Consider the following 72,089-nt stretch of genomic DNA (forward strand, 5'->3'; position numbering starts at 1 on the left):
TGTCCCTGCTTTCTGTTCTTCTGAGTATATACCTACTAATAGGATTTCTGGACTATATGAAAATTATATGCTTATACAAAAACCACCAAACTGCCTTTCAGCATGGCTGTAGCATTTTACATTCCCACCAACAATGAATAAATATCCTTCTATTTCCACATCCTCTCCAGCACTTGTAGTTTTCTTTTTTCTTCTTGGTAATGGTCGTTCTAGTAGGTGTGAGATGATATCTCATTGTGGTTTGGATTTGCATTTTCTCAATTGCAAGTGAAGCTGAGCATCTTAACATATGCTTTAAAGCCATTTGTATTTTCTCTTTGGAAATCTATCAATATATTTTGCCCATTTTTAAAATTAGGCTTTTTGTTTTTTTATTATTGAGTTGCTTTTGTATTCTGGATATTAAACCCATATCTGATATATGGTTTCCAAATACTGTCTTCCATTGCATTGGGTGCCTTTTTACTTTCCTGACAAAGTCTTTTGATACACAAAAGTATTCGGCTTTGAGGAGATCTCATTTATCTATTTCTTCTTTCATTTCCTGTGCTTTGGGTGGAAGGTCTAGGAAGTCACCACTTATCAGAAGATGTTTAATATATTTCCCTATATTTTCATGCGGGAGTTTTATGGTCCTACCTCTAATGTTTAGATCTTTGATCTATTTTGAGTTAATCTTTGTGAGAGATAGAGGTCATCTTTCATTCTTTTGGATATAGATATCCAGTTATCCAAGCACCATTTGTTGATGAGGCTCTTCTGCCTCAGTTGCATGGATCTGACTGCCTTGTCAAAGATCAATTGTTCATAGATGAGAGAGTCTATCATTGAACTCTCAATTTGACTTTGTTGGTTGGTATATCTATCTTAATGTCAGTACCATGCTGTTTTGACCACCATGCTTTTTAATATGCTTTAAAGTCAGGAAATAGGAGACCTCCCACTTCATTTTTCTTTCTCAAGAAAATTTTAGCTCTTTGGGGCACCCTGCCTTCCAAATAAATTTGGTTATAGTTTTTCTATATCTGCAAAGGAAGTCATTGGGATTTTAATTGGTATTGCATTTGATTATGAATAATTTGGGGGAAAATTGTGATATTAGCTCTATGCAGTCTCCAATACATAAATGTGGTATATATCCTTCCATCTATTTAGATCTTCTTTGATTTCTTTTAGCAATGTTTTGTAGTTTTCTGCATATAGGTCCTTTATGTCCTTGGTTAAATTTATTCCTAGATATTTGTTTCTTCTGTTTGTTATTTTAAAAGGATTTTTTAATTTTTTTATCTCACCCTGAGATTACTCATTTCTGGTCTATTAAGACACTATAGAATTTTGCATGCTGATCTTATATTTTGATGCTGCCACTTTGCTGAACTCATTTATTAGCACTAGTAGCTTTAAGTGGATTTTTCAGGATTTTATACATGCAGGATCATGACAAACATGAAAATTTTTCTTCTTCCTTTCCAAATTGGATGCCTTTTATTTCTTTTTCTTGCTTCACTGCTCTATCTATAACTTACAGCACAATGTCGAATTACAATGAGGACAGTGGGCCTCCTTGTCTTGCTCCAGATCTTAGAGGAAAATCTTTCAGTCTTTCACCTTTGAATATGACTTTAGCTGTGGGTTTTTCATATTTGCCTTTGTGCCAGTTTGAGCTTATTATGTACCCAAGGGAAGCCACGTCCTTTAATCCTCATTCAGTATTTCTCTGTGGCATTTTTTTTATTATTATTTCCATGGAAATATTACCTTTTTTTGATTGGATGTTTCCATGGAGATATGTCTCCACACATTTTAGGTGGAGTTCCCTTTAAGAGGGGACCATTTTGGAAAAAGCTTTAGAGCCACAACAGCCTCTAGAACCAACAGAGTCAACAGAATGGACAGAGCCCTGGGGAAGGCATTGAAAAGAAGACTAAAAGATGTGCCATGTGGCTTTCCAGCTAAGAGAGAAACCCTGAAAACCATCTGCCTTCTTGAACCAAGATAGATTTCCCTAGATGCCTTAGATTGACATTTTTATAGCCTTGCCTTAACGTGGACATTTCATGTCCTTAGAATTGTAAATTTCCAATGCAAAAATTACTCTTTTAAAAAGCTGGTCCATTTCTGGTATGTTGCATTTTGACAGCTTGCAAATTAACACAGTTTATTATCATTTTCAAGAAATTTCCCTCTATTCCTATCTTTTGAAGTGTTTTTGTCAAGAAAAGGTGCTGAATTTTGTCAAATGCCTTCTCTGCATCAATCAAGATGATGTGGTTTTCCCCATTCAATTTTTTGTACAGTGTATTACACTGATTAATTTTATTGTGTTGAGCCAGCTTCGCATGCATGGAATAAAACCCACTTGGTTTTATTAAAGTGTTAATACTTTAATGTGCTGCTGGATTCGATTTCCAAGTATTTTGGTGAGGATTTTTGTATCTATATTCATTAAAGAGATTGGTCTGTAGTTTTCTTTTCTTACAATGTCTTTTCCTGGCTTTGGTATTGGCTTCATAGAATGAGTTAGGTAGTTTCCCCTACTCTTCAATTTTTTTGAAAAGTGTGAGCAAGATTCATACTAATTCTTCCTGGAATGCTTAGTAAACTTACATGTGAAGCCATCCGGTCCTGGGATTTTTTCCTAGGAAGTTTTGATGACTGGTTCAATCTCTTTATTTCGATTGTTTTTTTTGAGGTTTGCTACTTCTTCTCAAGTCAGTGTTGGCGTTTATGTGCTGCAGGAAGATTTGTTGTCTAGTTTGTTGGCATACAATTGTTCACAGTTTCCTCTCATTATGACCTCTTTATTTCTGCAGGGTCGGTAGTAATGTCTCCAATCCCAGTTCTCATTTTGTTTGCTTGCATCCTCTCTCTCTTTTTTTTCCTTTGTCAGTCTAGCCAATTTTATTGATTTTCTAAAAGAATTAACTTCTGGTTTGTGGATTCTGTGTTGTTTTTACATTCTCAATTTCTTTTATTTCTACTCTAATGTTTGTTATTCTTTCCTTCTGTTTACTTTGGGATTAGTTTTCTGCTCTTTTTCTGGTTCTTCTAGGTATGCAGTTTAGTCCTCAAATTTTGCTCTTTTTTCTTTTTTAATATTGGCATTGGGGGCAATAAATTTCCCTCTCAGTAGTTCCTTCTTTGTGCCCCATAAGTATTGATATGTTGTATTATTCTTTTCACTTGCTTCAGATATTTACTGATTTCTTTTGTAATTTCTTACTTGACTCACTGCTTTAAGAATATGTTGTTTAGCCTCCATATACTTGTGAATTTTCATGCCCTCTCCCTGTTATTGATTTCCAGCTTCTTTACATTACGATCTGAAAAAGTTTTTTGTATAATTTCAATCCTTTTAAATTTATTGAGACCTGCTTTCTGAACCAACATGTAGACTATCCTGGAGAATGATCCATGAGCACTTGAGAAGAATGTGTATCTTGCTGTTACAGGGTGCATTGTTCTGTAAATGTCTATTAAGTCTAGTTCATTTATCATATTATTCAAGGTTTTTGCTCCTTACTGTACAATGAAAGTGGTATATTGAAACCTCCAAGTATTATCATCAAGGTGTCTATTTCAACCTTCCATGTTGCCACTGTTTGCCTTGTGTATTTTGGCTCATTCTGGTTTGGTGTATAAATATTTCACATTGTTATTTCTTATTGATTAATTCTCCTTTTATTAATGCATAATATCCTTCTTTGTCTCTTTTAACTGTTTTAAATTTGAAGTCTAATAATCTAATACTAGTATAGTTACCCCTGCTCAAATCTGGTTTCTCTTTGTGCAGAATATCTTTTTCTAGCCTTTCACTTTCAAACTATTTGTGTCCTTGAGCCTAAAGTAAGTAAGATTTTGGAGTTTAATCCACTAATATTCAATGTCATTATGGTAAAGTCAGTATATTCTTCAAGCATTTGTCCTTTGTATTTCATTTGTGACATTTTTTCTCACTTCCTATTCCTTTAATTATCCCTACTGATAATTTTCATTTCTATATTCTCCTCCAAACCTTCTGTCCTATCTTTTCCTATCAGTCTGTAGCACTCACTTTAGTATTTCATGTAGAGCAGGTCTCTTGTTCACAGATTCTCTCAATGTCTGTTAATATATAAATATTTTAAACTCTCTCTCATTTTTGAAGGACAGGTTTATTGGATATAGGAATTCTTGGTTTGCAGTTTTTCTCTTTCAGTATCCTAAAAATGTCATACTATTGCCTTCTTGCCTCTATGATTTCTGCTGTGAAATCTGCCCTTATTATTATTGAGCTACCCTCGGTTGTGATAGATTGCTTTTCTCTTGCTGCCTTCAGAATTCCCTACTTGTATTTGGCATTTGACAACCTGATTCATAGTGTTTTGGAGTATATCTATTTGAATCTATTCTGATTGGGGTACATTATTCTCCTTGGACCTGGAATTTCTCGATTATTCTCTCTGACACTTTTTCCTTTCTTCTCCTTTTGGGATGCCTATAATATGTATATTCATTCTCTTCATGCTGTTATTCAATTCCCAGAGACTTTACTCAGATTTTTCCATTCCTTTCCCTATCTATTCTTTTGTTTGTAAGATTTTGGGTGCCTTGTCTTCTAGTTCACTAATCTTTTCTTCTGCTTCTTCAAGTAGACATTAAAGAGGCCTCTTTAATGTCTCCATTGTAGTTTTCATTTCTTCTATTTTGCCTTTCATTCCCTACGTTTTGTTATTGGTTTTGCAAGCTTCTTATTTCCTCTTTATGGTCACCCAATATCTTCTTCACATTCTTCATTTCTTTTGTCACATATTTCCTTCAATTTACTGAATTGATTAAGGAGATTTGTTTGAACGTCCTTAATTAGTTGTTTTAACTCATGTATCTCATTTTTAGTTTTAGTTTGTTCCCTTCTGGGCTAGATCTTCAGGATTGCTAGTGTCAGTTTTGATTTTGTGCTGGTGTCCAGATATCTGATTTTAGTTATTAACTTTTCAATAAGGTCAGATTCTCTTGCCTAGGGTTTTCTTTTTGATTGACTGTGCTTTAGATGTTCTTTTACATTTGGTTAAACCTATTCTAGACCTTCAACCTAGCTTCTGTTTAACTGATCGAATTTTTTCACCTCTTATTTTTATGATTCTTGCCCTGCATATCTGGAATGATTTTGAGATTGTCCTTTCTGTGCTATTGTTTTGCCACCAGGAAAAAGTTTTATCTTCACTCTTCTTCCTTATGGAGTGTTGACCTTTACCTTTTCTCTTTGCCTCTATATACTTTTAACACTCCTTTCATTATATCTACCAGGTTTTACCTGGAGGGCTGATGCTAGGAAGAGGGGCCCTCCAGAGAGGATCTACCCCACTCAGTTTTCTTTACAGGACAAATACAGAACTCATGATGGGCTGAAAATGCTTTCTACAAACCCATGTACTACATAGATACCATGAACCCATCTTAGGGTTATGGCCCATGACTGCCATCTACAAACCATGTACTAAATAATTACCATGAACCCATCAGCTGGCATTTTCTTCACAGGAGCTTCCTGGGCCAGAGGTTTGGTCCATGCAAACATTTAGATACTCTCCCTTCAGTTGTTTATATGTTTTACGCAGTTTCATGTGTTACTTGAACTCTTTGCTGAAAGTTTTCTTCAAGGACACCTAAAGATATTGTCTTTTTGTGGCTGCCACAAGTGTGTTCCTCTGCATGTTAAACTTCCTCCTCTTAATGGTCTCTTGTGTGATCTTCTTGTATAATTTGAAATCTCACAGATAGGAAAGACAGTTCTATCCACCTGTGTCTCTCATACCTCTGTTGTCATGCCATTTTTTTTGTGCCCTGCATATTTGTGTATCTGTGCACACCTTCTCCATAATAAATCTATGGCTGTGTTTTCTACTATGTCAACTCCCATGATAAACTCCTTTATCTACATTTTCAGGAATACAGAGGTGAAAATGCTATGGAGTTGCTGTGGGGTTAAAAAGTGACTTAACTGAGAACTAATCAAAGCCACATAAAATGACTTTATACTTTTATCATTAAGAGAAAATAACATAATTTCTATGGACAATGAATACTTTGCATCAAAAGTAGTTCACTTTTGTCATATAGATTTTTTGAAAGAAATAAAAGGTCCAGGCAGGAAATTATTTATCAGTATAAAAGTATCCCATTAAGATGAATTTATTGTCCATTTGATTGCCAATCTCCAATGTATTCTCCAAATCAGGTAGGGTCCTTGTTAACAAACATATTTCTGGGATACAGCTTGAGAGATTGTAACTCGTTAGAACAATGCTTGGATTGATGTATCTACATTTTAAAGAAATTATCCAGATGTTTTTGAAGCATGTAATCTTTGTACAGATTTTGAACAATAGTGCTATTGATTAGTTCATAGTTAGCCTACTAATGGCCTTGCCTTATTAAGGAAATTTCCTAGTAATAACCTTTACAGCAGAACCTGAGAACCCAAGAAACTCTCAATTCATATATCATGCAAGATATGATCCTAAATTTTCAATTACAGAACAAAAATAAAATACACTTAGCAGTAGAAATGTTTTGAGTTTTTATTTTCCATCTTCTCTTTCTGTACTTTTCCTATATATGGTCTCATTCTCTCTTTCTTCTTCTGTCTACAAAAGGAAAGGCTTAACCGTTTATTCTTGCTGCATTATTTGGAGTATAGCTCATTTTGATTATGTTAAATAGTCATTCACACTGAGAGATTTGTTACATGGTTTTTATTATGTGAAGGAGATTTTATGTGTCATATCTTATGAATACATGTTGGAGGAAAGAATGACAGGATTTAATATACTGTGATGTTTATAAACATAGAGTCCACTTAAGAAAGTTGATCTTCAAGTTAGAGTAGAGGAGCATGGATAATCATACTCAGCTAGGTCAATTTAGATTCCCCTTCACACAGCACCCTGCAATGGTTTACTCATCCTTTCCACTCATCATCTTTCTAGATAAGAAGCATAAATTCTTGCTCTTGGATCCTTGTGGCATCAAGTCTAAAGAGGCTCTCCACCATACTGTGCCACTCTCTACAACATCATTTATTTCACTTTTTAACACTTTCCTGTTTAAATTATTTTGAACGTACTTACCTATTCATTAACTATCTTTCCTCCAAAAGCATTTCTCTGTTCAGATGCATGCCATTATAATATATTTATGTTAGTGTTTAAGAGGGACAACCCTGAATTCAAACTACATGGTTAAAATCCCACCTCAGACTCTTGCTTGGGTAAATTATTTACATTTTTGAAGATTCCATTAATTTTCTAGAAAACAGAAATTTAATCTACTTCACAGACCTCTATAAAATTAAATAAGACAATGTCTTCATGCACCTGCTGCACTGTAGTAAATAAATAATAGATTTCACTACAAGTATTAATTTTAACTTAATACCTTTTTTATTTGTCAAAAGAATTTGGGGACATTCCTTAGCCTGATTTTTATTTATGAGACATTTAGACTTTTAAAGTGAATGCTTCACAGAATTAATATCATCCAACTTTCATTAATTTTACCAAGCTTACTCTCAAAGTTCTGAAAGTTTCCCATGGTTTCCTAATATTGTTTCTATAGACAACTGAATAGTAAATATCAATCAAATATTTTTTAAAAGTCAGGTAGAAATGGAACACTAATGTGGACACGAGACAAGCAACAAACAGCATGAAATTTATTAAGAAAGTTGAGTTGAAATCTTATTTTTGCCATTTTTAGTGTGAACTTTGGAAAAATACAATCTCTTTAAGTTTTCTTTCTTTTTTTTTTTTCGCATGTGCAGGCACTACTGTGTGCCAGGCACAGTCCATTATGCTTCATGAATATTTTGTAATCTAATGATTGAAAGTACTTTATGAAATTGATACTACTCTTTCATTTTACTCATAAAGTAAGATTAAAGTGAGACTGAATGATTGTAAAATGCATGCAGTGTTCCAGAAACAAATGAGATGTGTTGCTCCTGGGCAATAGCCATGGATTCTTTTGCCTTATGCTCTCAATAATCAATTTATGAGACATATGATTTTCAAAGAGGGAAAAAGTTTATTACTAGGCATGTAGTAGGAGAGCAGATAGCCCAGACCCAAGATGTCTCCCCAAGTTTAGGGGATTCAAGGTTTTTAAGGATTTTAGCAAGGGTAGAGTAGGTCATTTTGGATAGCAAGTTCAAAGAGGAAAAGGAGGCAGTGTAAACATATTGATTTCAGTAGGAGAACATAAATTGAAAGGAGGGGAGGCAGAGCTATCACTTCAATACTAAAGGTGTAAGCCCAAAAGAGGGAGACAAGTTATCTTTCAATTACAGAACCTAGCTTATAGGATTAATAAATGTCTGAGGCTGAAAGTAGTTAATGGTTGACTTCAAACTCTTCATTGGCATTAGAGACTTTGCCCTCCAAGAAAGTGACTGGATAAAGGAGTGACAGCTCTTACAGTCACAAAGGCACAAGACAAGGACTTCTTACAATCACATCAGATATCAGGGCAGCTGAATTATAGTTCAGGGATTTCAGGTACTCCCCTCTGTCTACTCCAATGTACCAGAAAGCAAAAAAAGAATATGATTCAGTCATCAAAATCATCCCTTAATGCTAATTTGTCAGTTACAGTGTTGTTGGACTATAGCACAAGTTTCCTTTTGGGAGGTAGTGAGGATATCTGAGGCCATTTCTATTTTGTAGTACTTCTTTGCATACTAAAGCCAATTCTGCATTATTAGAGGTATACTGTGATGGCAGTCGTTTAATTTTTAGGCAACAAAAGTGTTTCATGTGTTTACCTTCGTAATTAAAATTTCTACTCTTATCGATGTTATGCAAATTTCAGCTCATCAGATCTATACTCAAAACCAATAATAAAGTGATGATTGTGTTACCCATCAAAAGCCATGGATTATTTTGCCCAACATGTTCAATAACCAATTTGCAAGACACTGGGATTTCAAAGATAGAAAAAGTTTACTACCAGGTGCTTAGTAAAGGAGCAGATGGCCTAGCAGCCCAAAATCTGCCTCCCTGACCTGCAGTAATTCTGATGGTTTAATTAGAGAAAAGATGGGCAGTCTTTAGGATAATGAGCACAGTGGCCCCAGATGCTGTAATTAGAAGTGATCTGATTGTTGAGCATGAGCAGATTGATTACATGCTTAGTCACGGAATGCATGAAAGAAAATAGCTGATTGAGATATAGGTGACTTGTAGGTTAAAGTCTAAGCTACTGTGCATTTCAGGCAGATTCACTTTGGTTAGATCCATTCTTGGTCATCAAGGTAACTTTGGACCTGAGGTAGGTTAGTTCTGGGCAGATCCAAGATCCTTCACTAATAAACATTAGGGCCTATCTTCAACAATTATAAGACAGCAAAGTTGAAAAACTGGATAACAGGGTACAAATGAAGATTAGTCACAAGGTTTTTACAATCACAGAGACAGAACATAAAGGCTATTCATGATCAGAGATCAAGACAGCTGGGTTACAATGCAGAGATTTCAGGTCTTTCCATCTGTATACTCCAATATGCCTGAAGGCAAAAATAAAATCTATATAATGATTCATTAATCAGAATCATCCCTTAAATCCTGATTTCTTGGTTTCAATTTCTCCCTCTCATTTGATAATTACCTGTCCATCTTGAGGTACATCTGGGTGATGTCTCTCTAACTGCTTCAAGGCTGAAAAGAGGCATTGTTATTAAGGAGCAAAGGGATCAAATAATGAAACCAGATGTTATTCTTGAAGAACCCAGTATCTCTGAGTTTCATAGGTTCTCTAGCATTGGAACAATATGAGGATTTCAAGTCTCTTGAAAACAAACTTAATAAGTAAGATTTTGCAGAGCATAGGATATTTTTCTGGGTTCTCAGGTTGTGGTTTGTATATTGTGGCAGTTTACACTATCTGGCTGAAACTTGCATAAGAGTAACTTCCAGAATGACCTCTCAACTTGAGTTGAAATCTCTTAGCCATTGACACTCTATTTCTTTACCCCCCTTTGGTCAACTAATCTATGATATCAGGGCCAGGCTCATCTTTGGAACTTATGTCTCAAAATTCCAGGCCAGTTATGTTCCATAATTCCAGGACAATTGTGCCCTGTGATGCCAGGGCCAGACTTATACTCCTGGACATTATGTCTCACATAGGGGAAGCTCAGAGTTTGGCTTATAGAAAGACCACATTTGAGCAACAGCAGAGATTTTCAGGAGATAACACAGGCATTAATCATAAGTAGGTTCAATTAACTATTACAGGGTTAAGTTGCACAAGAGCAAGCCTAAAAATTGAGGCCTTAGCTTATTAAATGAGGAGCCACTCTTGCTTAAGGAAATATCAGAAATTCCCCAGGTGGGGAAGCTTAATAGTTCTATTTTTCCCTGTCCCACAAGGGACTTTGCAAACACTTTCACATTCTGCCTAAAATATTCTAAATTGCATCATGGTACAACATTGGCTTGTACATGACATTAAGGTTTTGTTCCTTATTCCAGATACTGTATGAAAGAAAGCTGAATGAGGTTGTTTAACTGACTAGACAGATTAAATTGGATAGTTTAAATTTTGGACAAAATAAGCATTTTTTTTATCTCACACAGCTTTAAAATTCAAACAAAATTATTCTTTGCCTCGTGTATCGATTTACCTTAGTCTTAGTCAGATTAGTTTCATCACATCTTTAATCAGAGTTTAATCATTCCAAGTTTATTTTAACAGTTGCTGTATGGACTTATGATGGCTTTCAGAGCTGGAGAACTAAATCTGAGTCTCAGGTGTCACACAGATATTTAAACGTCCAGGAAACTACTAGGCTATATAAAAAGCAAAGCATTTCAGAATTTAAAGGTAGCAGTTAAAGCTTACAATCTAAGCTTTAATTGTATAAGCATCTTTAAATGAAGCTACTTTTGAAATAAAAACTTAGATGGTTGTTTTGTATTAATCAACCACAGCAGAATTTTTGTTCTGTTTTGCTTTTACCCATTTACCAGTTATGTTAATTAACAGATTATATATGTGTATATATATTTGTCTTTCCTTTCTTTTAAGGTTTTTTTCTGTTACAGATAGAGCTCTGTTCTAGCTGACCATATATACTTTTTGGAAATATTAGAGCAGAGCAATGCAACTGACAATTTGGCTGTTTCTATGATCTGTATCTTTTTAAAAATAACTAACACTATGACTAACAATATCATACCATTTTTCTGCATCTTAACAGTTTAGTATCAGGCTATAACATGGATAATGAGAACATTGTCAAGTTTTCAGGTATTTTATACAATGTAATATTATTTTATCTCTACAAATTTAACCAACAGGATAGAAAATCTCCTTCAACCACTGTAATACTTTCCAAGTGCCATATATGCAATAGGTTAAACTATTTCAGCATCTTACTTGCACAATGTGAAAGAACAAATTATTTGCAACAGTTTTTACCTTAACAATGAGAAGAGTTGTCTTCTAAAATAAAGGAGAAGGCCAAGGGTGCTAACAAGGATATTATTCTGATGTAATATCTTTGTTTTGTACACAGAGTACTCAGATGATTAAGAAAAGCTTTTTAAGAGAAAAACTCCTTACGTTAAGAGCAGGCTAATAAATCACTTTATTTTAACAGAGAGAAAACTAAACTTTAGTTTTGAATGAATTCATGGCTTGACACAAAACCTTTCATTTTTTGAAATATATGATAGGCAGACTTATTAAATTGTGGTCAGCACTGACTAGGAGAGACAGAATTCATTTTCATAAACTGCTATTTTACAACTCTACATTCACTCAGAACTTATAGCCAACAATGACTATAACATACAAAATCCACAAAGCTTTTGAGCCTGCAGACTTCCTTCCAATAACATTATTTATGAAGGGGAGAAGACACAGAGATACTACAAAGTGATGGAAGAAGGAAGAAATTTTATGTTTGTGTTTGGAACACTGCCAGGCATTTATATACTTTATACTCAGAACACACAAATGATTATTTACAGTATGTTTAAACTCTCAGTCCACTACCTTCAAAGGTAAAAAAAAAAAAAAGCTTCAAGTTTGAAATAGAATCACCTTTTAGATATTTAAGGGATTTATATCCAGGAAAAAACCTCAAATTTTTCTCAACATTATTCCCAACTGCCTAATAACACCAGAAATGTGTTGGTTCACAAAATTAAGTTATGGCTTCTAAAAAAATAGTTCAGAGCTCTGTTTATGTAGCTGCTACCTTCTTATTTAAAGGTCTTATAAGTGTAATCCCTTCTATGAAGTATTATAAGATCATTCTTTATCTATCTGCTTTAAAAAAATTCCCAGTATTTTTTATTTCTTCATTACCACTGTTTTATACTATGCCCCATTACAAGTATATTCTGACTGGAATATAAACTCTTGGAAGCTAAGAATTAGGTTTTCACTATTTGTGACAGCATTTACTAGCAGAAATAAACTGATTGACATTTACAAAGCCACTACAAATTCAAATTCTTCCACATACTGAGTTAACAAATGGCCAAGTAACAAAAGCCAGATTCTTTGAAATCCAGGTAAATTTATTCAAAATCCATTTATATTTCTTACTAAACTTAACTGATTTCTTAAATAGAATATGTTTGAAGCATTAGCATATTTTAAATTTTATTACACTTTATATAAGTGTTATTATTACTGGTACATTGCTCAGTTCATGTAACCTAACCTATCTAGTTAGGCTAGTTTAAGAGGAATTTTGAGAATGTATTTATAATATTAGTTTGTTTTATCAATGAAGTATATAGATTTAGGAAGAACACACTCAAGCAGAAAAAAATCACATTTCTTCAATTCAAAATTTATCATCAAATTCCTATTACCAGAAGTTGAAAAATCTGCTTTCATAATATCCGAAAATAGAATCAACTTTAAAAGTACATTGGCTATCAAGTTCTGGAAAAGATACTGCAATTGTTTAACTTGTCCCGAGCCTAAATGCAGGAAAAACTTTTCCATATCTCTCAAAGTTCTTTCATCTTACTTACTGAAATTTGGTAATTAGAATTCATTCAGTTGCTCCCAAGGAGTTGCTATCCCAAGGCTAGTTACCTTTTAATAATGGCATGATTATTGCAGTTACCATTGCAAAAGTATTATTGGAAAAAATACTATTAACAAAAATAGCCTATTCTGTAGCATTTTTTATGCTTACAATTTCTCATGTCCCGGCCCAGTAAAAAGAATTACCTGCTTTAGGTGGTTAGATCTTGGGGTAGAGACAGGTTTTACAGACAAAAAGATATCAGGCTTGTTCAACTTTAGATTTGAAAGTTTTAGGTGAAGGCCATGGATTTTATGAGTTCCTATGCCCTTCTTTTAACTATTTCTAATTATTCAACTTATTTTACTAAAAACTGTGGCCAGGACCATTGGATATAAGTTCTTTGCTTTTTCCAGAGGCAGCCCTTTGGAAGTTTACTGTTGCCTTAAGGAAATTACGGGGGGGGGGGGTTCTTTCTAATGTTCAGATTTGTCTACAGTAAATACAAAACTAAGGGTTCTAAATCTTGCTGCTCAGAGAGTTTTTCTTCATTTACTCTTTTACTTCAGAGGTACCAATTTATATACTTATATCAGGCATCTAATTATTCCTAAGAGGTCAGAGTCTTTAAGTATTTTCTCATTCATTTGCTATTACCATCCATAGGTATGAGAATATACACTGAAAATGCAGGCAGACACAAATAGAAAATTAGTTACACAAAAACAGAGACACAGAAATAGGTTTGAGGGGGACAAGTAAAGGATTGAATATATTCTCTCATACCATCTTTCCCTTTTTGCAGAATAATATAACTGTAATGTTTTAACTTTATAATGGCAGTATTTTCATTTTAAATCATATTGAGGCTTGATTGTGTCATAGAAATGAATTTTTTTTGTATAGACTCATAACCAAAATCTTTCTGATTTTCAATATAGCCCAAAGGTTTCCTTTTTAAAAAGAATTTCCATAATCAGTAACCAAATAGGAGCATTTGACCAATACGAATGTAGGAACATATTAATCAACACATTTAAACAGACACAATTACTGTATTTAAGTAACACAACAATTAATAATTAGACTGAATAACCAACTAAAAAGCATTAAACACTTAGCACATCAGTTAACTATTGAACAAATATCAACTCTTACTATACCTAGGTAACACCAGGTAGCTTTTAAACAGGCTTATTTAATTTCATTAAATACCAATTCATTGTCTGATTACTCAAATTTTTTTAGGGGTATAGTCAACAGACAAATTTAGGTCAGGGCCTCAAACCCTGTATAGAACACACAGAGAACACATCAAATAACAATTTTGAACAGATATTAGACCCTAAGTACACCAATTAACAATTAAGCAGTACCTAGGTTACACACAAGTTGACATTAAACAGGCCTACTTGATTTATTAAACACCAATTGATTGTTGGATTAGGTCAGGGCTTCAAACCCCATACAGTATGGTGCCCCAAATCAGAAGGTGTAGAGGTCAGAGAAAATGGGATTTTTCTGGAAACATGACCCTGGCCTAGGTCAAGGGACTCAAACCAACTATTTACTCCTCAATCCACTTTTACCCCGATGACTCGCTCCCCCAATCAGAGGTCTGGACATGGAAATGGAAATGGTTTCCTTCTTTGAAGATTTTCAAGGTGCTAAAAATCTCTGGAGTGCCAGTGACTAGAGAAAGCCCAGTTGCCAATCCTCTAGATTCATACAGTCCAGTGGCCACAAAAGGCTCAGTTACCTGGCTTACCTCATCTGCTGGGGCTCCAGAGATTTTGGCATTTGTCCAATCTGGGTCACCAAATTGTTACTGGATATTCTAGTTTGCTAGCTGCCGGAATGCAATACACCAGAGACAGATTGGCTTTTAATAAAAGGGGATTTATTTTGTTAACTCTTCAGAGGAAAGGCAGCTAACTTTCCACTGAGGTTCTTTCTTACGTGGAGGGCACAGGATGGTCTCTGCTGGTCTTCTCTCCAGGCCCCTGGGTTCCAACAACTTTCCCCGGGGTGATTTCTTTCTGCATCTCCAAAGGCCTGGGCTGAGCTGTGAGTGCTGAGATGAGGAATGCCAAGCTGCTTAGGCTGTGCTATGTTGAGCTTTCTCATTTAAGCACCAGCCAATTAAGTCAAATGTCACTCATTGCAGCAGACATGCCTCCTAGCCAACTGCAGATGTAATTAGCAACAGATGAGGTTCACATACCATTGGCTTATGTCCGCAGCAACAAGACTAGGTATGCTCACCTGGCCAAGTTGACAGCTGAATCCAACTAACATACTGAACAAAGGCCATGGATTCTTTTGCCTTATGTGCTCAATAACCAATTCCTGAGACACTGAGGTTTCAAAGAGAGAAAGAGTTAATTACTAGGAGCTTAATAGGAAAGCAGATGGCCTAGTGGCCTAAAATCTGTCTCCCTGAACTGCAGTAATTCTGATAGTTTGTTAGAGAAAATATGGGCAGTGTTTAGGATAATGTGCACAGAGGCCCCCGATGATGTGATCAGAGGTGATCTGATTATTGAGCATGAGCAGATTGATCACATGCTTAGTCACAGAATGTGTGTAAGAAAATGGTGAAATGAGATATAGATGACTTATAGATCAAATTCTAAGCTACTGCACATATCAGGCAGGCCCACTTTGGTTAGACCCAGTGTCTGTTATCAAGATAACATTGGACTTGGGGTGGGTTAGTATTGGGCAGAGACAAGACTCTTCATTAATAAACACTAGGGACTGTTTTTAGTGATTACAAGACTCTAAAGGTGAAAAACTGGATAACTGGGTCCAAATGAAGATTAGTCACGAAGTTTTTACTAAAGTTTGTAAGGCATTTGCATGTCAGGGGATGGGAAATAAATCCAATAAAAATATAAGACCTTCCACCTGAATGAAATTTCTAAGTGTCCAATGCTGTGTGGCATGTCAATATTTCCCTTCTAGGGTGAGGGAACATTGTTACATCTGGCCCCTCCTATGACTAAAAAGGAGGCACAATGCCTAGTTGCTCTCTTTGGATATTGGCAACAACATAGTCCTCATTTGGGAGTACTATTTGGGCACATTTATTGAGTAATGAGAAAGCAGCTAATTTTGAGTGGGGACCTGAACAAGAGGAGGCTCTGTGACAGGCCCAGGCTATGGTACAAGCTGCTTTGTCCTTGGACCATGTGATCCAGCAGATCCAATGGTGTTGGAAGTGTCAGTGGCAAATAGAGATGCTGTCTGGAGCCTTTGGCAGGCCCCTATAGGAGAATCATAATGTAGGCCCTTAGGATTTTGCAGCAAAGCCTTCTGATCTGCTGCAGATAACTACTCTCCTTTTGAGAAATAGATTTTGACCTGGCCCTGGGTCTTAGTAGAGTCTGAATGCTTAACCATGGGCCACCAAGTTACCATGAGACCTGAGTTGCCTATCATGAGCTCAGGGCTGTCTGCCCAACCAAACCATAAAGCTGGGCATGGCCAGCAGCACTCGATCATGAAATGGAAATGGTATATATGAGATAGTGCCAGAGCAAGTCCTGATTACACTAGTAAGTTATATAAGGAAATGGACCAAATGCCCATGGTCTGCACTCCTGCCACATGAACTTCTGTTTCCCAGACCAGAGCTATGACCTCTTGGGGAGTTCCTTACAGTGAATTGACTGAGGAAGAGAAAATTCAGCCCTGGTTTAAGGATAGTTCTGCATGAATTGCGGTACCACGTGACACTGGACAGCTATAGCACTACCACCCCTTTCCAGGATGTCCATGAAGGACAGTGGTGAGGGGGAATCCTCCCAGTGGGTGAAACTTTGAGCAATACACCTGGTTGCTCATTTTGGTTGGAAGGAATACTCGCTGGAGGTGTGTTTCTATAGTGACTCATGGGCTGTTGCTAATGGTTTGGCTGGATGGTCAGGGACTTGGAAAGAGTGTGATTGGAAAATTGGTGACAAAGAGGTCTGGGGAACAGGTATGTGGATAGTAGACTTTCTGAATGGGCTAAAAATATGAAAATATTTGTGTCCCACATGAATATGTACCAGAGGATAACTTTAGCAGAGGAAAGTTTTAATAATCAAGTGGATAAGATGACCTGTTCTGTGGATGCCAGTCAGCGTCTTTCCCCAGCAACTCTTGTCATTGCCCAATGGGCTCATGAACAAAGTGGTCATAGCGGTAGGGATGGAGGTTATGCATGGACTCAGCAACATGGACTTCCACTCACCAAGTCTGACCTGGCTACAGCCACTACTGAGTGCCCAATCTGCCAGCAGCAGAGACACACACTCAGCCCCCAATATGGCACCATTCCTCAAGGTATCTGGCCAGCTACATGGTGGTAGGTTGATTACTTTGGACCACTCACATCATGGAAGGGGAAGCAAACTACCATCCATTTGTTCTAAATGGAATAGATACATAATTTGGTTAGGGGTTTGCTTTCCCTGCATGCAATGCTTCTGCCAAAACTACCATCCAAGGACTTATAGAATGCCTTATCCATCATCATAATATTCCACACAGCATTGCTTCTGATCAGGGAGCCCACTTCACAGCAAATGAAGTATGAGAACTGGCACATGCTCATGGAATTCTCAGTCTTACCATGTTCCCCATCATCCAGAGGCAGCTGGATTGTTAGAACAGCAGAATGGCCTTTTGAAAACTCACTTATGGTGCCAACTAGGTGGTAATACCTTGCAGGGCTGAGGTAACATTCTCCAGAAGGCTGTGTACACTCTGAACCAGCGTCCACTGTATGATGCTTTTTCTCCAATAGCCAGGATCCATGGGTGTAGGACCCAAGGGGTGGAAGTGGGAGTGGCACCACTCACTATTACCCTAGTGATCCACTAGGAAAATTTTTGCTTCATGTCCCTATGGCATTGAGCTATGCAGGCCTACAGGTTTTAGTTCCAGAATGGGGAGAGCTTCCACCAGGAGACACAGCAATGATTCCATTGAACTGGAATCTAAGACTGCCACCTGGACACTTTGGTCTACTCATTCACCCGGATCAACAGGCCAAGAAGGAGATTACATTACTGGCTGGGGTAATTGACCCTGACTATCAGGGGAAACTAGGACTGAAATACATGATGGAGGTAAGGAAGAGTTTTCCTGAGGTATAGGAGACCCCCAAGAGTGTCTTTTAGTACTGCTATGCCCTGTGATTAAAATCAATGGAAAACTGCCATAACCCCATCCAAGCAGGACTACTAATGGCTCTGTAACTTTGGAAATGAAGGTTTGGTTCACTCCACCAGGCAAAGAACCACAGCCAGCTGAAGTGTTTGCTGAGGATAAAGGGAAGATGGAATGGGTAATGGAAGAAGGTAGTGATGAATATGAACTATGACCAAGCAATCATTACAGAAACAAGGACTGTAATGCTGTTTTGTTCATGTTATAATATTTAACTTGTAAGATGTCAAGTTTAAGAGTGAATATAACCCAAGGATTTGCATCCTATTCTGGGGAGATTTTATGCACTTATGGTTGTATGTGGGATAATTGAGTATTGTTAGGCAAGGAAAAATATGTCTGTTGTTGTTTTCTATTTAGAGATTAAGCATTGTTTAAGGTGATGAGTATCGCTGCCAAGTGGTGGACTGTCAAGGTCAGGTTCATGTGTCAACTTGACCAGGTGGTGGTGCCTGTTTGTCTGGTTGGGCAAGTCTGTCCTGTCTTTTGCTATGAAGACATTTCGTGGACTTAAATCATGATCATGCTGGCTGCCTCCTCAGCTGATTGCATTTATAACCGGCTAAGGTGGGTGTCTTCTGCAATGAGTGATGCTTAATCTAATCACTGGAAGGAAGGCTTTTAAGGAAGATTCAGAGGAGAGAGTCACTCTTCTTGCTTTAGCCAGTGAGCCTCTCCTGTGGAGTTCATCCAGACCCTTCATCAGAGCCACCAGCTTCATGGCCTGCCCTGTGGATTTTGGACTCTTCCATTCCCACCATTGTCCAGCCAGCCTCTCCTGAGAGTTTGTTCAGAACTTTCATCAGAGTTGCCACCTTGCAGCTTACCCTACAGACCTTGGACCCTTACATTCTCATGGTTGCCCAGCCAGCCTCTCCTGAGTGTTCATTGAGGAACTTCATTGGAGTTGCCAGCTTGTGGTCTGCCCTATAGTCCTTGAACTCTGTATTCCCATAGTTACATGAAATGATTTTATAAATTTTGTATCTATGGATATCTCCTGTTGATTCTGTTTCTCTAGATAACCCTAGCTAATACACCTGGTCTGCTTGAATAGACTTTGTCTAACAGCTAAACACAAGCACTTTTCAAGTACATTCATACTTCTTTTTAATATCTGGGGAAAATTAGCTGCAGTCTTTATGATGACATTCAGATTATCAATCTCACTGCCTACTAGTGGCTCAGCTTTCCTATTGTGAGCCACATCCCCGCTTTTGTTTTAACACAATAAAGATATGATGGGGAGTTTAAAGTAAACTTTTCTGCTCCTTGTTAAGAGTTGATTAGTTGCTGTCACTGCCCTTAGATAAGCAGGCCATCATTGGGCCATGTGTCAAGCTCTTTTAACAAGCCAGTGGTCATATACTTCATTCAAAAGGCTGCACATGCACCCCTAAGGCAATGCCCTGCCCATATTTGTCAAGCTGGTTAAAATTCCTTTTTGGGGTCAGGAAACCCCAAGTCTGGAGTTGACATCAATTGGCATTTAAACACTGAAATGAAATTTTCCATTCTGTTGTTCATTCTAAGGGATTGTTTTTTTTCATTTTCCTTCAGAGCTGCCAGATATAAGGTCTTGACTATTAATTCAAAATTTGGTATTCACAGTAAACAGTAGCTGGCCAACTGAAGAATCCTCTTGAGTTCCTTTGTGTTCTTTGGCATGGCTACTTATCAAAGGGTCTAGCTTGTAAAAAGTATGTTGTGGAGCCTTACTCCCTGAAGATTTCTAGACAAGGTTTGTCAAAAAAGTGTTGGGGCATTCTAAAACTTTGTGGTGACAGAATGCAACTATACTGCTATTTTAGTTCTGTCTGCGTCTTCTCATTTGAATGCAAAGAGATATTGTGAGTCTTTATTTTGTGGGATGAAATAAAAAGGCAGCCTATAAATTTAAAACTATGAACCAAGTATATGCATCAGAAATATTGGTGAGGGGAATATATGAATTAGGTACTGTGGGATGTATATCTTCTATTATTCAATATATAGCTCTTAAGTCTTCAACAATTTTGTAATCTTGAGTTCCTAGTTTTATTGGTCCTCCTTCTAAAATCTTACAATTAGTGGCAAAATGTTTTTTCTGCTCCTCATCTAAGTGCACATTGTTTAAGATGTTGTAGAATTATGTCCATAGAATTCTACATGGTAAGTCTTACCATGACTTCCTGCCCATTTTTAGCTTACCTCAAGGGTTTTTTCCCATGGCCTTACTTCATCAGAAGTTGTTGCTGGATACTGGTGGGTGCTGGGATATTTACATGTCGTCTGTTAATTCTGAGATCCCTGTTTGGAAAGTTGGAACTTGTAAGTTCATTTTGGCTGGTAAGAGAGAGTGGGGCTTGCAAAGAAATTTGTCAGCCAGTTGACCATTTCCAATTTGATATTGCTGCAGCTGTAGGAAGGATCAGTCATTAGCGACTTCAGTCATGCCCATAACAGGAACTGATTCCTTTGAAATGCAATTAAGTCTCATGTCTACAGGACAATTTCCTAATTTCTTGTTCATTTGGAGTAAGATCCAAGGTTCTTTGTGGGTGATCAGGACGGTTTCCCGACTGGTCGAATGTGTCCCAGGTCCCATCACTCCAGGTCACTCTCCTCCTCTGATGTCAGCTTTGGTCATTGGACTGCTGGAGTCCCTTCTGTCTCCCTTTGCATCAAGCTGGTATGTTCCTGTTCCCAGCGTCCTGCCCCCTTGCAGTATGCACAGTACTGGGGGCCAAAATGGTTTCCTAGGGGGCCCCGGGAGTCTTACTTTCGTAGGCTCCTTTTGCTACTGAAAAATTTTTACTCAGGACAGCTCCTAAGATTAGTGTTCAAATTAGCTTTATACTTCATAGCTTTCTTTTTGTTCTTTTCTTGAGCTGCATCATGATTATTGAACACAATTTCCACTGGTGCTGAGATCAGCAATCCAAGTCCATCCTCAACTTTCTGCAATTTCCAATGAATGTTGGGGACACTCTGACAAATGAAGGGTTGATTTATCCTGTTTTCATTATGGGGACTTCTGGGCTTATATTATGGTAAACATTGATTGATTTTCATCTGGCTTTTGAACAATATCTTTTACTTTACTTAAGTTATTTTGTTTAGGCACTGTATTTATTAATCCTACCATTATGCACATTTTATAGTGATCAAATTTTATCCTGCCTACTTATTTCGGTTACAAAGGGGATTTACTTGGAGGATGGCTGGATTTCCAAGGCTGTGTACTGGATTTCCTGGACTTTTATTGCTAAAAGAATTAGTATAAGAATGAGCTTTTTCAACTGCAATTCTCCTTTCTTCTGAGGTAAACAGCATTTTAATAAAGTTCGTATATCAGCCCAAATGGGGTTATGTGTTATGAAAATTAAGTTAAACAAGTTTTCCATTTTCCTGGGATCCTCTTGATAAGTGGAAATCCAGCTTTTCCAATTATGTAGATCTGAGGAAGAGAAAAGGCTATGCACATTCATGTATCCCCCAGGTTGGTTCTGGTCATCTATTCTAGCTGGCACTTGTTGGAGAGGCACTCATTCCTCATTTGCCTTCCAGAGGTAAAGATAACCAAACTAAAGAGCAAGTTACTTTGGATATCTGTGGGGAGGCCATTTCAAGGGAGTTCATAGGCATCAGGCTCATGTCTTCAGGCTCTGACAAGATGCTGGAGTGAGAGAAAAAGGAGGGAGTGATGAAGTTGTGGAATCTGGTGGGAAGGGAAAACGGAGAGCAGAAATGACAGTCTCTGGGGGCATCATTGAAGCTGCAAGCCTGGGCCTAGAAATCTTGGCCACTGATTTATCCTCCTATAGTTCAAAAACCTCAATAACCTATGGGCTGGGAATCTTCACCAGCTCTTTTCCAACTCAGAGCCTCATGCCTTTCCATATTTCCTCTTGAGCCAAAAGTTCAGTAACTCTCAAAAACAGACTAGGACTTGACTTGTGGGTAAAATGCATGTCCGAAACATGCATGTTTCATTCTAAGCTAGAGCAATAAAACATTGCACATACAGAATGACATCACATTTGTTCATTCTTTTACAAAATACATCTAGGCACAAAACAACATTACGTTCTGTTGATACTTGGCTTGGCCACTTGTCATCATCCTCTAATTCATACTGAGGCCAAATTACTATGCAACAAACATTTTTTGCTTTTTTTTTTTGTCATGGGCTCATACACAAATTGTTCCCAATACTTAAGAATGCAATTTAAGGGATCGTTCTTCCTATTTTCCTTAGATTTCTCACTTGTATTGTTTCCTTTTTTTCCCCTTTTAACACTCTTTAGACCATGTTTGAAAGAAAACAGGAGATGACAAATTCAAACCCAAAACTGACACAATGAAAAATAAAGCCAAACATAGGTACCCAAGTCTCAAATGGCTTTATGTGCCACTGGGCACCCAAATAACCAAATCCAAGCCTTTGTACCAAATTCAATAACCTCCCATCATGCCAGGGGCTGCCCTCTTTCCCAAACCAAATTTTCAAGTGTGGTTTTCTGCTACAGCTTTGGCAGGAGTTTATGTGTCACTGAATACCAAATCAAATTAGGCCCATACAAGCATACAAGACCTGCACACTGACTCACCAAACCTGGTTCCTCTGAAGCCAGCCACAGTTGGGGTCCTACAACCTGGGGCAGGAAACTCTCACATCCACCTCTTGGAGAAAAGTTTCTCCATCAGCCATAGCACTGAGACTTGCAAACATGTTGCCTCAGGGGTCCAGGAATCCCCCAAGCAGCACTTTGTTCAGACAGTGAGCTCTATGTTTGATTGTAGATGGGGCTTTCCCTGAATCTGAGTTTGCTGCTCAGTGAGCTAAATGTACAGACACACAGAATTACTGAGCAGTAAAAAGAGGTTTATTTATGCTGCAGAAGGCACTGGAGAATTTCCTAAATCAGCCTTTTCATAGTGATTTTTCTATTGGCTTTATACCTGCTAAAGAGATAATCATCTTGAGTAACAGGTAACAGAATATTGGAACTTCAATAGCTTTTGAATGCATTTTTTTGGGGGGGGCATGTGTAGGGTCCTGGAATCACACCCAGGTCTCTGACATGGCATGTGAGAATTCTGTCTACTGAGCCACCATTGCACCACCCTTTAAAAGCTTTTTATCTTAGTTATTTACTACTTCCATTAGGATTTGCAGCTTCTGTGACATCTGGGGCATGATGCTTACATGTCTGGAGTGACAGATGAAATCTCCATATCTGAGTGCATACTTTATATCCATAAATTGCTTCGCTGTGAGACTAACAGCTCACATTCACAACTTGCTTTCTATTTTATGGTTATATTTTAAAAGTTACTGTTGCAATAGTACAATATAAAACATACAAAATGGTGCTAAGCAAAAAATGTCTATCCACCCTTTTCCAGAGTCTCTCAACAAGCAAGCACTATTCTCTGTAACTTAAGATTCTTCAGTAAATTATCTTTGCAGATTTAATAACATTTACATACCATATATGCATGTGTTTATGCATTTGTGTGTGTAAGAGTTCGCACTTTACTGCTCAGTATCTTGTCATACTTTCCATACCAGTTCATAATGACCTAACACATTCTAAAGTATCTTCATTATACGTATCATAGTTTCCTAGCTGAGATCACAAATACAGTAAAATGGATTTACTTATCAATGGGCTCAGATTTCAGGGGCTGGAGGGCTCGCTTCCTCCCAAGGTCAGTATCTTCTGGCTGGCCACAACCCTTGGGGCTCCTTAGTGCTTCCCTGTTGAAAGCTGGAAAATGCTTACTCTAGCTGAGTTCAGCAATCGACTCTTTGTACTTGATCCAGAAGGATATTAAACAGATCTTCTCAGTTCTACTTACAGAAATATGACAGCAGACAAGCATCAAGAACACACTGCAGACTTCTGGAGAGATGGCAGAATAGGATAGGTAGAGTTCACCCCTGCTCCAACGAACAGGTAGAGCAGGGACAGAAAAAAGACAGGGAGAGTAATTCCAGGGTATAAGTGACCTGGGAGGGTCTTCTACACAACATAGGGAGGGCCTGGTTGAAAAGCAGAATTGAGATGAATTGAGAATCGAGATGAAGAGAACAAGAGACCCACCAGCTAGTGCAAACAGCTTAGCACATCCATTTCCAAATGGAGGCCCAGAGCCTTCAGAAGTGCATGACAGGGTGACAGGGAGGCAGGGAGACAGAGAGAAGTAAGCCAAGCTGAGTCCCTTGAACTTGCTACCTTCATATGGACAGCCCCTACCCTGTGACCTGTGATTCCTCCAACACCCCAGGAAGCCCATCACCCACCTCCTGACCATGCTCCAAGCATGCTTGCCCTAACCTACTTCCCTTTGCATCCCCACTCCACACCTCCACCCCGCACATGCACACAAGTCTGTTCCAGCCCAACCCACCTCTCTTGAGCAAGTGCACAGTGTCACCCTGCCCATTCCAAGACCATGTATCTGCATCCAACTGCTCGACCCCACCTCCCTCTTGCTGACTCCTTCATGCAGTCACCTGCATTTCTGGGCTGCAGGTGCTCACCTTCATATACCCAGCCCCTCAGATGCATGCACGCATGTACCCACAAACACCATTCCCCCTCAGCTCTTGGTAAGCACTGACCTGTGCATCTGGACCACACCTGCCCCCAGCCCATGCAGGCACAATTTTACTTTTCTGTCCCTGAGCTCTACACATGTGCGCACCAGGCTCCCAGGTCCACATACTGGCTCAGCCACTTCTTCCCTGCCAGGCAGCCATGCATCCATGCATGGAACCCTTGACTCCTGCACTCACTCTTCCCCACACATGTGCACAACCTTGCCTCACACCAAGGCATAAGTGTCTTTCTCCTAAACCTGGCGGGAGTACTTGGGCACATCTGTGCTACATAGCCTCTGCCCTGCACTAGTGGGCACCTCTACTCTACCTACTTCTGTACCTGTGTACCTGCTCCAGGACCCTGCTTACTCATCATTACCCACCCGACACATTCTGCACTACCACAACCTGTGCCCCATGCCTACACACTTGTGCATCTGCATTCCAGCCACCTTGGACTCCTTCCCCTGTGCAAGGATACACCCACACCCCAAACTCCCTGTGATCTGACTTCTGTTCCCTGTACCCCACACCCTGACACCCATTAGCCACATGCTTCATGCATCGACTCGCACCCTGCCCACATACCAGAACCTGTGCACCAGTTTAGCTGCCCCATCTGCCTCTTGTCTCATCTTACCTCCATGTCTCCCATGCTGTAACTTGCTCCTGCACTCCAAGGCCTGCCTGAGCTGTGCCTCACCCTCATGGCCCCCACAGTGCATGACCACAGTATAGTGACCCACACCCCATGCTCACAGGGCCTGTGTATACACCTGCACCACAACCTGTTACCACACTGTTGAGCCCCTCCTCATGCCTTGTATACTGTTCTACAACCATCTCACAAATACAAAGGTTTAGACTACTGAAGAAAATCAACATTCAAAGTGCCTTATCAAGATATATGCAGGCTACAAAGACAATAGAAGATCACTAACCATATGAAGATGCAAACAGATACAACCCAATCTAATGACTAAAGTAAAATGCTAGAGGAGACACAGCCTTCTGAAGAACTAATAGAGATGTTCATATAATGTTACTAAATAAAATCAATGCGAGGATTAATGACATAAAAGACATCAAAAGACACTAGAAGTGCAGAAAGAGGAATTTAAAAGGATAAATAAAAAGACAGCAGATTCAAAGAGATTATGATGCTGTAGACTAAATAAAAAGCTACACTAGAGATACAAAACAGCAGATTTGAAGAAGTAGAAGAAAGAATAAATGAACTAAAGGACAGGATAACTGATTTTGAACACACAAAAGTGAAAATGACAAAAAAGATGGAAAAAATTGAATTGGACCCCTGGGAAATGATGGACAAAGCAAAGTGCAGAAATATAAGAATCATCAGTGCCCTAAAGGAGAAGAGAGGAGTTAAGAGTTAGGAAGATTAGTGGAGGGTTTCATGGGGGAAGACTTCAAAACCTGTATAAAATACATAAACATGCAAATCCAAGAAGCCCAATGAACTCCAAATAGAATAAATCCAAATAGACCTACCCCAGAACATACTAATTGCTCTGTAAAATGTTGAAGAGAAACAGAAAATCCTGAAAGCAGCAGGAGAAAAACAATCTACTACGTTCAAGGGAGACTGTATAAGACTGAGTTCAGACTACTCAACTGGCACTATGGAGGCGAGAAGGCAGTGGTATGCTTTATTTAAGATCTTAAAAGAGGAAGAATGCTAGCCAAGCATTCTCTACTTAGCCAAATTATTCTTCAAACTGAGGGAGAGAATAAACTTTTCACAGACAAACAAAGGCCGAGAGACTATGTCAACAAGACTAGCTCTATAAAATAAATACTAAAGGGAGTTCTGCCAGCTGAAAGAAAAAGGACAGGAATAAGAGGTCAGGAGAAGGGCACAAATTAAAGAGTACCAGTATGGATCACCTCAAGGATAAAGGGAGAAAGAAGGAAAGAACATGTAGGTCAGACTAATGAAATCCAAAGGATAAGATGGTGGATTCAAGAACTGCCTTTAAAGTAATAACTTTCAATGCCAATGGATGAAACCTACCAATGAAAAGATATAGATTGGCAGAATGGATTAAGAAATATAATCCATTGCTTCTTGGCCTTTTGGCTAAGATCGAGTGTAGTATCTGTTCTTATCAGTTAAATATCTGATACATCCTCTATCCGAGGACAATATATTAAATGGATTTTTGGAATTAGGAGATGGAATAGGAGCTTGCTCCATCCACTCCACGCATCGACATGGTATTGCAGTACTTCCAGGAATGGTGCACCCCCCTTGGGGGAACAATAAATGTATAAAAAGTTAAAAAAAAAAAGAAATATAATCCAGCTATATACTGCTTAAAAGAAATTCATATTAGACACAAGGATACAAATAGACTGAAAGTGAAGGGATGGAAAAAGATGTTCATGCAAACTGTAATCAAAAGAAAGTAGGAGTAGCTATACTAATATCAGACAAAAAGACTTTAAATGTAAAGACATCATAAGAGACAAAGAAGGACACTATATATTAATAGAAGGGACAATTAACCAAGAAGAAATACCAGTAATAAATGTTTATGCTCCCAATCAAGGAGCTCCAAAATACATGAGACAGACATTGGCAAAAATGAAGGGAGTGATAGATGTTTCAACAATAATGGTAGGAGACTTCAATACACCACTCTTCTCAATAGATAGAGCAACCAGACAGAAGATCAACTAGGAAATAGAAAACTTAGGCAATTTGATAAATGAGTTAAACCTAACAGATACATATATGTTTTTACACCCCAAACACCAGGATATAAATTCTTCTCTAGTGTTTATGGAACATTCTCCAGGATAGATCACATATTGGAGCATAAAACAGGTTTTTATAAATTTAAAAACATTTAAATCATTCAAAGCACTTTTTCTGATCACAATGAAGTAAAGCTGGAAATCAATAATCACCACAGAACAAGAACTTTCACAAATACATAGAGATTAAATAGTACACCCTTAAACAATGAGTGGGTCAAAGAAGAAATTAACTATCTGGAGACAAATGAAAATGAGAACACACCATATAAGAACTTATGAGATGAGGCAAAAGCTGTGCCAAGAGTGAAATTTATTGCCCTATATACCTATATTGAAAAAGAAGAAAGAGCAAAAACTGGGGACTTAACTACTTACCTGCAGGAACTTGTGAAAGAACAGCAAGTCAACCCCAAAGCAAATAGAAGAGAAATAACAAAGATTAAAACAGAGATAAATAAATGGGAGAACAAAAGAACAGCAAAAAGAATCAATAAAACTAAAATTTGGTTGCTTGAGACAATCAATAAAATTGATGGGGCACTAGCAAGGCTGAAAAAGAACAAAAGTAAAAAAAGAGAGAGATGATGCAAATAAACAAAATCAGAAATTAGAAGGCATGGGTTACTTGAAGAAATAAAATAAATCAGAAGATGATACTATGAACAACAATATGAAAACAAACTAGATAACTTAGATGAAGTGGAGAAATTTCTAGAAACGCACAATCTACACTGACTCAAGAAGAATTAGAAGATCTCAACAAACCAATCACAAGTAAAGAGATTTAAACAGTCATCAAAAAATTTTCCTACAAAGAAAAGTCCAGAACCAGATGGCTTCATAGAGGAATGGTATCAAACATTCAAAAAAAGAAAAAAAAAGCTAATATCAATCCTGCTCAAACTTTTCCAAAAAAAAAAATAGAAAACTGAAACACTGTCTGTGCTGGTTTGAAAGGATTTATGCACCCTTGAGAAGCCATGTTTTAATCCTAATCCCATTTTGTAAAGGCAGTCATTTCTTCTAATCCCTATCCAGTAATGTATGCTCAAAGCTTTAATTAGGTTATTTCCATGGAGATGTGTCTCACTCAAGAGTGGTCTTAAACTGGATTAGGTGGAGACGTGTCTCCACCCATTCTATGTGGGTCTTGATTACTTTACTGGAATCCTATAAAAGAAGAAACATTTTGGAGAAAGTGGGAGATTCAGAGAGAACAGAGATGGATGACAGATGCTGCAGGATAATGAAGTAGAGAGTCCACCGGCCAGTGAATTTTGGAGATGAAGAAGGAAAACCCCTCCTGAGGAGCTGGAGAGGAAGCTAGCAGATGACACCACACTTGCCATGTGCCATTCCAGTCAGGAGAGAAACCCTGACCATGTTCACCACGTGCCTTTCCACTTGAGAGAGAAACCCTGAACTTTATCAGCCTTCTTGAGTCAAGGTATTGTTCCCTGTGTTCTAGTTTGCTAGCTGCCAAAATGCAACACACCAGAGACAGATTGGCTTTTAATAAAAGGGGATTTATTTTGTTAGTTCTTCAGAGGAAAGGCAGCTAACTTTCAACTGAGGTTCTTTCTTATGTGGGAAGGGTGATCTCTGCTGGCCTTCTCTCCAGGCCTCTGGGTTCCAACAACTTTCCCCAGGGTGATTTCTTTCTGCATCTCCAAAGGCCTGGGCTGAGCTGCGAATGCTGAGTTGAGGTTTGCTGAGCTGCTTGGGCTGTGCTACATTGTGCTCCCTCATTTAAACACCAGCCAATTAATTCAAACATCATTCACTGAAGCAGGCACACCTCCTAGCCGACTGCAGATGTAATGAGCAACAGATGAGGGTCATGTACCATTGGCTTATGTCCATGGCAACAGAACTAGGTGCCTTCACCTGGCCAAGTTGACAACTGAATCTAACTACCACGCACTGGATGCCTTAGATTGGACATTTCAATAGACTTGCTTTAATTGGAATATTTCCATGGCTTAAAAACTATTAACTTGCAACTTATTAAATTTCCCTTTTTAAAAGCCATTGCTTTTAATATATTGCATTCTGGCAGCTAACAAAGTAGAACAGATTTTGGTACTGGAGAGTGAGGTGCTGCTGCAATTTTCACATACCAAGCATGTTTAAATGGCTTTTTTAATGGATAAGTGGAATATTTTGGAGGAGTTGTGAGAAGCTTGATAGAGAAGGCCTAAAATGCTTTGAAGAAACTGTTGGTAGACATGTGGACTCTAAAGATTTTGTTGATAAGGTCTTAGGCAGAAATGAGGCATGTGTTATTGCAAACTGGAAGGAAGGTGATTCTTGTTTTAAAACAGCAGGTAATCAGGTAAAATTGACTAGTGACTTTGGCTGGAAGGAAGATTTTAAAAGCCATGAACTTGGATATTTAGCAGAAGAGATTTCCACATTAAATGTGGATAGTGAAGCCTGGTTTCTCCACACATCTTATAATGAAATGTGATGAGAAAGAGATAACCTGGGAACTGAACATTTAAGTACAATGAACTTGGTATTCTCGAGAATTCTGGGCTTCCAGGAAGGGAGACACCAGGGTCATATAAGGACTTGACCAAATGTGGAACCAGTCAGCCATTTCAGAGAAAATCAGGATCGGACATGGAATTATCCAGGAAGGGTTTCTGGAAAAACCCTTTATATCTGATAGGCATGATCCAAGGGTACTGCATAGAAAGTCAAAAAGAGTATTTTGGTATCTGTATAAAGAGAACCACTGACAATTGGGACTCAGAGGGATAGAGAAGGGACACATTGGAGGAAAAATAACTTCAAAGGCAAAACAATGGAGGCCAGGGTTAAAGAAGCATTGAACCAGGAGAGCAGCCCACACAAGCCCATGGAGAGGGTGAGTTTGCCCCAAAAGCAGAGGATGAGCCTCCCACCTCATTGTAGTGGAAGAGTCTTGCCACCTCAGGCCTTGGAGAGGGTGAAGCACATTCCTTGGGGTTTGGGGACAGACTGGCTGACACCACATGGAGGGGTTGAATGTGTGTCCTGCAGATGGCAGAGAGCCTGGGTATAGCACCAATGCTTGGAGAGGGTGGAACAGAGAAAAGGTGGTCTCCCCAGTGTCCACCAAGCTTGCATCTGGAGAGAGGCGGGCCCCTGCATAGTTCCTTGGAAAGGGTGGGACTGCCGCTTTCTAAGGCCCAGAAGGTAAATGAGTCAGACTTTGAAATCGAATGGACTTTGCCCTGCAGGTTCTACAAACTGCTTGAGTCCAGTGACCCCAGTGTTCCTTCCTATGGAAATAGGTACATGTATCCTATGACAGTTCCTCCTTTATGTTGGCAGCAAATAACTTGTTTTGAGCTTTTAAAGGTCCAGAGCCAGAGGAGAACTTTGCTTTAGGAAAGACCATGCCTGTCACTAACTTTAAGACTTTGTACTGTGTTTGTATTTGTGTTGTATTTGTAGTGCTACCGGAGTGGTTTAAGTTTTCTGATGTTGTGATGGAATGAATGTACTTTGTATATGGGGAAAACATGTCTTTTTAGGATTCAGAGGGTGGAATGTGCCAATTTGAAAGGATGTATGTACCCTAGAAAAGTCGTATTTTAACCCTAAACCCATTTTTAAAGGCAGCCATTTCTTCTAATTTCTATTCAGTTCTGTATGTTGGAAGCTTTAATTAGTTGATCTTCATGGAGATGTGACTCACTCATGAGTGGGTATTAAACTGGATTAACTGGATTCCAGGTGGGTCTTGACTATCTTTATTGGAATCCTATAAAAGAGGAAATTTTTGAAGAGATTCTGAGAGAGCAGAGAATGTCAAAGAACCATGAAGCTGTGAATCCACCAACCAGCAACTTTTTGAGATGATGAAGGAATATACCTCCCAGGGAGCTGGAGAGGAAGCTGACAGATGATGCCATGTTTGCCATGTGTTCTTCCAGCTGAGAAAGAAACCCTGACCATATTTGCCATGTGCCTGTCCACTTGAGAGAGAAACTCTGAACTTCATTAGCCTTCTTGAATCAAGATATCTTTCCCTGGATGCCTTAAATTGGACATTTCTATAGGCTTTAAAAAAAATTGAGACATTTTCATGGCCTTAGGACTGTAAATTTGTAACTTATTAAATTCCCCTTTAAAAAAATCCATTCCATTTCTGGGATATTGCAATCCAGCAATTAGCAAGCTAGAACACTACCTAACTTATTTTGTGAAACTAACATCATTTTAATACCAAAATTGGTTATACATGCTACAAGAAAGAAAAACTGCAGACCAATCACACTAATGAACATAGATGCAAAAATTCTCAATAAAATATTAACAACTGGAATCCAAAAGCACACTAAAAGAATTATACCAACAAAGTGGGGTTTATAACAAGAATGCAAGGATGATTCAGCACAAGAAAATCAGTTAATGCGATACAACACATTAACAAATCAAAAGGAAAACATCACATGATCATCTCGATTGCTGCTGAAAAAGCACTTGACAAAATTCAGCATCCTTTTCTGATAAAAACACTTCAAAAGGTAGGAATCAAAGGTAACTTCCTCAACATGATAAAAGTCATAAATGACAAACCCATACCAGCATAGGATACAATGGCGAGGGGCAGAAAGCTTTCTCTCTAAGATCAGGATGGAGACACAGATGCCCTCTGTCACCACTATTATTCAATATTGTACTAGAAATTATAGCTAGAGCAGTCAGGCAGGAAAAATAAATAAAAGGCATCCAAATTTGAAAGGTAGAAGTAAAACTTTTATTACCTGGAAATGATTTGATACCATACTTGGAAAATCCTGAGAAACCTACAAAAAAGTTTCTTGAGTTAATAAATGAATTCAGCAAGGTGATAGGTTATAAAATTAATCTACAAAAATCATTAATGTTTTATACACAAGCAATGACCTAATCAAGGAGTCAATTAAGGGAAAAATTCCGTTCAAAATAGCAACTAAAAGAACCAAGTTTCTAGGAATGAGCTCAGCTAGGATGTAAAGTTCTTGTGCTCAGAGAACTACATAATGTTGTTAAGAGAAATCAAAGAAGTTCTAAATAGGGAAGAGACATTCCATGCTCATGGATAGGTAGGTTAAATGTAGTTAAGATGTCAATTCTATCCAAATTGATCTACAGATTTAATGCAGTACCAATAAAAATTCCATCAACCTACTTTGAAATCTTGGAAAAGCTAGTTACTGAATTTATCTGGAAAGAAACGAGACCCTGAATAGCTAAAACATCCTAAAAAAGATGAATGAAGTGGTAAGATAAATACTCACTGTTCTAGTTTGCTAGCTGCCACAATGCAAAATACCAGAAACAGAATGGCTTTTAAAAAGGGGAATTTTATGAGTGCGAGTTTATAGTTCTAAGGCCAAGAAAATGTCCCAATTAAAACAAGTCTATAGAAATGTCCAATCAAAGGCATCCATCCAGGGAAAGATACCTTGGTTCAAGAAGGCCAATAAATTCAGGGTTTCTCTCTCAAGTGAGAAGGACACATGGTGAACACAGTCAGGGCTTCTCTCTCAGTGGAAAGGCCACATGGTGAACATGGCATCATCTGCTAGCTTTCTCTCTTGGCTTCTGGTTTCATGAAGCTCCCTGGGAGGCGTTTTCCTTCTTCATCTCTAAAGGTTGCTGGCTCATGGACTCTCTGCTTCGTGGTACTGCAGCATTCTCCATTCTCTGCTCTCTACAAATCTCTTATTCTCCAAAATGTTTCCTCTTTTATAGGACTTCAGAAACTAATCAAGACCCACTCAAATGGGTGGAGACCATCTCCAGCTAATTCAGCTTAACAGCCACTCTTGCTTAAATCACATCTCCGGGGAGATGATCTAATTACAGTTTCAAACAAACAATACTGAATAGGAATTAGAAGAAATGGCTGTCTTTACAAAATAGGATTAGGATTAAAACAAGCTTTTCATTTCAAACCAGCACACAACCCAATTATAAAGTGGGCTAAAAATATGGAAAGACATTTTTTGGAAGAGCAAATACATGTGGTTCAAAAGCGCATGAAGAGATGCTGATTCTCATTACCTATAAGGGAAATGCAGATGAAGACTACAATGAGATACCACCTCACACCTATAAGAATGGCTGCTTTTAAACAAACATGAAACTGCAAATGTTGGAGAGGAGGTGGAGAAATTGGGACACTTATGCACTGCTGGTGGGAATGTATAAGGTACAGCTGCTATGGAATATAGTCTGGAAGTTTCTCAAAGAGCTAAATATCGAGTTGCCCTATGACCTGGCAATACCTCTACTCAGTATATACTCAGAAGAGTTGAAAGCAGTGACACAAACAGAGTTTGCACACCAATGTTCATAGCAGCATTACTTATAATCACTAAAAGAGGGAAACAATCCAGGGGCCCATTAACAGACAATGGGATTAACAAAGTGTACTATATGTATATGATGGACTATTACACACCAGTAAGACAAAGTGACGTCTTGAACCACATGACGAGAGGGATGAGCCTTGAGGACATAATGTTGAGTGAAATAAGCTAGACACTAAAGGATACATACTGTATGATTCCACTTGTATGACCATGGTAAAAGTAAAACCAGAGGCTTATAATACAGAATATAGGGGACCTAGAGATACACAGAAACTTGAGGTGGGTGAACAGTTAGCTAATGAGTTTGAACTTATTTGTATAGGGGTAGACAGAAGTGAAGGCAGTTCACTACTGAGTCTATAAGTAATATTACCATATTGAAGGTGAACATGATTGAAAAGCATTGTGTAGACTCATGCATCCTGCTGATTAACACTGGAAATATAAATAAGTTCTGGCACAAACCACTGCAAAGGTATTAATCTTGTATAAAGAGTGTATAATTTAGAGGTATGGGGGGAAAATGCTATTGCATGCTCTGGGCTATGTTTAACAGGAAAATGTCAACAATATCACAGAAATACGAGGGGTACATAATGGGGGAGGAACAAGATTTAGGGGGAGGCTTGGCTTTTCTATTAGATAAGGGTGTGTTTATTGGCTATTTTTTTCTTGGGAACAATGAAATTATCTAAAATTGAGAATGCTGATGGACTGCTAACTTTGGGCATTATACATGAGGCCCAGTAGATAAAGGTGGCTGAAAGTCTCAGTAACTGAGAAGTAGATTGGCAAATGATGGTGTAAACATGTGGTTGAACATGGTGCTGGTACAAAAAAGAATGAAGCTGTGAAGGATGCAATGATGGGAATAAACCTGTGGGACATTTGGTGAGGCAAGATAAGCCAGAAACAAAAGAGCAAATATTGTATGGTCTCATTTAGAAAACGACTTGTAAGAAAACTGGGCCTAGATCATAAGTTCTTATAACAGCCACATTTAGTCTGGAGTGGTAATTGCTATTTCTGGATTTTGAGGGGCTGTTTCATATATATATAACCTGGAATTTAGAGATAAGAATGAAGCTGATCAGGTCAGGTAATTCAAAATGCAGGCATAAGAAAGACATTGTCTATGTTTTAGAACCTCATCTACTCTTTGAGACCAAAGGAAGAAAGGTTTATTTTGTTCATAACCTAAAGTTTTCACAGCACATAATCTGACCTAACTGCCTGGATAGATAATTTAAACAATCCAAACACAGGGGGCCCAAATTAAGAATGAGGGCCTTTAATCCTGTATAGCTTAATGTAATGCCTAGATACTTCCCAGAGTATTTTAAGCAGATAATAAAAAACTATTGGGAAAGTCCCTTAAGGGAAGGGTGAGAAAAATTATGTAACTATTAAACATTACCAACAGGGAAACACCTGATACTGTGTCAAACATTAGGAAACCAAATCAATAGGCCAACCCCTTGATCTTGAGGCTTGTTTTTGTGAAGCTTATGTACACAGCAGAGAAGCTTAGCCAACCTATAGATAGGCCTGAGAGCAACCTCTGGAGAACCTCTTTTGTAGCTCAATGTGGCCTTTCTCTCTCTAAGGCCAACTCTGCAAGTGAAATCATTGCCCTCCCACCTACTGGTGACATGACATCCGGGGATGAAAGTCTCCTTCATGGCATGGGAGATGACTCCCAGGGATAAGTCCAGCCCTGGCACTGTGGGAACAACAATTCCATCCTGACCAAAATGAGGAAGAGGAGTGTAACAGTTAAATATCAGTGGCAGAGAGAGTTCAAATAGAGGTGAGAGTCTACACTGGAACCCTCTTATGCAAGCTTCAGTTAGACATTGCTACCTCTCATAACTTGGCCAAATCCCAACCAAAATTATTCCTGCCAATTTTAAAGAAGACATAGGGCATTATAGAAGATTTTACAAAAGTTACAAGCACCAGCCTAACTCTCCAAAACCTACAACCTCCAAATGGGTCTCTAGACAAGGTAAGTCCTGAAATACAAAGGGACCAGCCCTTCCAGAAGGTCAACTAGTTCCATCCTCCTATTCCATATTATAGACACCCTCATCCAACATGAAAAATTTAGAATGGGCATAGCCCAAATGCCCTTAAAGAGTGGGAGAAAGATCAAAGGTGATAGAGCTATACAGAGAAGTTTGGGTTCAACAAATGAGTATTACTGTTGAATCATTATATTGATATTTCTGTTGGACTCCAGTGTCTTGGAGCAGATAGAAGAAAAAATAAAAAATCACGGTGCTTTAACCCATATGAAACTTTAAAATCTGTTCTATAACTACTTGCTAAAATGTACTTGGAAATTTATTGCTTTTATCATATATGTTATATCTCACAATAAAGAAAAAGTTATATAAAAAATAACACACTATATCCCAGTAGAATCCATGACTTCCTCCTCACAAGACAAAAGTGTTAAATGAGTCTTGATGACCTTGCCAGTAAGAGCTTGTACACCAATATCTAAATCCAACCAGTGAAACTGGAACAAGAAGTGCTTGAGACACACAGGATTAAGAAACGTGCCCGTGCCATCCTCACAAAGATCCATTGTCCTCACTGACTGGAGAAGAATGAATCACATGACATTGCTTAGCTTTTGACTACTACCCCCTTTCCTTTATCTATAAAAATCCTAACTCACATACTCGCTTCAAACTGGTATTAGGAAAATTCCTCCAGTTCCTTGGAAAGTGCACTTTCAATAAATTACCTTTACACTGACAGACATGTTTCTCCTTTGTAGTCTTTCCATGGAAAGAGCTATGCTTGTGGTATAACTGTCAGTTACATGTGTATTCATTTGTTAAAGCTGCTGGAACACATTATATCAGAAACAGAATGGATTTTGAAAATGGAAGTGATTAAGTTACAAGTTTACAGTTCTACAGCCATAAACCTCCCCCAAACTAAGGCATCGAGGAAAGATACTGCTCTAGTTTGCTAGCTGCCAGAATGCAATATACCAGAAATGGAATGGTGTTTAGAAAGAGGAGTTTAATAAGTTGCTAGGTTACAGTTCTAAAGCCGAGAAAATGTTCCAATTAAACAAGTCCATAGAAATGTCCAATTTCAGGCATCCAGGGAAAGATACCTTGGTTCAAGAAGGCTGATGAAGTTCAGGGTTTCTCTCTCAAGTGAGAAGGCACATGACGAACACAGTCAGAATTTCTCTCTCATCTGAAAAGGCACATGGTGAACATGGTCAGGGTTCCTTTCTCATCTGGAAGGGCACATGGTGAACATGGCATCATCTGCTAGCTTCTTCTCCTGGCTTCCTGTTTCATGAAGCTCCCCGGGAGACATTTTCCTTCTTCATCTCCAAAGGTCGCTGGCTGGTGGACTCTGCTTCTCATGGCTATGTCGTTCTTCTCTGCTCTCTCTGAATCTCTCATTCCACAAAATGTTTCCTTCTTTATAGGATTTCAGAAACTAATCAAGACCCACCCAAATGGGTGGAGACATGTCCATCACCTAATCTGGTTTAACAACCACTCTCGATTGCATCACATCTCCAGGGGGATCATCTAATTACAGTCTCAAACATACAATGCTGAATAGGGATTAGAAGAAATGGCTGCCTTTACAAAATGGGATCAGGATTAAAACATGCCTTTTCTAGGGTCCATACATCATATCAAACCAGCACAGATACCTTGACTCAAGAAAGGCCGATGGGACCAAAACCCCTCTGTCAGCTTGGAAGGCACATGGCTGGCATCTCCTGGTCCTTTAGCTTCTAGTTTCAAACAGATTCCCCAGGGGTGCTTTCTTTCTGTACCTCTGTCTGTGTCAACTCTGAAGCTTTTCCCAAAATGGTTCCCTCTGAAATGACTCCAGTAAGGACCCACCTTGAATGGTGGAGACACATCTCCATGGAACCCAAATAATTAAAAGATCCCACCCACAATTGGGTGGCTCACATCTCAATGAAAACAACTTAATCAAAAAGATGCCACCAAACAACATTTAATCAGGATTACAGAGCATGGCTTTTCTGGAATACATAGCAGTTCCAAACCAACACCCACGCGGATGTCCTCTCCTTTCTGCTCTGGCTTCTGTTGACTTCCACTGGATTTGGTCTTCATAAAGTCCCCAGTAATAGAATTAAGGCCCAGCATCATTCAGTTGGACCACACCTTAACTAAAAATAACATCTCCAAAAGTTTCTATTTACAGTGGACACACACACTGGAATGGAGTAAGATTAAGAGCTTAGCTTTTTCTGACCGTAGTTCATTATTCTTCCTCAGAAATCTGAACTAAAATTAATACATCCAATCCTCTTAACTTTGTCTGTGACAAATAATTTTGCAATAAATACCTGACCATTTGAATATGTGCAAGTATGAGTTCACAGATGTGGAATTGTTGGGTCAAATTCTATATGCATTTAAAATGTTGATGTTCATCGTTGTGGTAAAATACCATCCAGGAATTTGTAATCAGTTTCTCCCTTCATGTCTGTATCCTGGTTAACACAGATTTATTGCTGTTCCTATAATCTACCCCTTTCCAGAATGTTATATAAATTGAATTATATAGTATATAGTCATTTGAAGCCTTTCTTTTTTTGGTTAACACAATGCATTAGAGAATTGTCCATGTTATCAAATGTTTCAGTAGTTTATTCCCTTCCCTTCTGACTTCTGTTTAAATATCTGTCTTACATTTATTATTTCTGTTCTACAATATGTTCTGAGTTTATTTTGCTCTTTCATTTCCATCTCCCTGAGATCAGAGCATAGTTCATTTCTTTTCATCTTTCTTATTATCCAAAATTTACATGTAAAGCTATAAATTTCTCTCTAGGCATTCCTTTAGCTAACCTAATATATATATTTTTTATTATATTTCCATCAAAAGTATTTTCTAATGCTTTGTGTAATTTATTCTTTGATCCATGAGTTATTTAGAACTGTGGTGTTTAATTGGTAAATAATTGGAAAATACTTAGTTATATTTTCATTATCAATTTCCAGTTGAGTTCCATTATCAGACATACATTCTGCATGATTCAAGTTTTTCAAAATTATTTGCAACTTGTTTTATGGGTTGTATATGTTGTCTGTTTTGCTCAGTGTTCCATGAGCACTTAGAAATAAATAGAATAATGCCATATGTTCATTATAGCTACTCCTATTCTACTATATTTTTTGTCTTTATTAGTAAAAGATGGTGTTTCAGATTCATATTACAATTACCCAGAATTTTATTCTACACTATATGACTTCTTTGAGAATAGTATATGATTTTATGCCTTTTAGTTTTATAACTAGTTTTATAACCAGGTTTTATTCTAGGAGATTATTTTATTTGAATTTGATTATAGTATAAATTGCAATGCATTCTTTTTCTAATAGTTTCCTTACAGGGAAATTTCAAGGTAAAATTTATAGCTATAATATATTATAATTTAAAAGTATTTATTGTTAAAATATTATTCAAAAATTATGAAATTGTCAATTTAAACAATTTTTTATCACCGCTTGCTAATAAAATTATCCCAAATTTTCTTTTGTAATTTTAAGCTAGGCTTTTTGAGTTGTAATTGAGACACACATGACTTTTGAAAGTAAGAATTTATTATACTAGCACACACAAAAAATAGATAGTGGGTGAACCATCTAAGCATTTCTACAGACAATTGGATTTCACTGCTGTTAAGACCAACAAATCTTCCGCAGCGTGGGCACATGCCACAGCATTGTTCAGGATACATTCTGAATGCTCAGAGTATTTTAGGCTGTTAGTAACAAAGGGCTGAAATAACAAAATTCTTCAGTATGGTAGAATTTTATTTTTCTAACTTATACAATAAGTACCATGGAGATTACACAAAGTTGGTTCCAAATATTTGGCAGCACTCGTTCCTTTTGCTCAGCAATGGTTAGCTCAAGGCTTCCATACCTGTGGTCTGCTCATGTACATAATGTGGCAGTTAATTTCCAGAAAACATGTCAGAATTCTAAAAAGCGTAAAGGGGGAGGGCAAAAAGGAGCGAGGCTTCTGCTTGCATCATCCCACTTCCTAGATGTTCCACTCAAAGACTTAGCTTGCATCTTATGGCTACCCTAAATTTCAAAAGATATTGAGAAATACACTTCTTCAAATCTTGGACTCTCACCTTCCCTGGAAATACAAAGTCTATTACTAAGAAAGAAGGCAAGAAAAATAAGAAAAATGCTAACATAATTCTACAATATCTGTTAGTCTTCCTTCTCTTGAGGTAAGTCAGGAAATTCTCTTTCTTCAATTTCTTCAGGCAGTTCACTGAAACTTTATGCAGAAAGAAACAGTTGGTATTTTTCCTCATAAAGGTCTTTCGAGTGTGATAAAGACTTAGGATTCATGGGCTACTCTGTCATTTCTTTAAATGTTTCAGATTTTCTTTTCACTTACAATGTATTGTGATGTATTACAATGTACCTATTTGTCTGAAACTCCTTCTGTGACAGACTCAAGACTCTTATTGCTAGAGGGATACCTTTGCTTTACCTGCATTTGATTCACATTTTCAATGGCTTGTTCTGGAATGAACTTTCATTCTTTGAGAGTGTTTGGAGGTCATCTTTAAAACCATAGTTCAAACTTACAATCTCAATGAATTTGCTTATTTTGAAGGTCATGAGTTCAAGAACACAATTTTTACATATTCAAATACGTATTTCAATATTGTACAGATTGGACTCTCCTTTGATGATTTGACCTCAATTCTTTTATGATTTTCTCCCCAGATTACATGAACTGGCAATTCTGGTCAACATGGGTGACTATTTTTATGGAATCTCTGGAGATAGAATCTACTCTCAGAATTATGATCAAGACCCCAGTGAATTTAATTAGAGGAATCACCTTTGGAGATGCACCAATTTAATGACTTAACAATATGTGCTATAGTTAAAATGTGCATAAATTGTACACAGACTTTTACCTTACCACAGAATGTGTTTGTATGAATATTTTTACTACTGTTTTCTTTAGGAATTAAAATGATAGATTTAAAAGCACTTAAAATATTGACATGAAATTATTTTCCATTCTTCAGGCAAACCGAAGTTCAAATATGCTCTTTGAAGTCATGCCAGTAAATGAGAATCAAAATGTCGATTTAGTATTGCTATTTCACTTTTAAAATACAAACTGCAAAATGCTTATTTACACAGTGGACAATTGTGAATTTTTTAACTTTTAGTGTTGATTTAACATCTGATTTTTCCCCCACAAATTCTGCCAATGGTGGGGATTTGGATCTCTGTTTACAATCCAGATTCAGACTTCTTTTGGTTAAATGAAACTTTTGATATTCACTTTGAAAATTCCCCAAATTTAAAATACAGCTGTTTTCTGAAACACTGAGATAACATCGAATTTCTGCAAGCGTGGAAATAGTTTGTCTTGAAACATTTCAAGGCCTAGGGATGGTGCATTTATCTTGCTCTCCGTGTTTAATGAAATGTAATCAGTGCATGAAACTGTCACCTTTTAATTCACAGGAGAAGGTGCCACAACCCAGAAGTTGGTTTGAATGACTACCTCATTGTGCAGGTAACCCAGGAAATACATTCATACATAGGAAAACGAACAGGCTTTTCATTTTGCAAAGTAGCTAATGGTGTTATTTGGAAAGTCATAGTTGTAAAATTCTCTTAAGTAATTCTATGATAATCAGCCTTCTTAAGGATCCTTTGTGATTGAGAAACTATTGCTATCCTTTGTTCCTTTTGCTTTGTTTTATTTTACTTGTAACTGATTAGAACTCTTAGTCTACTTTAATTATCAACTCTATGTCCTTTGAAATGTAAATCTCTTCTCCAAAGTGTTTCTGACTTTGTGCCTGCTGCTATGCTTTCCTACAATCTTGAAAACTGTGGAATTGTTTAATATGTCTATTTGAGATTTCAAGCCTTTAAAAGATTCATCCACAATAAAATGTAGAAAATCATCTCCTTTATTAACTTGACAGCAAATATTAAGTAAACATTGCTCTATTTTTATATTAAATCTTATCACCTTTATGTTTGCAGATGTTTAACTATATGTGTAATTTTATTTTTTCCAGATATAACTCTATTTATTTAATAATCTGTCCACTTCCCACATTTTTGTCTAATTGCAAGTGTGTGTGTGTATTAGTCTGTAAAATCACTGAGGTTGGGGACCATGTTTTTACATCTGCTTTGTATTCTTAGAATCACATGCACTGTTGGAACATAATAAATAATATCTACTATTTGTTGAATGAATAAACAGAGTATCTTTAAATTTCATAGTCACTAGTCATAATTATATTTTTAGGTCACTTTGCCCTTGACCTGTAAAGTAAGGATGCGCAGAAGGACATCTGGAACCAGGAACAATGTGACTGAGTTTGTTCTGTTGGGGCTCACTCAGAGCCTCCGGGGCCAGAAAATATTGTTTGTTGTGTTCTTGTCCATTTACATTGTGACCATGGTAGGCAACCTACTCATAGTTGTCACTGTGGTGGTCAGCTCCACCCTGGATGCCCCCATGTACTTCTTCCTTGGCTACTTATCATTTATGGATGCTGTTTACTCTACAACAGTTACCCCAAATATGATTGTAGACCTACTCTATGAGAAGAAAACCATTTCCTTCCAAGCTTGTATGACCCAGCTTTTTATAGGACACTTATTTGGTGGTGCTGAGATTTTACTTCTGGTGGTCATGGCCTATGACCGTTATGTGGCCATCTGCAAGCCCCTGCATTATACGACAACCATGAACAAAAGGACATGTGTTCTGCTGCTCCTGCTGGCTTGGGTTGGTGGTTTTGTGCATGCTGTTGTCCAGCTTCTCTTTGTTTATGACCTGCCCTTCTGTGGCCCTAATGTCATCAACCACTTCATCTGCGACATGTACCCCTTACTAAAACTTGCCTGCACTGACACCTACATCATTGGTCTCACTGTGGTGGCCAATGATGGGGCGATCTGCGTGGTCATCTTTGCACTCTTACTTATCTCCTATGGGGTCATTCTGCACTCCCTGAAGGAGCTTAGCCAGGAAGGGAGGCGCAAAGCCTTGTCCACCTGTGGCTCTCACATCACCGTAGTGGTCCTCTTCTTTGTACCCTGCATTTTTATGTATGTGAGACCTCCTTCCACCTTTCCCATTGATAAGTCTCTGACTGTGTTTTACACTGTCATTACCCCTATGTTGAACCCCTTAATCTATACACTGAGAAATGCAGAGATGAAAAATGCCATGAAGAAGTTCTGGACCAGAAAAAGAAAATGAGATGGCAGAGACATGCATCAGCTATTTTCAAAGGAGAGCTAATTCTTTGAGGAAATCCATGTGTGATTATTTAATTGAAGTAAGTTTCTCAAGTTTAATAAATTGCACATGATGAAAAAATTCATTATATGAATACTATTAGTCATCAGTTTGTTCAAAATATATTTTTGATATTTTCAAGATTTCTTAGAGCAACATTTGTTCCTTTATTACTGTAAAATTCTGTTGAGATTATAGATTTATGTTCTATATGATTAGTTATGCTATAGTTAGTATACTGTAAATTTATTTTTGTTGATGGCAGATTTTCTCACATCTATTTCTTAAAGAAAGCTACTCATTTTTCATAATTATAGTACTCATCTGAGCTTTTAGAAAAGTAAAATAAGAAATAAACATACAAATGTGATTCACTCCTCTTCATACAAAGACAGCCCATACCAACAATTGAATAATACATTTCTTTTTATTTGTATCACAAGATATTTTAAATATATAGTTTTCTTCTTCTTGCCTAACAGTAAAGGTTGAAGAGGAATGAGACTTCAGCATTATAATATTAATCATAAGAAGGTTAAATATACAAAAAAAATTTGAACCAGGTGGCATGTAGAAAAATGACTAAAATTTACTTATTTTTTTTCCAACTGGGAAATCATATTATCTTCTCAAGTGGAACAACTTTGTTTGGTATTATGTTTTAATAAAAATGATGTACTAATCTTTCCAGATAGTTTAAAATATCTGTTGATGCCTCTGCTGCATTTCATGTCCCCATATTCTTTCCTATAGTGCTTTGTGGCCTCAAACAGGGCCCAGTCTGCCTTTCTTATGGAAAGTTAACACAATGCATAGGAATTCTGTAATTCTGAATGATATTGGCGAGAAAGGTGCTCACAACACAGTTTTCATCTGTACCCCACTCATCAATGTAACACATGTTATTAGGCCATAAAGAGGCTAGAATATACTGTTTTGTTTGACAGAAACTCAGTCATAAAATCTTTATGAAATTTTCTCTTTGAATCAGGCTTGAAATAAAATATTATCTACCGCTGATAAGGTAGGAAATGTGGTCAAAGCCTCTCATGGTTCCTGCCTCCACTATTTAGTCTGGTTTCATGAGTGAGATTTATGGGAGAATGGGTACTCTCCACTGATGAAACATGTTGCGTGAGCGATGTTGTGTCCTGATTTTTATGCCTACCATAATTGCATGGAGACTGCTTTTATCATCTAAAGTTCTGCCTCAACATAACATTATTCATGAAACAATATCAAGAGATATGATTATAAAGGAGTTTACTTAACTTAGTTCTCCACTTCTGTATACTTGGTTAATTTCCAGGTTTGTATAATTTTATCTAGTGTTCTTTCAGCTGTAAGGTCCCTGAAGGCAGTGAAAATTGCTTAATAGCCTTTATGTGGCTTATGCAATGTCTGGGATATAAAATCCACTCTACAAACTTTGTCAGTTACCAGTATCTTTTCTTCTTCTGAGTCAGAACTTTTACTGATGAATTTTAATGGATTCTTTTTATATTAAAGATATATATCACTGTTCTTTGATAGTTGCTTTATTTGTTGTAATTACTTTTTTTAACATAAAATTTATATTTTAATATTCTTTTACTATTTTCTTCTATCATACCATGCTTGGAAAGTTCCTTTTCCGTAGTGATTTTATGCATTTTGTTCTCTTCTTTATTTTAATAACTTTTCAAAAAATATTTTGCAACCCATTTAGAATTTATCTTTGTGTTGAGGAAATATTTAAGTTTATTTTTCCAAAACAGACAAAATATTCTGCTAACATAATTTGCTAATTATTAATTATTTTCAATAGTAACTTGAAATTCATCCTTTTAATTTGTCAAGTTTTAAATATCTATAAGATTAAGTCTTTGATCCATGTCTTATGTTCCTTAAATTTTAGGGGATTTTATTCCTCTGCCACCAACTTATTATTATCATTACTGTGCCATTTGAAGCTCTTATGCACTCTAGAAAAAGTGCATAATCCATTTTTTCCATTCTTTTAATCCATTCCTATGGGTGCAGACCTGTTGTGGGCAGGACCTTTTTATCAAACCACCTTAATAATTATTCAGTAAGTATCTGTGAAAAGCCCTTTGGTCTGATTGTTTGGTCCCCTTTGAGCTGCATACAAATCTTTCAAGTGCTGCGCATAATTTCTATGAACAGATGCCTTGTTCATACAGAGCATGGACTGGAAGTGACAGATAATGTGTGAATTGGAGGAAATAGGACTTCAAGAGCAAAATCATGGAAGTAGAGCTCTGCAACAAAAGGATCTGCTTGGGCCAAGAATGAGAACCCAACCATGCATGTGGAGAGGCCCAACCATGCACTTGGAGAGGCTGGGCCAACTTCCCTGGAGCTAGGAGAGGGAGGATTTATATTCCAATATTCAGGGAAAGTGTTCCCACCTCAAGGATAGGAAACATTGGAGCTTGTGCCTGCATTTGCAGAGAGCCTGGTTGCTACTCTGATGTTCATAGATGGTGGGTCCTGTACCTGAGAACTCTTAGAAGGCCTGGCTACTGCACAAGCATTTAGAAAGAGTGGGACTACTGCTCCAGCAGGCCTGGAGAACAAAGCATGGGTCCACAGATGACTCTCAGGACTTGAGACCAAGTGGAACTTGCCCTGTTGGGTTTTGAACTTGCCTGGGACTTCTGACCCCTGTTTTACTTCCAAATTCTTCTTCTGGAATGGGGACCTCTATTCTGTTTGTTCCACCATTGTTTCTGCCCAGGGTAGACCACACCCATAGCTGATGTTGATGAGTCCTTGCACTTAGTGTTGTTATTGACATGGGTTAAGGGTTTCATGATGTTATGATGGAATACCTGCACTTTGCAAATGGGATAAACATGAACTTGGGGGGCTTAGAGGGCAGGCTTTAGTAGGCTGAATTATCTACCCCAGAAAAAAACATATTCTTATTCTTAATCCATTCCTGTGGATGTGAACCTTTGGAAATAGGACCTTCACAAGGTGTTATTTTAAGTGCTGTTCTGATGAAAAGGAATGATGCTGGGCCATAATCCTATCACTGGGGCTCTATGAAGAGGAAGCTGTGTGATGCTGTAGAAACTGGAAGCCCACACAGCCCAGGAGAGAAAGGAAAGGACATTGCCATGTGACATGAAAGCCAAGGAGCTCAGGGCCGCTGGCAGCTGGAGCCGAAACCAGTCTGCAGGGAAAGCCTGCCTCAGCTGGTGCCTTGGCTTGGACTTCTTCTGGTGCCCACGCTGTGACCCGGTACATTTCCACCACTCAACCCACCCCACTGTGTGTGCGTGTCTCAGCAGCCTGGGGGGCTATAGCAAAGTCCTTCCAGCTTGCGCTGACCTCCTGCACCAAAGTCAATGCCACACCCTATAGATTTTTGTTATGGAAACACCTCACTTCCACGTTCCAATTATTGTTCATGATATCTTTTGCTTCATGACCTATGACTCCACGTTTTTGTGAATTTGCAACAACCGTTTTATTTTATCTCAAGATTTTGTGGGGCAGACTTCCAGACAGGGCTTGGCTAAGTGTTTCTTCTCCTTCATGTGGCATGGGCTGAGGCCACCCTGTGTTTTTCAGCAGATAGCTGGGTTGGCCTGAAGTGTTCAAGGCAGCTTAAGTCACATTCTTGGTGTTTCAGAAGTGCTGCCTGGGAGGGGTTATCTGGGCCCCTCTCTGCCATGACCAGCAGACCCATTGCTCAGTGTCAGGACTGAAGGAAGGTCACAGGGAATTGAGAAAGAAACACAACAGACAAAGATACAGTTGAAACTGGGACCAGGTGGGACTCTGAGCTCAGATGGAGACGCAAAGGCCCCAAGAGGTTCAGCAGGATCATAGGGCATGGTGGTAAAGAAAGTAAAAAATGTAACTAAAGAATGGGGAGGAAGCCTGAGCTGAACCATCTGCTTCCTTGTTACAGGATGAGTCAAAAAGCTACAAGTTTCCCAAGGCCTCCTTCCACCCCAGACTCAAGCAGCTTTGTAACACTTTGGTCTATTCAGGACATCAGGTGCCTTTTCACAGAGTGACAGCTTTGATATATCTCTGCAGCGAGCGTGTGACCTCTGTCTCATCCACACCCGACACCTCTCTCTTGCATTTCGGTGCAGGCTGTCTTCACAAGGCCTCTCAAGCAGGATAATCAGACTTTTTCCATGATGCTTCCAGTGGCAGCATATGGAAGCTTTAAGGCCAGTCACAATCTTCTGTTGGTCAAAGCAGTCATAGGGCCTGGCATATTTCAGCGAGGGGAGAAACAGAACACTTCATGGGGTGTGACAAAGTCATATTACAGAACACCATATGCCATGGGAGATACTGTTGCATCCAATTTTGGGAAAGCATAATCTTTCACACTTCCAAAAAACCATGCTTTTAATGTCCAGGGAAATGTAACGACATCCATCTACTCTAATGTTCTAGATATTGGGCATTTGGATTTTTCTCTTGATCATATTTGATTGAGGTTTGTCAATTTTGCTGTCAGATAAATAGCATAGTTTTTTTTCTCTTTTTCATGTTTTCTATTTTATTGATCTTTCCTCTTGACTTTTTTTATAAACTTTCTTCTCACTTTGACATTAAATTCCTCTTTATTCTAATTTTAAGCTAATGACTTAAATAGTTGCTTTTAAGCATTTATTTTTTTAATATAAGCACATAACCTATATATTTCTCTGTAAGCACTACTTTGGTTGCATTCCACACATTTTGACATGTTTTAGTTAGTGTTTTCTTCCAAAGATTTGCTTTTATCTTTTATGACATCTTTTGTGATTAATGGGCTCTTTACTTATTTATTGCTAGATTTTCAAATATTTGGGAGATTTTATAGATATCTATAAATATCTATAGATATCTATTTCTGCATAACTAATTATTTCAAAATTTAGTGACTTAAAGCAATGCACATTGATTTGCTCTAGTTTCTCTGCATCTACAAATTTGGCCCAACTTAGCTGGTCTCACAAGGATGTATTTGCTTGAGGGTCTTCCAAGCTGCAGTCAAGGTATCAGCTCAGCTCACAATATTTTTCTGAGTATGTTTTCTTCTTCATTTTCATGTAAGGCCTGATTGAGGAAGGTTTCATTCCCAAGCTAAGCTGCCTCACATGGTCAGCAGCAGGACTTAGCTTCTTGCAGGTTGCTGAATGACGGGCTTGGGTCCTCACTGGTGGTTGACTCAGAGCCACCTTTCATTCTTTGCCATGTGGACTTTCCCAGCGTGGTTCATTACTGAAAACACTCAAGAACATCCAGAGAGGGAAAAGTAGTGAGGCAGGAGTCAGCCTTTCATAACTTAATCACAGAATTGACGCCCTAACATTTTTATCCATGTCATATTTATTAGAAGCAGGTGATTAGGATCCATCCACCCTTAAGAGGAGAGGGTCACAGAGGGTCCCAAAACCCAGGAGTTGGAGGGGATCTCTGAACATCGTCTGTGACGCTGTCTACCATGATATATTATTGGTATTGATTTCTAATTTAATTCTGTTGTGTAAGTGGACATGCTCTATTCTTTGAAGTTGTCTGTTTCATAGCCAAGATAATGGTCTATTGTGAATGTTCGCTGTGCACTTGAAAAGAATGCATCTTCTGTGTTTGACGGGTGTAATATTCTGTGAATGTTAGTTTGGTCATCTTGGATGAGAGTTTTGTTCACATTTATTCTATAATTGAGTGTTTGTCTATTTTTTCCATCAATTCAGCGAAAGTGCTAGAAAATCACCCCATGATTGTGAATTAGACTATTTTTGCTTTTGTTTCATGTATATTGAAACTCAGATAGTGAATGTTTGTGCAGTTAGGATTATTATATATTCTTAGAAAATAAACATTTAATATTATGAAATAATCAAATAATCTTCTTCAAGATGAAGCCTTGAATTCTAGTTAGTTATTATTAATGTATCCATTTCATCTCTCTTTTGCTTAGTGTTTACATGGAATATATTTTACATTCTTTCACTCTCAAACCTCCTATTTTTATAAATAAATCAGATCTCTTTTAAACAGCAGATATTTAACCCTGTGTTACAATTCAAGATTATAATCTCTGACTTTTAATTGGAATGTTTAGTCTATTTATATTTCATGTCAGTATTGATATGCCTGAGTTTATTTATATCATTTTATTACATGTCTTCTATTTTTCCCATATGTTTGTTTTCTCTCTTTTTTTGTATTTTTATATCTCTTTTCCCAACTTCTTTTCACTCAGGATAGTATTTTTTGTATCTCATTATTTTACTTCTATTAGCATTTGCTCTGGAGACCTTTGTGTTATTATTTTAATGGCTCACATGACTCTAGATTGACAAGTCAAAATTATGTAGGGCAGACCACAAACTGGAAATTATGATTAAGGTTATACTGAAGACTGCCAAGTCCAAGCTCTTCAGGGCAGGATGCAAGCTGGTGCTGAAGTTGAGTCTGAAGTTCCCAAGGGAAGCAGACTGACTGATGTTGAGGGAGAAATTCTTCTTTCTGTTTCTGAAATCCTTTTTTCTAGGTCTTAAAACTTCCAATTGATTGGATGAGGATAATTCCCACATCACTGAAGGCAAATGTAACAATCAATGGATTACTGATGTAAATCCAAATGCAAAATACACTCATAGTAACAATTATGCCAGTGCTTGCCCTGACCAAATTGGACACAATAAATTAGACAAGATTACAAATGGGGTTAACCAATATGCTACATTATGCATCCTTAACATAACAATATTTAAAAAAATAGTATCAATGTTTTTACATACAAATTAAAATAGTTTCAAAGTAGAATTCTAAATACACCCCAATGCCCTTTGTGAAGTTGTTGTCATATATTTTGCTGCTATAAATGCTATAACTCATGAATATAATGCTATTAATTTGCCTTAAATAGTAATTAAAAAATTATTTAGGAAGGAAAAGTAGCTCCTATTTGCTTATATCATTTCTATTTTCTTCATTCTGTCATGTAAATCCTAATTTCAGTCTGATATTGTTTTCCTTCAACCTAAAGAATTTTCTTTTGCATTTCCACATATCTTTTGGCCATGCCTTTTTCCAGTCCTAATTTTTCTGTGAAAGTCTTCATTTTGCCTTCATTTAGCAAAAACGACTTTTGTTATTTATAAATTTCTAGGTTGATAATTATTTTTCTAATTTTAGCATGGCAAAGATGTCATTCCATTTCTATATCAGTGTTTCTTTGTATATAATGTTTTTTCTCACCTCTGAATAATCTTAATATTTTCTCTTTATCTTTGAATTTTATCAAATTTACTAAGTTATGTCTAGGTGTGACTTCTTTGTAGAGATCCTGCATGCTGTTAGCTAAAGATTTTAGAACTATGGACTTAGAATTTTGATGAAATATGGAAAATTGGGGGTCAATATTTCTTCAAATATATTTTTTGCTCCTTCTTCTCTTTCCTCTCCTCCTGTGATTCCAAATAATGCATTTTGAATGATTGATAGTATTTCACTGCTTATTGAGAGTTTGTTCATTTAGAATATTTTTTCCCTCTACTTTATTTAGAAAAATTTCTGTTAACTTGTCCTCAAGTTCATTGATCCTTTCTTATGCATTGACTAATCATGTTATTTCCATCCAATAAAATTTGATTTCATACATTGTGTTTTGTAGTTATAGAATTTCCATTTGGTTCTTTTTGAGTTTCTCCAATACCCTCCTGAAATTCTTTCTTTTCTTGATTATATTTATCTTTTTCTTGTAGATTTTTTCTATCTTATTTTATTTTAATGCAATTTTATTAAGATATATTCACATGCCATACATGTCCACAGTATACAATTAGTGGTTCACAGTATTATCACTAGTTATCTATTCATCACCACAATAAATTTGAATATAAAGAAATAAATCCAATACATTTCATGCTCTTTATCTCCCTTCCCCTTACTGAACTCCAATGTTAGTGTGGTAAATTTGTTACTGTTGATGAAAGAACATCGTTTCAGTTGGTTAAGTTACCAGGATGCAATATATCAGAAATGATGGCTTTTCAAAAGGGAATTTATTAAGTTGCAAGTTTACAGTTCTAAGGCTGTGAAAATGTCCAAATAAAGGCCTCTAGAGAAAAGCGCTTTAACTCCAAATAAAAGGCCAATGAAATTTGGGGTTTCTCTCTCATCTGGGAAGACATACAACAATGTGGGCTAGCTTTTTCTCCTCATTTCATAAGGTTTCCTTGCAGGCATTTTGCTCCTGCACTTCCAAAGACCACTGGCTGTGGCACTGAGCTTTTTCCAAAATGGTTACTTCTTAAAGGGCTCCAGTAAGCAATCCCAATTGAATGGATGGGTCACATCTCCATTGAAACAATCAAAAAGGTCCCATCCATCAATAATGAATAAGGATTAAAGAACTTGGCTTTTCTGAGGCACATGTCAGTTTTAAACTGACACATTCCACCATTTGAACCCCAAAAAGACATGCCCTTTCCAAATGCAAAATACATTTATTCCATCATAATATCACAAAACCTTAAACAATTCCATTAATAATACAAGTACAATATACAATCAAAAACAGTACAAAATCTCATTAAAGTCAGCTACAGGCATGATCTGACCTAAGGCAAACTCTCCTCTGAGTCTGGACCTGTAAAGATCAGAGCTAGTTACCTGTTGCCAATATACAAAGAAGGGACAGTCACAGGACACATGTTTCCATTTTCATATGGAGAAATTGGAAAGAACACAGGGGCCACCAGACCCAAACAGTTCTGAAAGCCTGCAGGGCAGACTCCATTGAATTTCAAAGTCTGAGAATGATATAAACTTGGGGTTTAGAAAGTGGCAGCCACACCCTTTCTAAGAGTCTTTGCAGCAGCCTGACTCTCTCCAAATGCTGGGGTGAAGATTTCATCCTTGAAGGACATCGGAGAGACCACATCATTTGGCTACACCTTCTTACACTATGGTGTCTGCACCTGGGCTCTGCCATCTCTGGGGCACATGCTCAGACTCCTCAGAACAACGTGGTCACAGCCAAGTTCTCCCCAGTTCCCCAGGAATGTGCTCTCCCAAATCTGAGGCCTGGGGCACTGAAACTCCTGCCCTCTGCCATCAGGGCAAACTCACCCTCTCCAAGTGTATGGGTGGGTCCACTCTCCTGGCTTGAGATTTCTTGGCTTCAGCCCTTGGCTTCAATGGTTCTGCCTTTGCAGTTATTTTCCCTTCAATTTTTTCATTTTCTGTCCCTTTTATTCTGATCTGGTGGTAGTTCCATTTATACAGATCCCACAGATCTCTTGTTGGTTTTCTATTCAGTACACTGGGATCATAACCATCAGACAATAGGACTTCCCACAGATTCTTCCTGGATACTTCCTTCTCCAATACTATCTCTTTTTGAAGGGGCTGACTGGTTCCATGTTTGGTTATATCCACACATGAGGCACTATTCTCTGGGGTCTCCCTTTCTGCAAGCCCAGAATTTTCCAGACTGTCAATTTCTGGTTTCCTTGTACTGAAGTGTTCAGTTCTCAGTGTATCTCTTTCCTGTCACATTTCACTATAAGCTGCAAGGAGAAACTAGGACACACTTTCCACATTAAATTTGGAAATCTCTTCTGCTACATATACAAGTTCATGGCTTTTAAATATCTGCCTTTCATCTAAAGCCAGCAGTCAATTTTGCCAGATTCTCTGCTGGTTGAAAGCAGGGCTCACCTTCCTTCCAGTTTTCAATGACACATGCATCATTTCTGTCTAAGGCCTTGTCAGAGGCAGCTCTGGAGTCCACATTTCTACCAACAGTCTCTTCAAAGCATTCTAGCCTTCCCTATCAAGCTCCTCACAATTCCTCCAGAAGCTTCCCCTCATCCATTTAAAAAGCTGTTCCAACATGTTCAGTATTTTAAAATCACAGCAGCACCCCACTTCTCCAGTACCAAAACTTGTTTTGGTTTGTTAATCTGCTTGAATGCACAGTACCAGAGATGGAATGGCTTTTAAAAAGGGAATTTATTAAATTGAAAGTCTATAGTTCTAAGGCCATGAAATTTCCAAATTAAGGCATGCAGAAAAAGATTCATTAACTGCAAAGAAAGGGTTGATAAATTAGGGGTTTCTTTCTCAGCTGGGAGAAAAGGCACATGGCAATATCTGTGAGCTTTGTCTCATTTCATAAGGCTTCCTGGGAGCATTTTCCTTCAGCTTTTCAAAGGTCCTGACTGTTGGGACTCTGTCGGCTCTCACGCTCTTTCCAAAATGTTTCCTATTAAAGACTTTAAGTAACACCCCCACCTTGAATGGGTGGAGACACATCTCCATGGAAACCACCCAACCAAAAGTTCTCACCCACAATTGGGTAGGTCACATCTCCATGAAACAATAACAATTATCTCATCCACCAATACTAAGTGAGGATTGAAAATCGTGGCTTTTCTGGGGTGCATGACAGTTTCTAACAGGCACAGGCACTAAGATATCACTGATAACTATTGTCCATAGTTTGTAACAGGTACAACTGTAGGCTTTTTTATTTTTTATTTAAGAAAACAAACAAAAAGGGATATCCTAGCTTAACCATAGCATATTTAAACAAAATATCCATATAATCATTGTAAAGCCTGAGTTCACACAGTAAATTTCATAAACCAATTTAAAATTAAGGCAACAAGGAAAAAATCTACAAATTCAGATAGCAAAGTTCTTAAATTTTAAGTACTAAACACTAACTGAGATACCACTTGATCAGCTGTCAAAACTGTGAATATTCTCTTAATATCAACTTGAAATTTCTTACAAATATCCGCATTGCTATAGTAATGACCTATCTTACTAAATATTTTCCTGATTTCATGAAAATATGAAGATACAAATATTTTTACAATTAATGTATGAAGATCTTTTTTAAATTAAATGCATAATTTTATAATTTTTGACATATGTATATATCCATGACTCACTCACCATAATTGAAATAGTGAACCTATCTATCACACCCAAATATTTCCTCATGCCTTTTTGTTAGATTTCTCTCCTGCACTTCCCTCACTTCCCCATCTACAAGCAACAATTGATCTGCTTCCTGTCACTACAGATTAGTTTGCATTTTCTAGAGTTTTATGTAAGTAATCATACAGTATTATTCCTATTTGTTTGGCTTCTTTCACTTGCCAAAATTTTTTTGTGACTCAATCATGTTGTTATGAGTATCAACAGCTCATTCCTGTTTATTGATAACTAGTATTACATTATATGGATAGTTGGTAATTTATATACTCACCTGTTGATGCAATTCTGGACTGTTTCTAGTTTTTAGCTATTACAAATAAAACTGCTATGAATATTTGTATACAAGTGTTTGTATGGCATATTATTTCCTTTTCTTATGGGTAAATACCAAAGAATGTAATGGCTATACCAGAGGGTACATGTGTATTTAACTTTTTAAGACTCCCAAACTGTGTTTTAAAGTGGTTATACCATTTCATATTCCCAATTAGTGTTTCAGTGCAGTGGTATCACACTGTGGCTTTTATTTACATTTCCCTAATGACTAATGGTATTGGTTATCTTCTTATGTGCTTAATTGCCATTCATATTTCATTTGTCCATTTGTAAAGCTGGGATGTTTTCGTATTGAGTTTTGACATTTCTTTATATTTTCTGGATATAATTCCTTTATATGCTTTGCAAAGATTTTCTCTTAATCTGTGGCATGTCTTTTCATTCTCTCATCATTATCTTCTTTAGAGCAGAAGTTTTTAATTTTGATGAAGTCCAAGTCATCATTTGTTCTTTTATGGATTGTGCTTTTGGTGTTGTATCTAAATATTTGCCTAACCCATCACAAGCATTTTCTATTTTGTTCTTGAAGAAATTTTACAGTCTTATGCTTTATACTTAGGTCTAGGACCCAATTGATTTAATTTTTGTATGTGGTATGAGATGTGGATTCAAGTCTATTTTTTTGCATATGGATATCCAATTGTCCCAGCATCATTTGATAAAAAGACTATCCTTTCTTCATTTCATTGCCTCTGTGCCTTGTTTAAAAGATCAGTTGTGCACAGATGTGTAAATTTACTTCTAGACTTTCTATGCTGTTCCACTGATTTATTTGTATATCTTTACATGAGTACCATGTTGTTTTGATTACTGTAGCTTTATAATACTACTTGAAATTCGGTAGGTTTAGTCTTTCAGCTTATTTATTCTTTTTCAATATTGTTTTGGCTATTTTCAGTCCTTTGTATTTCCATATGAGTTTTAGAACTAGCTTGTCAATTTCTACCTAAAAAGCCTCTGGGATTGGGATTGAGATTATGTTTGATCTACAGATAAATTTGGAAGAGAACTGACATCTTAATAATATTGAGTCTTACAACTCATGAACAAGGTAAATCTCTCCTATTTTTTAATCTTCTTTACTTTCTCTCAACAACATTTTATTGTGTTCAGGGTACAGTTCTTTCCACCTTTTGTCCAATTTATCCCTGCATATTTCATGTTATTGATACTTCTGTAAATGGTATTATTTTTTAGACATTTTTTATTGTGAACTATAACATATAAAAAATCAATAAATTTCAAAGTACATTGTAACAAATAGTTATAGAATAGATTTCAGAGTTTGATATGAGTTATATAATTTTAGTTTTTTCCTTCTAGTTGCACCAAGACACTGGAGACTAAAAAAAAATACCAATATAAAGATTCAGCAGTCATATTCATTTGTTAAATCCTATCTTCTCTGTTATAACTCCTTCTCCTAATCTTTAGTGGCATTCAGGCTATGCACATTCTAAATTTTTCATGTTGGAAAGGGGTGTGGATAATATGGGATAGAGGGATGGAACCAGTTGATGTTTTTGGAGAGGATGGCCCTTCTGAATTTCAGGGTTTATCTGGCCCAGGAAGCCACCTGGAGGTTGTAGGTTTCTGGAAAGTAACCTTAGTGCATGAAACTTTTGTAGAAACTCAGATAAAGCCCTAGGTGTTCCTTAGGGTTGACAAGGGTATTATTAATTTTAAATTTTAATTCTTAATAGTTTATTGCTAGAATATAGAAATGCAACTGATATTTGTATTCAATCTCGCATCCTGTCATGTTGCTAAACTCACTTCTTGTTTCTAGTAGCTCTTTTGTACATTTTATTGAATTTTCTACATAGATGATCATATGGACTGTGAATAAGACACTTTTTCTTCTTCTCTTCCAACATGGATACTTTTGATTTCTTTTTCTTGCGTAGTTGCACTGGCTAGAACCTCTAGTAGAATGCTGAATAAAAGAAGAGTGGACATGTTCCTGGTCTTAGAAAGAGAAAGCATTTAGACTTCTACCATTAGTTTTTCTTGCCCTTTATCAGGTTGAGGAATTTCCTTTCCATTCATAGTTTAAGCAATTTATCTGGAATTTTTCTGGATTTTATCAAAAAATTTTTATGCACCTACTGCGATAATATGCTCTTAGAATTTTAGTTTGTTAACAGGGTAAATTACCTCGGTTGATATTCAAATGATAAACCAATCATGCATTCCTAGTTTAAACTCCACTTGGTCATGATTTTTTAATCTTGTTAACATATTTTAAAATTTTATTTGCTAGAAGTTTTAAAGAAATTTTATAGTTATTTCATGAAGATTATTGGTCTGAAGTTTTCTTTTTTGTTTTGTTTTGCAAGAGTTTATCTTATTTTGGTATCAAGATAATACTGCTCTCTAGAATAAGTTAGGAAGTAGTCCATCTTCTTCAATTTTGGGGAAGAGTTTTGGGTAGAATTATTTTTTCCTTAAAGTTTTATAGAATTTGCTATCTGGGGTTGCAGTTTTCTTTAAGGAAAGATGTTTAACTACAGTTTCAATGTGTTTAATAGATACAAGGCTATTGAGGTCATTTATTTCTTTGTGATTAAGGTTTTATAATGTATGTCTTTCAATAAAATTGGCCATTTTATTCAAGTTGTCAAATCTTCCAGGACAAAGTTCTCCCTAACGTTCTCTCATTATCCTTTTAATATCCCTTGAATATCTAGTGACGTTACCTATCTCATTCCAAATACTGGTCATTTGTACTTCTCGTTTTTTTTTCTATCAGTCTGGTTAGAGTTTACCAATCTTATAGGTTTTCTCAAAGAACAAACTTCTGGTATTATTAATTTGTTCTATTATTTTTTTTATTTACTGATTTTTTAACCAAAGTGTGTGAATTTTATTGTGTGCGGATCATAAATCATTAAAGTGATAAAAAAGATGAGAAGAAAAACCAGGTTAACTGGAAACTCCAGTTTGTGAGCTAGTGAGAGTAACAATGGGTGGAGCAGCCCTGGTGGCTTTTGGAGGGGCCCAGGACAGAGGTACGGAGCCAAGGAGGGGGCAGTAAGTGCTTAAGTCCTTTCAGGCCAGATGGCGCCCTCCCATCCAGCAACCCTGGGTAACTTCTGTCTCAGCTGCTAAGAGAAGGGCCACTCCTCTCTTCCAGTCCACCCTGATTCTAGGAGCTGTCCAGGAACCTCTCTTTCCTTGAGAGGTTTCCTCCATGGCCCACTCTGAGCCTGCTAAACGGCTCTGTCCTGGTGGTGGTGTGGCTGGTGCTCTGGGGACATGGTATCCCCGGTGTGCCAAAGAGGAGTGCTCCACCTCTCTGCTGGCTACTGGGAGTGCTTGGCTCCTTTTTCTCTGGAATTTAGCAGAAAATGCATCTGTTCCATCATGTGTCCTCCGAGGACCAGAGCTGTGCCTTCAGCTGTCAGCATCTTCCCTGTGGTACCGCCTCAGAATGGGCTTTGGTCAGCTGTGTGCATGTGCGTATGTTTTAAAGAGGATCACTGCAGAGTGAAGTCCTGTGAGAATGGAGCCTGTTGTTTTTTCCCCAGAACCCAATGAGGAGGGCTCAGGATTTCGTAGAGAAGACATCTCTCAAGGCTGGATGTGGCTCAGGGTTGGAAAGGGCTGGTGGGAGGAGTTTCTTGGGAGCTAAGTTTTTCTATTACTTTTCTGTTTTCTATTTCATTGAGTGACATTTTTTATCTTTATTTCACCTGTTCACTTTGAGTTTAATTTACTCTTCTTTTTCCTAATCTCTTATGGTGGAAACTAAGATAATTTATTTTGATATTTTCTTCTTTTCTAGTATAGTTTTAGAGCTATGAATTTCCATCTTAAGCTCTCTGTGGGCACGCGGCGCTCCCGCCGCCATCCAGCCCTCCTCTCCCTCTTTCTCCATGGGCAGGCGATGCTCCCACTGCCATCCAGCCCTCCTCTCCCTCTTTCTCCGCCGGCGGCGCTCCATCCGCCATCTTATCCTTCCCTTTCTCCTCCTGCTCTGGCGGCTCTCCAACCACCACCGTGCCCTCTTCCACCTTCACCGGCTCCTCCGCCACCATCCTCAACAGGCTTGCCACCCTCACCTTTCCTCCTCCAGAACAGCTACTATGGGAGTAGAAATGATACAGAACAGCTCCCAGAGCCACAATAGAGATAAAAAAGACAGCATACCCCATCCTGGAATGGCTGACTCTCTGGGAGAACCAGCTCCGGTGAGATCGCTGAGGGGCACGGGCTTTCCAGGGTAGGATGGCAAGTGGCCGGAGTCCCTCCCTTCCTCCTTCACAGGCCAGCTGTCAGAATTGGGCAGGCGGCCCCCTCAAGCCATGGCGGCTGGCGCCCCCACCACGCGAGGCCCCCCGGACCAACTGAGAGAATTGGATTGGAAATCCCCAGACTGTGGAGAACGGTGACCAGTGGGGGCCCTTCCAAACACGTGACTCCCCGGTCCGGCTGGGAACAGTGCACTCTCCCGGGCTGTGGTGGCTGGCGCCCTCCTGCCACTTTTGGCGCCCCGGGCTGACTAGGAAATTTGGTCGGGCGCTCTCCCGGGCAGCAGCGGCCAGCGACCCTCCCCGCATTCGGACCCCTGGGCCAGCTGGCACTCTTCCAAGCCGCTTTGGCTGGTGAACCTCCCCCACAGTGAGAGTTTTCCAAAGTTAAAGGGCCCACAGCACCTATTACTGGTGGAACCTGTAGACAAATGTGTGCTGAGTGCCACCTACTAGGCAGGGTAAGAAAAACAGAACCCAGAGATTTCACAGAAAAATCTTTCAACCTGTTGGGTCCAACACCCAGGGAAATATGAATAAATGCCCAGACGCCAGCAGAAGACAACAGATCACGCTCAGAAAATTGAAAATATGGCCCATTCAAAGGAACAAACCAATAGTTCAAATGAGATACAGGAGCTTAAACAACTAAGGCTGAATATACGAACAGAAATGGAAAACCTCTTCAAAAATGAAATTGATAAATTGAGGGAGGACATGAAGAAGACATGGGCTGAACAAAAAAAAAGAAATAGAAAAACTGAAAAAACAAATCACAGAGCTTATGGAAGTGAAGGATAAAGTAGAAAAGATGGAAAAAACAATGGATACTTACAGTGATAGATTTAAAGAGACAGAAAATAGAACTAGTGATTTGGAGGATGGAACATCTGAATTCCAAAACAAAACAGAAACTATCGGGAAAAGAATGGAAAAATTTGAACAGGGGATCAGGGAACTCAAGGACAATATGAAGCAAACAAGTATAAGTGTTGTGGGTGTCCCAGAAGGAGAAGAGAAGGGAAAAGGAGGAGAAAAACTAATGGAAGAAATTATCACTGAAAAATTCCCAACTCTTATGAAAGACCTAAAATTACAGATTCAAGAAGTGCAGCGCACACCAAAGAGATTAAACCCAAATAGGCGTTCTACAAGACATTTACTAGTTAGAATGTCCGAGGTCAAAGAGAAAGAGAGGATCTTGAAAGCAGCAAGAGAAAAACAATCCATCACATACAAGGGAAACCCAATAAGACTATGTGTAGATTTCTCAGCAGAAACCATGGAAGCTAGAAGACAGTGGGATGATATATTTAAATTACTAAAAGAGAAAAACTGCCAACCAAGACTCCTATATCCAGCAAAATTGTCCTTCAAAAATGAAGGAGAAATTAAAACATTCTCAGACAAAAAGTCACTGAGAGAATTTGTGACTAAGAGACCAGCTCTGCAAGAAATACTAAAGGGAGCACTAGAGTCAGATACGAAAAGACAGAAGAGAGAGGTACGGAGAAGAGTGTAGAAAGAAGGAAAATCAGATATGATATATATAATACAAAAGGCAAAATGGTAGAGGAAAATATTACCCAAACAGTAATAACACTAAATGTTAATGGACTGAATTCCCCAATCAAAAGACATAGACTGGCAGAAGGATTAAAAAACAGGATCCTTCTATATGTTGTCTACAGGAAACACATCTTAGACCCAAAGATAAACATAGGTTGAAAGTGAAAGGTTGGGAAAAGATATTTCATGCAAATAACAACCAGAAAAGAGCAGGAGTGGCTATACTAATATCCAACAAGTTAGACTTCAAATGTAAAACAGTTAACAGAGACAAAGAAGGACACTATATACTAATAAAAGGAACAATTAAACAAGAAGACATAACAATCATAAATATTTATGCACCGAACCAGAATGCCCCAAAATACATGAGGAATACACTGCAAACACTGAAAAGGGAAATAGACACATATACCATAATAGTTGGAGACTTCAATTCACCACTCTCATCAATGGAAAGAACATCTAGATAGAGGCTCAATAAAGAAATAGAGAATCTGAATATTACTATAAATGAGCAAGACTTAACAGACATTTATAGGACATTACATCCCACAACAGCAGGATACACCTTTTTCTCAAGTGCTCATGGATCATTCTCAAAGATAGACCATATGCTGGGTCACAAAGCAAGTCTTAACAAATTTAAAAAGATTGAAATCATACACAACACTTTCTTGGATCATAAAGGAATGAAGTTGGAAATCAATAATAGGCAGAAGGACAGAAAATTCACAAATACGTGGAGGCTCAACAACACACTCTTAAACAACAAGTGGGTCAAAGAAGAAATTGCAAGAGAAATTAGTAAATACCTCGAGGCGAATGAAAATGAAAACACAACATATCAAAACTTATGGGACGCAGCAAAGGCAGTGCTAAGAGGGAAATTTATTGCCCTAAATGCCTATATCAGAAAAGAAGAAAAGGCAAAAATGCAGGAATTAACTGTCCACTTGGAAGAACTGGAGAAAGAACAGCAAACTAATCCCAAAGCAAGCCAAAGGAAAGAAATAACAAAGATTAGAGCAGAAATAAATGAAATTGAAAACAATAGAGAAAATCAATAAGACCAGAAGTTGGTTCTATGAGAAAATCAATAAGATTGATGGGCCCTTAGCAAGATTGACAAAAAGAAGAAGAGAGAGGATGCAAATAAATAAGATCAGAAATGGAAGAGGAGACATAACTACTGACCTCACAGAAATAAAGGAGGTAATAACAGGAAACTATGAACAACTTTATGCTAATAAATACAACAATTTAGAGGAAATGGACGGGTTCCTGGAAAGACATGAACAACCAACTTTGACTCAAGAAAAAATAGATGACCTCAACAAACCAATCACAAGTAAAGAAATTGAATCAGTCATTCAAAAGCTTCCTAAAAAGAAAAGTCCAGGACCAGACGGCTTCACATGTGAATTCTATCAAACATTCCAGAAAGAATTAGTACCAACTCTCCTCAAACTCTTCAAAAAAATCGAAGTGGAGGGAAAACTACCTAATTCATTCTATGAAGCCAACATCACCCTCATACCAAAACCAGGTAAAGATATTACAAAAAAAGAAAACTACAGACCAATCTCTCTAATGAATATAGATGCAAAAATCCTCAATAAAATTCTAGCAAATCGTATCCAACAACACATTAAAAGAATTATACATCATGACCAAGTAGGATTCATCCCAGGTATGCAAGGATGGTTCAACATAAGAAAATCAATTAATGTAATACACCATATCAACAAATCAAAGCAGAAAAATCACATGATCATCTCAATTGATGCAGAGAAGGCATTTGACAAGATTCAACATTCTTTCCTGTTGAAAACACTTCAAAGGATAGGAATACAAGGGAACTTCCTTAAAATGATAGAGGGAATATATGAAAAACCCACAGCTAATATCATCCTCAATGGGGAAAAATTGAAAACTTTCCCTCTAAGATCAGGAACAAGACAAGGATGTCCACTATCACCACTGTTATTCAACATCGTGTTGGAGGTTCTAGCCAGAGCAATTAGACAAGAAAAAGAAATACAAGGCATCAAAATTGGAAAGGAAGAAGTAAAACTATCACTGTTTGCAGACGATATGATACTATACGTTGAAAACCCGGAAAAATCCACAACAAAACTACTAAAGCTAATAAATGAGTACAGCAAAGTAGCAGGTTACAAGATCAACATTCAAAAATCTGTAGCATTTCTATACACTAGTAATGAATAAGCTGAGGGGGAAATCAAGAAACGAATCCCATTTACAATTGCAACTAAAAGAATAAAATACCTAGGAATAAATTTAACTAAAGAGACAAAAAACCTATATAAAGAAAACTACAAAAAACTGTTAAAAGAAATCACAGAAGACCTAAATAGATGGAAAGGCATACTGTGTTCATGGATTTGAAGACTAAATATAGTTAAGATGTCAATCCTACCTAAATTGATTTACAGATTCAATGCAATACCAATCAAAATCCCAACAACTTATTTTTCAGAAATAGAAAAACCAATAAGCAAATTTATCTGGAAGGGCAGGTTGCCCCAAATTGCTAAAAACATCTTGAGGGGAAAAAACGAAGCTGGAGGTCTCACGCTGCCTGACTTTAAGGCATATTATGAAGCCACAGTGGTCAAAACAGCATGGTATTGGCATAAAGATAGATATATCGACAAATGGAATCGAATAGAGTGCTCAGATATAGACCCTCTCATCTATGGACATTTGATCATTGATAAGGCAGTCAAGCCAACTCACCTGGGACAGCACAGTCTCTTCAATAAATGGTGCCTAGAGCACTGGATATCCATAAGCAAAAGAATGAAAGAAGACCCATATCTCACACCTTATACAAAAGTTAACTCACAATGGGTCAAAGATCTAAACTTTAGGTCTAAGACCATAAAAAAGTTAGAGGAAAATGTAGGGAGATATCTTATGAAACTTACAATTGGAGGCGGTTTTATGGACCTTAAACCTAAAGCAAGAGCACTGAAGAAGGAAATAAATAAATGGGAACTCCTCAAAATTAAACACTTTCGTGCATCAAAGAACTTCATCAAGAAAGTAGAAAGACAGCCTACACAATGGGAGATAATATTTGGAAATGACATATCAGATAAAGGTCTAGTATCCAGAACTTATAAAGAGATTGTTCAGCTCAACAACAAAAAGACAGCCAACCCAATTACAAAATGGGAAAAAGACTTGTATAGACACCTCCCAGAAGAGGAAATACAAATGGCCAAAAGGCACATGAAGAGATGCTCAATGTCCCTGGCCATTAGAGAAATGCAAATCAAAACCACAATGAGATATCATCTCACACCCACCAGAATGGCCATTATCAACAAAACAGAAAATGATAAGTGCTGGAGAGGATGCGGAGAAAGAGGCACTTATCCACTGTTGGTGGGAATGCCAAATGGTGCAACCACTGTGGAAGGCAGTTTGGTGATTCCTCAAAAAGCTGAATGTAGAATTGCCATACAACCCAGCAATACCATTGCTGGGTATCTACTCAAAGGACTTAAGGGCAAAGACACAAACAGACATTTGCACACCAATGTTTATAGCAGTATTATTTACAATTGCAAAGAGATGGAAACAGCCAAAATGTCCATCAACAGAAGAATGGCTAAACAAACTGTGGTATATACATACAATGAAATATTATGCAGCTTTAAGACAGGATAAACTTATGAAGCATGTAATAACATGGATGGACCTAGAGAACATTATGCTGAGTGAGTCCAGCCAAAAACTAAAGAACAAATACTGTATGGTCCCACTGATGTGAACGGACATTCGAGAATAAACTTGGAATATGTCATTGGTAACAGAGTCCAGCAGGAGTTAGAAACAGGGTAAGATAATGGGTAATTGGAGCTGAAGGGATACAGACTGTGCAACAGGACTAGATACAAAAACTCAAAAATGGACAGCACAATAATACCTAATTGTAAAGTAATCATGTTAAAACACTGAATGAAGCTGCATCTGAGCTATAGGTTTTTTTTTTTACTATTATTATTACTTTTATTTCTTTTCTCTATATTAACATTCTATATCTTTTTCTGTTGTGTTGCTAGTTCTTCTAAACCGATGCAAATGTACTAAGAAACGATGATCATGCATCTATGTGATGATGTTAAGAATTACTGATTGCATATGTAGAATGGTATGATTTCTAAATGTTGGATTAATTTTTTTTCCGTTAATTAATAAAAAATAAAAAAAAATTTCCCTCTTACTACTACTTTAATGGTATCCCACAAATTCTGTTCTATCTTTCATATCCATTAAGTTCAAAATACTTTCTGATTTCCCTTTTGATATCTCCTTTAATCCATGATTATTTAGAAGTAGATATTTTCATTTCTCAATATTTGGATTTTCCAAAATTTTTTCTGTTACTGATTTCGAATTTAACTGCATTTTGGCCAGAGAACATACTTTGTATATCTTGAATCCTTTAAAATTTTCTGAGAATTGTTTTATGGCCTAGAATCTGATCTATCTTGGTAAATGTTTTATATGAATTTAAGGAAAATATGTATTCTACTGTTGTTGGGTAGAATGTTCTATAAATGCTGATAAGCTCAAATTGGTTGACAGTGCTGTTTGAATATTATATAACCTTACTTATTTTCTGTCTACCTGTTCTATCAGTTATGGAGAGAAGGGTATTGAAATACCTAGCTATAACTGCAGATTTGTCTACCTTTCAAAACAGTAACAGTTTTTGCTTCAAATATTTTGAATTGTTATTAGATGCACAAACATTATGGATTGTTATGTCCTCTTGATAACTTGACCCCTTAATCATTTTTAAATTATTATTTTAATCTCTGGTAATGTTCTTTGCTCTGAAACCTATTTTGCCTAATATTAATATAGCCAGGCAAGCTTTCTTTTTACAAGTGTTAACATGTTAGATAAAAAAAACTTTTTACCTTTAACCTCTTCGTATCTTTACATTTTAATTGTATTTCATGTAGGCAGTAGAGTTGGGCCTTGCTTTTTTATGCAGTCTGATTACTTGTCTTTTAATTGGGGTGTTTGAACCATTCACATTTAATTTGATGCTTGATGTGGCTAAGTATGAGTCTAGCATCTTGCTATTTGCTTTTTACTGTACCATACAGTCTTCGTTGCCTTTATTTTCTTTTTCAGACATCTTTTAGATTAATCAAGTTTATGATTCCTTTTTATCTCATTTGCTATCTTCTTAGATATAATTCTTTGTTTATTTTAGTAGTTGCTTTAGGGTCTATAGTACACATCTTAACTCATCACTATGTACTCTCAAGTGATATTACACCACTTCGTATATAGTGTAAGAACTTTACAATAGTATATTTCTATGTTTACCCTCCTGGCCTTTATAATATCATCCTATGTTTACTTTTACACATGTTATAAATGCTGCAATATGTTGTTATTATATGTGTGTAGCAATCAATTGTCCTTTATGACAATTTAAATAATAAAAAAGTGTATATATTTACCCATGTAATTACCATTTCCAGGTCTGTCTTCTATTGTATGTATTCTGTGTATAGATTCAGGTTTCCATCTAGTATTATTGTCCTTCTACCTGAACTGCTTTCTGTAGCATTTCTTATAGAGCAAGTCTGCTGGGGGGGCATTCTTTCAATTTTTGTACATCTGAAAGCATATTTATTACACCTTCAATTTTGAAAGATATTTTATTAACTACAGGATTCTACATTGGCAGTTCTTTGCTTTCAGTACTTTAAAGATGTTGCTCCACTGTTTAACACATTGTTTTCCATAAGAAATATGAAGTTATGCTTCTTTTTATTCCTCTTCTTTGTACATAACATTTTTTTTTACATACAGACACGTATATCTGGCTGCTTTAAGGTTGTCTGTTTATCACTGGTTTTGATTAACATGACTATGATGTGTATTGGTATCATTTTCTTCATGTTTCTTGCACTTGGGCTTCATTGAACTTCTTAGATCTGTAGATTCACAGTTTTCACCAACTTTATAAAGTTTGGGCCATTATTTCTTCAAACAACATCGCTGTCCCCTCTGCATTCTTCTCTCCCTCCTCTCCTTTGACCATTACAGTTGCCAGTGTATTAGATTGCTTGAAGTTGCCCCAGCTCACTGATAGTTTTTTAATTTTCCTTTATTCCTTTTCCTCTCTGTGTTTCATTGCAGATAGTTTCTATTATTGTATCTTCAAGTTCACTAATATTTTCTTTTGCAATAACTATTATGGTGTCAATTACACCCAGTGTTTTTCATCTATGTATGAAGAGCTTAACCACCTAAAATGGATATCTTAGTTAGCTTATCCATAGGTGTATTTTAAAAATTCTAAGTAATCATTGTAAAGCCTGTTTGTACAATATGTTTTATAAAGTACTTTAAGATTGAACCAAGGAAGGAAAAAAACTATAGATACAGATCACCTATAGATTTTTAAATGCAATCTTCACAGCTATTTTAAAGAACTCTTCTGCTTCTTCTAATACCTGAGTCATCTTTCAGTCTGATGCTAATGATTTTTTTTTCTTTCTCATGACTATGGATCATATTTTTCTTCTTTATTTGTATGTGCAATGCATTTTTAAGAAAACTTGTACTGTATATTTGGGATGACACACTTTAGAGACTCTGTATTCAGTTGCTTTCTTCTGATGATACTGAGTTTTGTCCTGGCAGCAATTAAATTTTTGCAGATTTATTTTATACCTAAGAGGCTTGGACTTGTTAGTGTATGTATCTTTTGGTTTTGATGTAAATCTTAAAACACGGCCCTTAATTCTCAGATGTAACCTAAGGCCTGTCTGTTGCTAGGAGGAGATTTCATGGACTTAAATCATGACCACGTTGGCTGCATTCACAGCTGATTATGCTTGTAATCAGCTAAGGGGAGTGTCTTCTGCAATGAGAGATGCTTAATCTAATCAGAGGAAGGATTTTAAGGAAGATTCTGAAGAGTCAGTCACTCTTCCTGCTTCAAACTGCAAGCCTCTCCTGTGGAGTTTGGCCAGTCACTTCCTCAGAGCTGCCAGCTTCACAACCTGCCCTACTAATTTTGGACTCTTCCATTCCTGTGTTGCCCAGCCAGCCTCTCCTGAGAGTTTATTGAGAAACTTCATTGGAGTTACCAGCTTGTGGCCTGCCCTACAGAACTTGGACTCTACATTCTCATGGTTGTGTGAGACACTTTTATAAATTTTATAGCTACAGGTATCTCCTACTGATTTCATTTCTCTAGAGGACCCTAGCTAATCAATTCGTGAAATTTCTGCTCAGCTCTTTCAGCCTTTCAGCATTTCTTTTTCCTGAACTTTGAGTTGTCTCACCCTGCCCATATGCAATTCAGTCTCTGGCAGCTTTGTTCTAATACCTGACCAACTCAAAACCTTAAGCTAGCTTTCACTGTGTGTCAACCCTCTTTCCCATATACCCCTCGGTCACATAGTGCCCTTAAGGAAAACACAAAACATAGAGGGGAACAAATTGGTAAAGAATGTATTATTCTAACAGCTTGGTAGCACTTTTATTTGCGGCTTGGGTCACATAGAAAGTGATTCCAAGCTAGAATTAAAAGTCTACTTCCTGATGTATCCATTTAAGCCCCCAGGAACTGTGGCTAATGGTCCTTTGTAATATCACTGCACATTGGGTGCTGGTCCTTGCCCCTGGCGAGTCTTAACTATAGCCATGTTAAGCATCTGTCCACTGTTGTTAGTCACCATGGCCTGTTATTCCAGTAGCTTTGGTTGGCTGCGTGGGATGTGTGATTCTGCCCGCCATCATGCTCGTTCACCTCATATCCTCGTGAACACTTCACAAGTTAGGTCAAAGGTATTGTACTCCTTTTTTGAGTCAATATCTGGGTCATTTGTTGGAATCCACCTGACCCACTTTAATTTACCCTCAGAATACTCTTTGGGTTTTTCTTAGCAATGTTCACTTTTGCTGTATTTATTGACAGTCCATTTACTAAAGGCTTGTTTGCATAACCAGATGGTGAGGCTGGTGGCCACAATGCATCTGTCCATAAATAAACAGAGATGCAGTCCGGTGAGAAGCAAGTGTTCCCTGCCAGTTTAGTCTGTAAAAGCTGCTGGAATTCAATATGCCAGGAAAGGAATGGGTTTTAGAAAGGGGAATTTAATAAGTTGCCAGTTTATAGTTCTAAGACCGTGAAAAAGTCCAAATTAAGACGAAGCTATAAAAATGTTCAATCTAAGGCATCCAAGGAAAGATACTTGACTCAACAAGGCCAACAACATTTGGGGTTTCATCTTTCATTTGGGAGGGCACATGGTGACATCTGCTGGCTTTCTTTTCTCATTTCATAAGGCTTCCCTGGGGTACATTTTCCTTCTGCTTCTCCAAAGGTCTCTGGCTGTGTGAACTTTGTTAGTTTTGGTGACTCTAAAGCTTTTTCCAAAATGGTTCTCCAATGCAGGCAACCTCACCTTCAATGGGTGGGCCACATCTCCATGGAAACCATCTAATCAAAAGTTACCACCCTTATTTGGGTGGGTTACATCTGTATGGAAACAATCAAAAAGCTCCCATACAGCAATACAGAATGAGGATTAAAGGCATGGCTTTTCTGGGGCACATAATAGCTTCAAATGGGCACACCTGCCCTGCAAGTTATACTGCTCATGCCTCTGGATTTTGAGTGGACTTAACAGTGCCTTCTTTGACCAAGGTTTTACTATGCAGAGGGTGAAATTCAGCACATTTCCATACTGAATCCTACCATTCATTATGTGAATTTCCATTGGGAAATCCAGTATCTTGTTTTTCTTTAGCTGGAAATGAATGATTGCATTCATATCATTCAGAAGCAGGTGTAGTAAACTCTTCCAGAAATTCAATTTCATTCTGAATATTACGCTTATGAATATGCTATAGTTCTCCCACATCACCTCCCGGGGATGTTTCTGCCATACTGTTCTCATTTTATTAAGCTTTGTTAAGATGCTCCTCCTTTTTGCATATAACCCTCTCACATGGCATAGAGGGTACTTGCACTGCCTTTAAGTTAAGTCTTTATAAAATTCCAGTCACCTGCCAGCAGTTGTGTTTCAGTGTTCTATATCTGGTCACTCGGTGGCTTGTTGGCTCACCACTTCCAGTGCTCACCATTGGGGGGCAGCATTGGTCTTCTGTCAGAATCTCCATTTTGCACATGTTCATGCAGTAAGCACTTTGGAAATCATCTAAGTATTAGGATTATGGTCTTCCGATGGCACCGAATAGGAAATTCTCCATTATTAAGTCTCCTAAAGCCAGAGACATCTCTTTTTTATAACTAGACTGTAGAAGTGATGGAGATTTATTCAGTACTATTTGTGTGTGTCTACCAGTTGTTCCCAGAAAATTTCATGATTGATCAAGGCTGTGTATTTTGGCTGTGCTGATCAGAACGACTTGGCTAGAGATATTTACTGTAGCTTTCAAATTATCCCAAGCTTATTCTGAGGAAGAAATTATGATGATGTTATCAGTGTAATGGATTAACTTACTTTGAGCATGATCATTTCTAAATTTCATCTCACAAAACTGTGGCAGAATGCAACATATATGTCCTTGGGGAAATAGATTTATATAGTTCGATTTTCCATATAAAATAAAACTATAACTGACATTCCTTAGATTCTAAAGGTTGATTTTGAAACATACAGATATAGGAATTACAAGTAAATTTTTAAAGAGTAGTAAGCCATCCTAGATGGTATGACAACATTACAACAATTAAAAACATGTGGCACTTGTTCAAAATAGATATATATGTAAATGAAAGCAGCAATGATGGATCAACCCATGTATATTTAAAAGGAAGGTGTTTCAGTTAGAAGACTTTTGGTTGCAAATAACAGAAAACTCATCTCAGACTGTTTTGAACAATAATGGTATTTATTGATTGACATACTGTAAACCTTAAGTTACAGAAAACTTCACAGTTAATGATAAAATGGATCAATGATATTCTGAAGGAGCATTTCTATTCGCTGTGCCCTGTCCCAGCCTTGGCTGCATCATAAATCTGGATTTTCTATCCTGGAAGGACGGCTGTAGCAAGTGGGAGAGGGGACTTCCCACACTACTGGCAGACCCCAAGGATCAAATGGAGAGGGAGGTACTGCAACACAAAGGGGCATGGAGGGATAGGTTTAGCTTCCAGATAATCCACCTGGGTAATTTTACGATTCCTTTGCTCAGTTCTGAGTAAATGTAAAGTACATCCACCTGGCCTGAAGAGGGCACAGAGAACAGCGTGTCACACCTTTCAGAGGTAAGTGTAACTGGAGTTGCTGACACCAGAGCTGGGCTCCACTCCAGGCTCAAAGTCTTGCTGGAAGAAAGAATTCACAGATGAGAAAGTAAGTAGCAGTTAGCAGTGAAGTTTATTGGAAGGTTGGTACATGCTGGAGGCATTAACGTGGACATACTCAAGGGAGAGGCATACCTGCAGTGGCATGAGTTTAGCTTGTTTTATAGGGAGGTTTGGCAAGCAGTGATTTTCCACTGTGACCTTTGAATACCAGGTATCTACTGTGTTTCAGAAAGAGGTGTCTATTAGTGCTTGCAGCCTCCCGTCATATGTTAAAGGTTGTTCTGGGCACATAGTCAAACAAACTTTATGATCCCAGGCTTTCAGTTATTAATGAAGAGTGTATTTTCAGCCCATGATTTAGCAAACTTTATGGTTTTGGGGCTTAGGGAAAGTTTTTTTTTAGGGGTGTACTGGTTTGAAGTTGTTATGTACCTCAGAAAAGCTATGTTCTTTCAACTCAGTTCTGTGGAGCAGACTTATTGTTGAGTGGACCTTCTTGGCTGGGCTCTTTCCATGGAGATGTGTCCCTGCCCATTCAAGTAGGTCCTCATCCTTTCAGTGGAATCCTCTGTGAAGAGAATGAAAAAGGTAGAAACCATAAAGAGAGCTCAGAGAGATGAGACTAGACACAAGCATCTGGAGATGCTAAACTAAGAGGTGAAAAGCAGTGTCTGCCCAAAAGAAGCTACATGAGGACCCAGAGATGCTTAGAGAGAAGCCAGTGGGAACAAGAGCTGGGAGAGAGGGTGAGCAGATGTCACCATGTGCCTTCATCTGTAACAGGGGAACCCAGACAAAATTAGCCCTTCTTGAGTGAAGGTCTCCTCTTCTTGATGCCTTCACTTGGGATTTTCATGCCCTTAGAACTGTAATTTGTAACCTAATAAATCCCTTTTGTAAAAGTCAACCCATTTCTGGTATATCACATTCTGGCACCTTTAGTAAACTGAAACAAGGGGGCTTGCAGTTGTGCATTAATTCCTTCAGAGCTGGATAAGAAACCAGGGAGCCATAGCCTTGATGCCCTATTCTATCCTGCCTCAACTCCTCTCAAAAACAGACACTCTTAAGTTTTTAAAAGAAGGCTGAGGGTAAAGGTCAGACTTCTGGAATTTCTTCTGATGTATATGTATATATATATACGCATACATACTTAAAAAGTGTCTGTTACAATCTTCAGTTTTCATATGAAGTAAAATTTTAAAGACATTAAAGTGACTTGTTCAAGGTCATACAGTAAAGTCTGAGAGCACAATCCACCACTTGT

The 72,089-nt window shown here is 37.6% G+C and overlaps 1 protein-coding gene and 1 non-coding gene across 2 annotated transcripts; both read left to right on the forward strand.

Annotated features, from left to right (window-relative positions):
• Positions 1-26,920: 26,920 nt before the first annotated feature.
• Positions 26,921-27,111, forward strand: LOC143645409 (U2 spliceosomal RNA). The gene has a single exon (XR_013157118.1). It is a non-coding gene; the product is annotated as a U2 spliceosomal RNA (small nuclear RNA).
• A 15,241-nt stretch (positions 27,112-42,352) lies between these two features.
• LOC143645298 (olfactory receptor 4A15-like) lies at positions 42,353-50,308 on the forward strand. Its single transcript, XM_077114801.1, has 2 exons — positions 42,353-43,277; positions 50,286-50,308. The coding sequence occupies exons 1-2, from the start codon at positions 42,353-42,355 to the stop codon at positions 50,306-50,308; spliced, it is 948 nt and encodes a 315-aa protein (XP_076970916.1).
• Positions 50,309-72,089: the final 21,781 nt, after the last annotated feature.

Source organism: Tamandua tetradactyla, chromosome 8 (genome assembly GCF_023851605.1).
Source record: "Tamandua tetradactyla isolate mTamTet1 chromosome 8, mTamTet1.pri, whole genome shotgun sequence".
Lineage (NCBI taxonomy): Eukaryota > Metazoa > Chordata > Mammalia > Pilosa > Myrmecophagidae > Tamandua > Tamandua tetradactyla.

Coding starts and splice junctions, on each gene's coding strand:
- LOC143645298 (XM_077114801.1), top strand. CDS start 42,353: ATGCGCAGAAGGACATCTGGAACCAGGAACAATGTGACTGAGTTTGTT. Junction 43,278..50,285: donor GAAGTTCTGGACCAGAAAAA/GAAAATGAGATG, acceptor TTTCTATTTTCT/TCATTCTGTCATGTAAATCC.